The 72,089-nt window shown below is 36.5% G+C and overlaps 1 protein-coding gene across 2 annotated transcripts; it reads right to left on the bottom strand.

Annotated features, from left to right (window-relative positions):
* Positions 1 to 34,458: 34,458 nt before the first annotated feature.
* On the bottom strand, positions 34,459 to 66,695 carry TMEM168 (transmembrane protein 168). 2 transcript variants are annotated; one of them, XM_059396546.1, is made up of 5 exons: positions 66,333 to 66,695; positions 60,160 to 61,417; positions 45,721 to 45,863; positions 43,321 to 43,595; positions 34,459 to 37,752 (listed from the first exon to the last, which is right to left on the bottom strand). In XM_059396546.1, the coding sequence occupies exons 2-5, from the start codon at positions 61,285 to 61,287 to the stop codon at positions 37,205 to 37,207; spliced, it is 2,094 nt and encodes a 697-aa protein (XP_059252529.1). In that variant the 5' UTR covers positions 61,288 to 61,417; positions 66,333 to 66,695; the 3' UTR covers positions 34,459 to 37,204. The 2 variants fall into 2 exon arrangements, with proteins under 2 accessions (XP_059252529.1, XP_059252528.1); XM_059396545.1 differs by lacking the exon at positions 66,333 to 66,695 and adding an exon at positions 65,955 to 66,214.
* Positions 66,696 to 72,089: the final 5,394 nt, after the last annotated feature.

The following is a 72,089-nucleotide window of genomic DNA, read 5'->3' as shown; positions in this document are numbered from 1 at the left end:
GACGCTCAAAAGACCCACTGCTAGCTTACTGATAGAGTTTCAGCCCTTGGGATCAGAGCACACACAAAAAATATCGCTGATGAAATGAAAAAAGGAACCAGAGAGACCCCTGTGTCAGGACGAGAATGCATGGCTTCTGCTGTTGGATTTGGGACTCAACGCGTGGGACTGGAACAAAGACCATTTCCAGGACGTCTAGATAGAAGGTAGTGTGGTCATTTATTTCTTAAATTCTACTGATTAATGGCTGTTTTGAGAGCCTGGAGTGAGGCTGAGTCTTCCAGTTCCAGGAACTCTGTCCTCATGATAAGGTCTGTGCAGAATGGGGGTGTGCAAGTTGAAAACGACATTTTACTAGTCTGATATAATGACAGTGGTGATAAATCAATAAAGTTCCAGTGAGAGCCACTGGTAGCCACAGACTTCGCAAAGCATTTCTGAAAGCATTTCCAAATTTCAATTATTATGGGACTGGAAGTCCTTAAGGTCTCTGTTAATAAATAATAGATAATAAATGGTGTGGACTTAGCAGAGATTCCCCAAATGATTGTGCATGAATCGGCTGCATCAGAATCACCTGGTGGTGCTTTAAGAACTAGCTGCCTAGGCCCACGGGCTGTCTCTGAAGTCAGGATCTGAACACAAGGACTAAGAATCTGATTTTCTGCAAACTCCCCTTTAGAGGGCATTTCAAATGCAGCAAAGAATTTAGGAATTTGTAGTCTTTGTTATTTCAAAGAGTCAAAGCACTTCCTTTTAGTAGTATCCTGTAAATACACGGCAAATACAGTTCCTCATGATACCATGATGTGTAGCTTTAGCTCAGTGCTCCCCAGAATTACCATGAGTTCCAATTTTTTAAGTCTAAAATTGGTGAAATTTTAATTCCAGAAAACCATCCCTCTTTGCTCTGCAGTTTTATGGTACCCCCGTGGGGTACATCGTCTCATGGAGTCCATGGGCTTGAAACCATCCCAACTGTATCTTTATTTTGTGTTTTCTTTACTCTCTCTCCTGTCATGCTGAAGTGAGTAGTAGAGATGTGAGAAGACTTGATCCAGGTCATCAGTCAGATTATTGTCCCCAGGGTTTGGATGAAGGCACAGAGGTACACAAGACTTTGCCACCAACCCTCTCAGCACGTCTCTCTGCCTAGCTGGCCGCTGACGATGATTTCCAAGTCTGTTCATTGTCCTTGGCAGTTATCTCAGACTCCTGGAGGGAATCGGGACCGGAGTCCTGGTTTTGCCTCCAGTACTAGGCTGCCGTGTGGCCTTACCTAAGTAGCATCAATTCTTTGGGCTAGAATTTCTTGCAGTGGTAAGAGCTAGGGTTTGAATGTTAACTTCACTCTGTATACATGTGATTTGGGCCAAGTTATTTAGCCTTAATCTCCTCCTCGATAAATCAGAGGTAGTAAAAGGATCCATCTCAGAGTTGTCACAATTTACTCAGATATCGCTTGTTTAATATAATACAGTGCCTGGCATAAAGTTAAGTTTTCTATAAATGTTAGGTATCGTATTTAGGAAGAAGGGGGGTAATGGATATGAAAACCACTTGAAACAGTTCAAAGTCCAAATATACAGAAGAAAGTAAGTGAGAAAGATAATAGTACTATCTAATGCTGTGTAACAAATTAATAGCTTAAAAACTGACAAACCCCAAATTCATTACATTATCTCCCAGTTTCCAAAAGTAAGTTGTTTTGGCTCGGGATCTCGACTCTCCAGAGCTCGGCTGACCTGGAGAGGGAGCTGAGCTGTTAGGATTTCAGTTTAAAGCAGCAGAGCAAAATGCAACTAACAGTGAAGCCCTTAATCACTTATGGCAGTAATAAAAGAAGCTAAAACCAGAGAAGTGAAGACTCTCCCAGTTCCATTTTCCCCCATGGCACAATGTGCCTGTTAAGGGGGAAGCAGGAGTGGAAATAAAAGCTAGGAGTCTAGTTTAGGGTGCTTGGTCTGAGAGGGGAAGAAAAGTGTCTTCAGGGTCCTTCTCTAATAAGGAGGCCTCCGCCAAGTCACCGTGGCTGAAGGGTGCCTGAGCTAGAATTGCAAGTATACATAAGAGCCTGGCTGGCCAGAAGGGCTTGAGTCCTTGACTGAAGCTCCTTTCAGGGATGCTAATGCATTGACTATACACCAAGCCTAGTATGGAGAGGCTAGCATTTCCCACAAGACCAGCCAGGTAAAGACTTTGTAGTTGTCTGTGGTCAGGCCTGAAAACCCACATCCAGGTTTGGGGTCAAGAGTTGGACTCTTCAGCCAGCCCAGTTGGGATGAGCTGTGGGGACAGTGCCAGGGTGCATGGATAAAGCCGGCTCAGAAGTAGGGCAGCTGAAGCAAGGACCTATAGCTGGGTTGGATAAAAGCTGGAGAGGAAATGGGGGGCAGGGTCAAACAGATCAGTTCAAACAGACATACATAGGCGATCAGGCAAACAAGGTGAGCAAATATCAGAGGGCCAAGAGTAATTCCAGCGTCCAGAACCCCGACTGAAGGGTTGCTGTGCGTGTGGTGCTGGGACCAACTGTGTGGTCACCTCAGAAACCCACTAAACACTCCCAACCCCACCCTCAGTTTCTCACTAGTCTTAAAATAGAACCAGGACCTTTAAAACACATTTTTAGCAAGTTTCCCTGTGATCTTAATGCACACAAGAATTTGAGCACCACTAGAGGAAGAGTCCGGCATGAAGAGGACCGGCTGGGCCACAGCAGGGTCAGGACATAGGCACTGATTGGGCACAGTGGCCTCTCTCCTTGGCTTTGTTCCGTTGTTTCTCAGATGGGAATATTCTGTATCTGGTTAGATCTGGCCTAGAAAAAGACACACACACACACAGACTTACACGGAAAGGTAGTTGAGAATGGCTTAAAAAAATTTAAGACTTCAGGGGCACCTCGGTGGCTCAGTTGGTTAAACGTCTGACTTTAGCTCAGGTCTTATTCTCAGGGTCCTGGGGCGGAGCCCCACACTCAGCAGGGAGTCTGCTTCTTCCTCTTCCTCTGCCCCTCCCCCAGCTCTCTCTTAAATAAGTAAATAAAATCTGAAAAAATTAATCAAGACTTTGTAACTAAGAACAGGTGTAGCACTTAGTTGTTACCCTTAATAATTGCACCGTGCCAAGCATTAAGCCTGGTCTTGACCCTTTTGCTGGCTTGGATTTTCCACCATAGATGGGAAATGAAAACTTTGATTGACCTGTGAACTAGGAGGGTAGCTGCTCAGACATGATCTGCATACCTTGTGGCAGGTTGATGAGAACTACTTAGCTTGACTTGATTTATCCAGTTCAACCTCTTAAGAATATTTCAGATTTCAGTAAACTCACAATGATGCTAAAGCAAAGATAATGTTTTACTGTGAGAAAGCCAGCTGGATTTCCATGGTCCTCTGAGATAGAGTTTATTGTTTTAGTCGTGTAGTCACCAGTAGTCACTGGTCATGATGCAGTGAATAACTAGTCATTAAAGTGTGCAAATCTTAGTGACTGGTACCTACCTGAGCAAGACAGAAGAGTACCATCAGTATTTGGTATCTGTGCCTTCCATTCCCGCTGGCCACAATCAGCTGTATGGAAAATTCTGGAAGGAGTAATACCGATACTAAAGGTCTTAAGGATCTTAAGAAGCCCAATGGCATAGCCTTAGGAAATGTGGATGAGACTTGTAGTCACCTCCTGATTGTTTTCTGACCACACTAGATGTTACACAGAGGTCCACTTGAGTGAAGAGAAAAGTTTCATACAAAGAAAGAGTGGGGATCTACTTTGACCATTCTTTTTTTTTTCCTTAAGATTTTATTTATTTATTTATTTGACAGAGAGAAGTCACAAGTAGGCAGAGAGGCAGGTAGAGATAGAGGGGGAAAGCAGGCTCCCTGCTGAGCAGAGAGCCCTATGTGGGGCTCGATCCCAGGACCCCGAGATCATGACCTGAGCCGAAGGCAGAAGCTTAACCCACTGAGCCACCCAGGCACTCCATACTTTGAGCATTCTTATGGGTCAAATATCTGATAAGTCATTTTGCTGAAATACACATAGATCTTAAACAACAAATACACTTCTAAAAAATGGCTGAGTTTGCAAGAAAGTAAGGAAAATTCCCAAGAACCAAAAGAAACAGCTGTAAGTTGACATCTGGGCAGCAAATGAACGTAGAGGCCCGACTCCCCCAGAACAAACAGTGATACCGGAAATCCAGAGCGCTGGGATTTATAATTGCTAAGGAAAGGAAAGGGTCAGATTTGTGGCCGTGAAAATGAAGGAAACAGAACTTGAAATGCATATATGAAGTCAAAACCTGTTGAAGGGGTTATATGACCTCCAGGAAATAGTGTGCAAGAGGAACATCGGACAGTCAGCAAAGAGCAGCTGAGAGGAAATTTGCCTGGGTTGTAGCACTGGGCTAAAAACAAACACATCATCTCTTATGAGAATTTTTAACCCTATCCATTTGTGATTTGGGGCTTTTTATTTATACTCTGCATTGAATTTTTATTACCCACAAGCAGGAAAATTGCAAACTGAAAAATAAGGAGTCGGGGATTGGAATTGCTCCCTGGTGCCTGGCATAAGCAAATATTAATCCTAGAGAAAGTCTCTCCTACTTGAGGCTTCAGAATTCCTATGTATTTGATTAAGACAAATAAAAATTCCCAGTGCAAAATTATCAAATGTAAGAAAACCAAGCTCTAATGAGAGAAAACCAGCAAACATGACAAACAATAGGTCTAAATCATAAGGAATTCAGAAAGTGGAATTATCTGATATTGAATATAAAGTAGCTATTGAAAGAAATGAAAGATAAAAAAATGCAAACATGAGTTATTAGCAAAGAGAATTCAATACCACATTGAAAAACTAATATTTGTGATGATGTGAGATTTATTTTACTGATGTTGGTTTAATATTAGGAAATTTAGTAATATTGTATGCCATACTAATAGTTGGGGGTGGATATATACTTTTTAAATAGCTTTATGGTAATAAAATTAACCTACAATAAGTAGTACATATTTAAACTGGATACTTGGGTAAGTTTTGACACATGAACCCCTATGAAACCAACACCACAGTCAAAATAATAAGACTATCCATCACTTCCAAAAGTTTCCTTGTGCTACTTTGTGATCCTTTCTTCCTTTTCTTTCTCGTGGTCCCTCCACAACTTCCTGTGACAACTTTCTATACCATAGGTTAGTTTGCTTGTTCTAGAATTTTATGTAAGTGGAATAATACAGTATATACTCTTATTTTGTCTGCCTTCCACTCGGTATAATTATATCAGGATTCATCAATGTTGGTGCACGTTATCAGTAATTCATTTCTTTGTATTGCTGAATGTTTCATTGGTTGGCTCATCTGAGAAAATCAGTGGTAGATTCTCTTCAGTTGAGTGGGCTCTAACCATTTTGCAGCTAAAGCCTCTTGAGATTTGGCTTAACAGCCGTAAGTCAGTGCAGATTCAGAAGCATCAATAATCCTTAAGTTTGGATCATTCCACAGAAGTGAGTAAAGCTCTTACTAGAAGTGGGACTGTGAATCTAACTTATTTTAGTTTGTGACTTTGGGGAGGCAGAAAACCTGGCCAGTGGACTGCGCTCCCTGGTGGTTACACTGGTGTGCATGTTGGGGAATTGAGCCATACTGAGGGGCTTTTCTTCTTGATTCATTTTGGAAAAACTTGATCAATTCATTCTGGCCAAGGTTGGATCCCTCTTCATCATGGGAGCAAAGAAAGAAAATAACTCAGCTCTTCAGTAAATATTCTATTATATGGGGAGAGACAGGGGGAGAAAACTGCTTTGAAATTGGTAATAATAATTCACAACTATCCGCAAGCATGCTCATCATCCCTTGGATTTTTTTTTTTAATTAAAAAAATTTTTTTTTAAGATTTTATTTATTTATTTGACAGAGAGAGAGATCACAAATAGGCAGAGAGACAGACAGAGAGAGAGATGAGGAGAAGCAGGCTCCCTGCTGAGCAGAGAGCCCAATGCGGGACTCGATCCCAGGCCCCTGGGATCATGACCTGAGCCGAAGGCAGAGGCTTAACCCACTGAGCCACCCAGGCGCCCCCTTTGGATTTTTTAATATAAAAATCTCAAGTAGGGGAAGACGATCCAGGACAGGACGCAAGAGAAGAGTTCAGGAGGACTTCCAGCTTATCGAAGATCCAGAAGCCTGTGAGGCCACAGCAATTTCCTCAGCTCTCTTTCCTGCTAGGGTGTAGCCAGCAACAGGCAGAATTGTAGAGACAGGAGGGCGGCACTGGAGCAACTGCCACAGGTTCTGAATAGAGAATATGGAATCAAGGGAGAGGGTTGAGCAGTTCAGAGATCAAGTCCAGGGGTCCTCCTGACCTGATAGTCCAGGAAACACTGAAGGGGGCAGGACAAACTCTGAGTGGGCACAGGGAAAAACAGACGGGAGGGAAAGGAGACCAAGAAGTAGCATATGACCACGTCAGGAAAGGTAAGAATGACTGATGATGGAAAAAGGAAATAAACAATGTTCAGACTTGCAAGATGTATTAGCCAAGGGCGTTTGCCATCTCTGCTCTTGCAACATACTCCCTTCTAACCCACACTCAAACTGTCCTCAAGCAGCTGTCACAGGAGGCAAAGGGAAAGGACTGCCAGAGCAATGTAGTGACAGGAGGGAAATTCACTTTCTTAAGGGCAACTTCAGCATTCTTGACAAAGCAGGTCTGTGTGTAAAGAAGTCTTTTGAAAGTGGCTCTTGTAGTCCCTTAAAAATAGTTTGATATATATACAGAATTTCTGATTCGTGATCAATGTGATCTACCCAAAATAATAAAGCGAATTCCCACATAGCTGTGGTCCCCACCCTGAGATCTCAAACACAGAGAAACATGACCTATGTTTGTAAGTGATCACAGCATTCAGAGAGCCAATGCTACTTGGGCTTGCTATGTGTCAGAAGCTGTTCTGAGTGCTTTCCAAGCATTAGTTTATTAAATTCTCATAGCAGTCTTATGAGGCAAGCATTATTATTCCCATTTTTATAGAATAACCTGTTTGTGGATCACTGGGCTAACAATGCATTCATTAGACCAACAGTATATATTTTTTAAGATCATGTGATGAGTGTGCTAAGAGTATTTGGGAAAATTTTAAAACCTTTTCAACTTGTGATAGAAAATCAGTTATGCTTATCGTCACATTCATTCAATGAACTTTATTTCCTAGAGATTTGTAGGTGTTCATATACCAGCAAGTGGGTCCTTAACAATGTGTCTATAATCTCTATCTTTGGAAAAGAAATAATTTCTCTTGATTATGAAAGAAATGTTTAATTATTGTAGACACAGAGCAGAAGATTCTATGTTTTTTTTTTTTTTTAATTTAACTTTCAATGACTTTTGGTTGCTCCATTTTGGTGATGATTTAGATTGATTCACCTAGGACAGTTTACATTCAAATAAGCACATTGTCCAAGAAAATGACATTGAGACTTGGATAGAATAAATAAATTACATTTTTGAATTAATTGTTATAAAAGATAAGTAATTTTTGGTGCATCTGACTCTTGATTTTGGTTCTGGTCATGATCTCAGGGTCATGAGATTGAGCCCTGCATCAGGCTCTGTGCTAGACATGGAGCCTGCTTAAGGTTCTCTCTCTCTCCCCCCGTCTCCCGCTCCTCATGTGCTCTCTCTCTCTAAAAAAAAATAATTCTAAAAATGAAGCTGGTTCTAAACTGGTTTTGACCGGTTTGGTTTTGAAAAGATTTGCATCTTTAACAATGGTCATGCTATGAAAAGTTATTTTATTAAATATTTTATTTAGGAGAAATTATATGTAAAATATATATTTTATTATATATAAATTGTATATAATATATACATATTATATATGTGTAAGTTATTTTATTAAATATTTTATTAAGGAGAAATTATATGTAAAATGTATACATTCATCAAGGATCAAGGATGCTGATGACACCCATCTTCATGTAAATATAATTTTCTTCCCCCACAATGAATTTAGTTAACTGATATGTCAAATGTATATAGGAGATCATCAAATCTCTTTCTGCTCTGGGTGCATAAGAAGAGGGAGAAATAGGAGAGAGGACTTCTTTCCGAAGAACTAGAAGAAGGAAAGACTTTGATGCAGATAGGTAGAGAAAGCAGCTGAGTTAATAAAGGACATAGAAATGTCTTTCTGGCTAAAAGTATATCCTGTTGGCCTAAATCGTGACCAGATAGTTGGAAATGTTAAAGCATTAAATCTCTATCTTCCATGATAGTTCAGCCATATGACCATGTTGCATTTTAGAACTAATCATTTTCCTAATGTCTTCCCACCCACTTCTCCTGAAAGAAGGAGTAGGGAGAGAGGAATTATAACACAGGAAAAGGGCTTAGTATTCTTGTAGGACATGCCAAAGCTGAAAGCACATGGGAGTCACTGGGCCTTCACACTGTCAGGACCCCTTCTGAGCATAGACTAAGTGGGGCACACTCACCTCACATGGGAGGGAGTGATCACTGAATGCTTTGACAAGCACAGGATGCTGCAGAAAGCTGTTAGCAAGTCAGCTGGACACCACATTTGATCTTGCCTTTTCCACTTTTCCTGCTTGGCATTCTCCTGGCTCCTGAGAGCATCTTGCTGACTCCCACATTTCAAATTCCAACCCAAACCTCTCTTCTGGGCTACAAATCTGTATAGTTAATCTGCCCATTGAACATCTCCACTTGAATGTCTCTTGAGGCACTGGGATGTAGCAGTGAACAAAATAGGCAAAAACACCTGTCTTTGTGGAATTCACATTCTAGCCCATACTCAGTATGTCCCAAACCGAAGCCATATACCCTAAACCTATCCACACCACTCGGTTGCTCTGGCTAAAAACCACAGCTTACTCGCTTTACCTCTAAGGTATTTTTCCTCTTCGGTGCCAACACATTGATCCAAGAAATCTGTCCTTCTCCCTGAGCATCTATAAGAGTTTCCTCACTGGCTTCCCTCTATCTGTTTTTTTCCTCCTCCATGCTAAGCTTGAATGTTACTTTATTTCATTTTCTAAGAGTGTTCCATTTATTTATTTGCTTATTTATTTATTTATAGAAAGTGATCATTTTAAATGGCACATCTGATCACAGCAATCCCCTGCCTTTTTTTTTATTTTATTATTTTTATTTTTTATAAACCTATATTTTTATCCCCAGGGGTACAGGTCTGTGAATCACCAGGTTTACACACTTCACAGCACTCACCAAAGCACATACCCTCCCCAATGTCCATAATCCCACCCCCTTCTCCCAAACCCCCTCCCCCCAGCAACCCTCAGTTTGTTTTGTGAGATTAAGAGTCACTTATGGTTTGTCTCCCTCCCAATCCCATCTTGTTTCATTTATTCTTCTCGTACCCACTTAAGCCCCCATGTTGCATCACCACTTCCTCATATCAGGGAGATCATATGATAGTTGTCTTTCGCTGCTTGACTTATTTTGCTAAGCATGATACGCTCTAGTTCCATCCATGTTGTCGCAAATGGCAAGATTTCATTTCTTTGATGGCTGCATAGTATTCCATTGTGTATATATACCACATCTTCTTGATCCATTCATCTGTTGATGGACATCTAGGTTCTTTCCATAGTTTGGCTATTGTGGACATTGCTGCTATAAACATTCGGGTGCACGTGCCCCTTTGGATCACTACGTTTGTATCTTTAGGGTAAATACCCAATAGTGCAATTGCTGGGTCATAGGGCAGTTCTATTTTCAACATTTTGAGGAACCTCCATGCTGTTTTCCAGAGTGGCTGCACCAGCTTGCATTCCCACCAACAGTGTAGGTTCCCCTTTCTCTGCATCCTCGCCAGCATCTGTCATTTCCTGACTTGTTGATTTTAGCCATTCTGACTGGTGTGAGGTGATATCTCATTGTGGTTTTGATTTGTATTTCCCTGATGCTGAGTGATATGGAACACTTTTTCATGTGTCTGTTGGCCATCTGGATGTCTTCTTTGCAGAAATGTCTGTTCATGTCCTCTGCCCATTTCTTGATTGGATTATTTGTTCTTTGAATGTTGAGTTTGCTAAGTTCTTTATAGATTCTGGACACTAGTCCTTTATCTGATATGTCGTTTGCAAATATCTTCTCCCATTCTGTCAGTTGTCTTTTGATTTTGTTAACTGTTTCCTTTGCTGTGCAAAAGCTTTTGATCTTGATGAAATCCCAATAGTTCATTTTTGCCCTTGCTTCCCTTGCCTTTTGCGTTGTTCCTAGGAAGATGTTGCTGCGGCTGAGGTCGAAGAGGTTGCTGCCTGTGTTCTCCTCAAGGATTTTGATGGATTCCTTTTGCACATTGAGGTCCTTCATCCATTTTGAGTCTATTTTTGTGTGTGGTGTAAGGAAGTGGTCCAATTTCATTTTTCTGCATGTGGCTGTCCAATTTTCCCAGCACCATTTATTGAAGAGGCTTTTTTCCATTGGACATTCTTTCCTGCTTTGTCGAAGATTAGTTGACCATAGAGTTGAGGGTCTATTTCTGGGCTCTCTATTCTGTTCCATTGATCTATGTGTCTGTTTTTGTGCCAGTACCATGCTGTCTTGATGATGAAAGCTTTGTAATAGAGCTTGAAGTCCGGAATTGTGATGCCACCAACGTTGATCTAGTAATATGGAGCCCGCCAGACCCAGCAGGGTCTTGCTTCTGTTCTCCTCCCCAACTTTGTCTTCTTGACTCTGAGTTCCGGGCCCAGTGACTTTCAGAGCATTCTAACCTATGCCTGTCTCTTTCACTCAAGTGACAGTTGTCCTCTTCCATTTGACTCAACTCATGCTCAAATATCAGGAAGAACATCATTTTTTTTTTTCTAGTCTACAATTCCTGCCACATCAACATGAGTCCCTTGAAGTACACATTTCTAGTATTTTTTTCCCTTATGCTTGCTATTAATGTAGTTAATTACCTGTGTGATGATCTGCTTACTGTCTGTTTCTACCACTAGATTGTAAGCTCCATTAAGGCAGGAACTGTATCCAGCTTTCTCACCACAGACTTTGCTGAGAGATCACAGTGGAAATGGTAGCCATGAAGGGTGTAATTGTGGAAAAGGAAGGAGTACTAGTGGGCTATCTAGAAAAAATAACGTAACTAAAACTTTCATTGTTTAGGTGACAATAGTGAATTAATACAAATGTTACCGGGGAGAATTAATGTCGATAAGTGATAGGAACAGAGAAAAACACTGTAGCAGCTCCAACATGGGAAGACTGGTGGTGGAAATGTCATTAGGATGGGAAGTAATCTTTCTATAGGAGGATCCAGCAAACCTCACAGTGATTGTTAATAGGATTTCCAGGGACCTGTCCTCCACCAAATGACTTTGAAGCTATAACCTCCCTACACTCAGATACTCCGATGTGGTTGAATAGAGTTCATAGAGAATAGCACAAAATGCTAAACTGGAATGGGTGGGAAGCTTAGGAGCTGGTAAATGGAGAAAGAAGAAAATACTGAATAGTGTACATGCAGGTTGATTCCCATGATGACTTTTAAATATGGTTTAGAAGGGATAAATACTTAATGAACTGAAAACTTCAAGGTGGGAGTGGCCTTGCACACTGAAAAATAGTAATTTTCAGCCACTCTGGAAAATGGTTTGGCAGTTTCTTAAAAAACTAAGTATGCAATTACCATATAGTCCAGCAGTTACACTGTTACACTGTTGTGCATTTATCTTAGAGAAATAAAAATTTCTCATATAAAAACTTATAAATGAATATCATGAACATCTTCTGCACATAACTCCTTTGGGTTTCAGATTTCAAAAGAACAGACTGGGCCAAAATTACTTGCTGTGCAGTAATAATGCCATAATGGGAATGTTATGTCTCAAGTTTTAGAATGTCCTAAATTATTCAGAAATCTTCTGAAATTTTTATTTTTCAACCTCAAATGTTGTGGTATATCTTGTTTTGGGAAGAGAAAATGCTTCTATATCTCAGAGAGCTTGTTTTTTAAATAAAAGTAAACCAACATGAACAATCATGTTTTTAGTCATTCATATTGGGAACATATGGAGTATATTTCCTGTATTTTAATTTAAAAATGTTAGATTAAATATTCAGAAGCTGCTCCATGCCAAATATTACATCAATATATCATGTAAGTACTACTGATACTGAGCTCCTAGGTCAGTGTTAAAAATACTTAAATCTTCATTTACATTATTAACAAATTGCTTTTCTTTCAAAGATACTTCATAATACTGCAGTCATCTTTCTCATTAATTAATTATGATAAGAGGATCTTAATAGAATTCTAGTGTCCTATTCTTGTTAAAGACCTAAGCTTGAATACACTTGATCTTAGCCAAAAGGCAGAGAAGCAATGAGACCTAAGCTTGAATAAAAATGGGCTTTCCTTTTCTTTCTGTTGTGTGGTCAGAGTTAACAATGAACAGAACTACTTTTTGAAAGATAGTAATTCTCAACCACTCTGGAAAACAGTTAGGCAGTTTCTTAAAAAACTAAATAAGCAATTACCATACAGTCCAGTAGTTATACTGTTGTGCATTTATCTTAGAGAAATAAAAACTTCTCATATAAAAACTTATAAATGAATATCTCTAACATCTTTATTCATAATAACCCAACAGTGGGAAATAACCAAATATTCTTCATTGAGTGAGTGGTTAAACAAACTGTGGTACATTTGCCACTTAGAAATAAAAAGAATGGTTTATTGAGATACCGAACAACTTGGATGACTCACCAGGGAATTACACTGAGTAAAATAAAAAGCCAGTCCCAACAGGTTACATGCTATGTATATGATTCCTTTATATAACATTTTTTAAATCACCAAATTAAAAAAATGGAGGACACATTAGTGGTAGTTGTGGGGCAGACAGGAGATGAAGGCAGGGAGTTGGGGAGGAGGTACAGTAGCAGGGGGAGTAGACTGTGGTTATAAAAAGGCAACATAGGAATCCTTGTCTTGATGAGAATATACTGTATCTTTATTTATCCATTCACTGGCCAGTGGACATTTGGATTATTTCCAGTCCTTGGCTACTATGAATAATATTGCTATGCATATTCACGTACAAGTCTTTATATGGGTATAAAGTTTCATTTTCTTGGGTGGATACTTTGGAGTAAAATTGCTAGGTAATTGTAAGTTAACCCTCATAGTAGTTAGTGTTTAACTTTTGAAGTAATTGCCAAAATGTTTTCCAAATTGGCTGTGCCATTTTACATTCCCACCAACAATCTAAGGGGATTCCAGATTTTTTTCATTTGCTAATTGAGCATTTGCTAACACTTGTATTTACAGTCTTTTTCTTTTTAGTCATTCTGATGGGTACAGAACAGTATCTCACTTTATTTTGCATTTTAATGACTAAAGATGTTCACTATCCTCTCATGGACTTACTAGCTATTCATATATTTTAGTAGTGAAATATCTGTTCAAACCTTTTGCCCACTTTTAAACTGGGTTATTTTTATTCTTATAACTGAGCTTTAAGAGTTCTTTATATATATTGAATATAAACCCTTTATCAGATATGATCTGTAAATGTTTTCTACTAATCTGTGGCTTAGCATATTGTTAATGATACTTTTTGAAGAGCAAGTTTGAAATTTAAATTTAAAAATTTATAGTCCAAATTACCAACTTTTTCTTTTATGGGTCATGTTATTTCTAAGAAATCTTTTCTAATTCAATATCACAAAGATTTTCTCCTATATTTTCTTCTAGAAGTTTTATATTTGTAGCTCACCTATTTAGGTCTATGATTCATTTTGGGTTTATTTTTCTGTATGGTGTCAGCTAAGGGTCTAAGTTAACCTTTTTCGCCTATGAATATGCAGGTGTTTTAGCATCATTTGCTGAGAAGACTTTTCCTATTGAATTGCTTAGCACTTTGTCAAAAAATCAGTTGACTATAAATGTTTAAGTTTCTTTCTCTTTTATTGTATTGATCTATACGTCTATTCTCATGTCAGCATTACGTTATTTTGATCACTGTGATTTTATACTAAGCTCTGAAATAAAGAGTAAGGCCTCCAACTTTTGTTCTTCAGAATTGTTTTGGTTATTCCTGGTTCTTTGCATTTCCATGTAAGTTTAATATTGACCTGTCCATTCATATGAAACAAAACAAAACAAAGCCTTGCCGAGTTTTTTTTTTATATATATTTTTATATTTTTTAGGATTTATTTATTTTGACTGAGAGGGAGAGAGCAATCAAGAGAGAGCACAAGCAGGGGAAGCAGCAGGTAGAAGCAGAGGTAGAGGGAGAAGCAGGTTTCCCGCTGAGCAAGGAGCCCAATGTGGGGCTCTGTTCCAGGACTCTGAGATCATGACCTGAGCCAGAGGCAGATGTTTAACCTACTGAACCACCCAGCTACCCTTCTTGCTGAGTTTTTGATAGAGTTGACATTGATTTGACTCAACTCCGTAGACCAACTTGGGAAGAATTTCTATTTTAATAATTTTGAATCTTCCAAACTACAGATATGTTATGTGTCTCTATTTATTTAGGTCTTTTATTTCTTTAAGCAAAGTTCACAGGGGTACAGGTATATGTCTTTTTTGCTAAATTTGTTCCTAAATATTTTATTCTTTTTAATGATACTGTGAATGCAGGTGTTTGTTTTCAGATTGTTCACAGCTTGCACATAGAAATATAATTTATTTTTTGTCTTATATCCTGAAAACCTGCTACACAGATTAGTTTTAGTAGTTTTTTGTGTGTGTATAGATTCTTTAGGGTTTTCTATATATAACACCATGTAATCTGCAAATAGAGTTTTATATCTTTCTTTTTAATCTGAATGACTTTAATTGTCCTCTTGCCTTGTTATGATGGCTAAACCTCTGGTACAATGTTGAATGGGAGCTATATGAGTTTATATCCTTCCATTTTTCCCCCTGATTCCAGGAAGAAAACATCTATTCTTCCTCTGTGAAGTGTTAAGTATACTTAATATGTATACTTAATATCTTATATATAAGTATATATTAAGTATATGTTAGCAATATGGTTGTGCTTTTGGGTTTTGGGGGGGCTTGTGGGGTTTTTTGTGGCTTTTTTTTTTGTTTTTGTTTTTATTTTATTGATGTAAAGATGAACATTTTCAGCATTACGTGTTATCTTGTAAAATTAGGAAGACCTCAAATTGCCTAACCACAAGTTCTCCTCCTCATTCTGTCGCCAAGGATTAAGGTCCCCAGCTAAACAGTCCTCCTTATCAAACAGGCCAGGAGAAGTTCATGCTTATCTTATCTCTCAGTATAGGGTTTCAGTTCCCTGCCAGCCCATGAATTCATTCAAACAAGCCAATCACATTCTCCTGCAGGCACCATGGGGGCACTTCATTCTTGTGATACTACAAAGCCTGATTGTTCACTCTGTTCCCCACTGCAACTACTGTGTGGCTCTTAATGGCATGTAGTATCCTCCTCCCCTGGACTGTGAGCATATGTGATTAATAAACTGCAAATGATCTCATCTTTCAAGTTCAGGTTTATGTGTTCAGTCACCCCAAAAACCTGGGGTAATAATCCCGCCTTGCCAATGGAGTGAAGGGGAGGCAATTAACAAATCTTGTAGACTTCCTCTACAGGCTGAGGAAGCAATCTTCTACTTCTAGTTTAAGAGTTTTTGTCATTAATTGAAGCTGGACTTTGTTGAATGTTTTATTCAGTTTATTGAGATAATTAGGTGTTTTTGCATTTATTCTATTAACATGCTGTATTACATTAGCTGGTCTTCATTTGTTAACCAAGTTTGCATTTCTGAGATAAATCCCATTTGGTCATGGTATGTGATTTTTTTTTTAATATGTTGCTAAATTTTTTTTTTTTTTAATATGTTGCTAAATTTTTGTGTCTGTTTATGCTGGTCTGTTTTTCTTCTTTCTTATGAAAGCTTTGTTATTGGTATCAAGGTACAACTAGCCTCTTTGAATGGGTTTGGAAAATTTCCCTCCTCGTTATTTTCCTAGTCATTACTGCTTTTCTTCTGTTTTGGGTTTAATTTGCTCTTTGTCTATTATTATTATGCAAGAAATTTACATTATTGATTTGATACTTCTTTTCTTTTCTTTTAATATTTAGACCTATATTCTTATTTTTAATTACTGTTTTAACTTCATCCCATACATTTGAAATGTGCTTTTTCATTAAGCTTAAAAAATTTTCTAATTTGCCTTGTGATTTCTTCTTAGTCTTACAGATTAATTATAAACTCGTTATTTAATTCCAAATATTTGGCAATTTCTCACTTATTTCTGCTATTGTTTTGTAATTGAACTTAATTGAAGTCAGAGGACACACTCAGATTGTTTTCTGGTTTACCATATGGTCTGTCCTAGAGAATGTTCCCCATGTACTTGAAATGACTTTCTCTATTGGGTGGAAGGTGTGTTGCTTTATGTATCTTAACTTGTTATAATCTATATCATGTTAAATGGATTGATAGTGTTCAATTTTCCTATATCCATTTTAATTTTTATGTCTAGTCATTCTATCCACTACTGACACTGGGACATTGAAATCTCTAATTATAGTTGTCTCTCTGTCCTTTGAATTTTGTCAGTTTTTATTTCTTCTGATTGGAGGCTTTTTTATTGGGAGTATAAATTAAAAATTGCTTTATTTTCATGATGTGTAGACTATTATTACTATAAAATATCTCTGTTTTTGGTAAGACTTCTTAAAGTTCATTTTTTCTTAATGTAACCACTCAACTTGATTAATATCCTTTTATTTTCAACTATTTGTGTCTTGCCATATGTACTGTGTCTCTTCGAGACAGCATATAGCAGGGCAGTGCTGTTTAAACCCAGTCTGACAACTCTTTTTGATTAGAGTGTAATCACAGTAATGCAATTATTGATTTTGTTGGAAATATGTCTGTTTTTGCTATCTGCCTTCTAGTTTCATGAATTTCTTGTTTATATGTTCCTCCTTTATGGCTGTCTATGCCAAATATCATATAGTGTATCATTTAAATACCTTTGCCAATTTTTTAAAGTACACTTGTGGAGTTATTTTCTTGGTGGTTGTGTTAGAGATTATATAAGTTATAATTCATCACGATCTGTGTCAGGTTAATATAGACTTTATTCTGGTAAAATAAAGTAATTCAGCTCCAATACAGCCTCTTTTCCTTTCTCCTTTTTTTGTACTATTGTTGTCATATAGACATTTCTTTTTAAATTGAGGTATCAATTTAGTTTATAAACTCAGCAATACAGTGTTATAATTACTGCTTTACATAATCTCATCTCATGTCTCTTAAGGTAATTAAAAGAAGGAAAGAAAGAATATTTCTACTTTTTTTTTTGGTAGTTACCTACATATTTACCATTTCTGGTGTTCCTGGTTTCTTTTTGTAGATTCAGGTTACCATCCTCAGTCACTCCTATCAGTATGAAGGACTTTCTTTAGTATTTCTTTTTAGGTGGATCTAAGCTCTATCACACTTTTCTGGGTACAGAATTCTTGGCTGTGTAGTTTTTTCTCTGTAGTACTTTGAGTATATTCCTTTACTATCTTCTTCCCTCTACTGGTAAGGCAATCCTAAGCAAATTTGGCTTCCACTTTCTTTTTGAACTCAAAATCGGGTCCTTTCTAGCCTACAATTCTGGTCTTTATATCATCCTGTGCTGGGCTCTCTTGGCTTGTGTTTCCTGTTAGTCCTGAAAACTACTGAGCTTAGGCAATTGTGCCTCCCCATTATACACAGACTAATCTCTGGGAGAAAATAATTTTGTTACTTGTTCATAAAAGAAGTGCTGTTGCTATGGCTTGCCAGAAAAACTCCATGAGAAAATACAATCATTGACTCTTGGCACAATTACCTTCTTTTTAGAGAAATAGCCATCTTTCTACCAACCTTTCAAATTTTTAGTTTTTAAATACTCTGATAGCAAATTATTAAAGAAACCAGTCTTCTGGTTAGATTTAATTTTTAAGATGCTAGGACCACTGTCTTCATTTTATTTACTAAGCTATCACATATAAAAATTAGCCCTGGCATATGGGGCTTTTTCTGACCCATACATGACTCATGCAGTCATGGGTTTAACATAACTCATTCATACATTCAAAGAATGCAAATTATAATCTTTACAATAAGCATTTTTCCAAAAATTAAAAAGGGAGTAAAACTGTTTTATGTGCTTCCTTGTTAAAAGAAACATTACCTCTAACAAAAATTGGATATCAGGAGACCATTTTTTTAATAGCTCAGGAAGAGTATGTGACTGTCTTAGAAGACGTACTGTTTCGTGTAAGTGAACATAATGAAGGACATGGCCGGAGTCCCTTCTATCCGTTAAGATCTAGTCAGGACACAGTCACACTGGCCATTTAACAGAGAGACTATAACACAAAAATTACCAATTAGGTATGAAGTTAATTATGTGACCCAAAAGGCAAACAGAAAAAATAAGAAAGCTACTACAAGAAGCATCTTCCCCATCTAGGATTGGGTAAACAAAGGGAAAAGGTGGATGGTATGAAAACTTAAAAGCTTGGTGAAGAAGCCACAGGGAACTGAAACTCGGATTTCTCAGGAGGGGTCTTCAGGCCACTGGTCCTGGGTAGCTCTGAGAAAGCGTGCTTATACGAAGTGTTGTTATGGTTGTGCAAGTGTATGTTATGGGAAGAAACTGCCGTCTTGGGGCACAGAAATGTTGCTGGGTTGATGCTCCCAGGAACAGGAAACACACTGAAAGAAAGCAGTTTTTCTTTTTGCTTCTGTCTAACACTCCCTCTGTCACCTGTCCATGCAAACACACTCCCCCACAGCCCCCTCCACATTACTGCCACCACAATATAACCATCATACATACACACCACAAACACATATACATATACCACATAGACACACATATTACCAAACATAAAAACACACAACCATGTACACACACATCACCATATGCACAGATATCACCGCATACACACACATTACCACATACACATACTACGTGCACTCACCACATACACACAAACCCCAAATACACAACTACTACCAACACAGACCCATTCACACACTGCAGTTGGCAGAGCCTAATAGGGAGCCAGCTGGCAAAGCAGAAATGTAGTTTGCAAAATCTGCATTTTGACATCATGTAACACAATAGAAAGTTTAGGTTTGGTGCTGAGAAACAAAAGCTTAGGAACTGACATCGTCATTTAATTCTCAATAAAATCTTTCCCCTACCTACTCACTATATTTGTTGCCTAAGTACTTAATATCACTGGGATATTCCAATATAAAATAATCAAATGTTATTGTGGTTTATGGTTTCCTATAATTTTAAAAAAGGTTGAATCAAAGTTGACTCAAACTTTCTATTATTTGGAGGGATTAGGAGGAAAAAAGGGAAGGGGTTGCTTTTCATTTCCATAATGGACCTAATTTTATTGTTAGCCACCTCAAATATGTTGGAGATATATGGAATATAGATGGTAAATAAATAAAAATAAGCTGTGCCAACTAATAAAAGAGATTCCCAATCATTCCCTAAGTGTCTGATCTGGGGAGGGGAATATAATTTTAATGGTGGATATTTCCAGTTAGATCGCAGGAGATGATGAAAGAAAGAAAGGACAGAGCAAATAGAGCATCATTTCTTGAATCTCACCTGCATTTCTCAGTCACGTGAGGACCATCCAGCCTACATGTGCAGTGCCTTCCAATTTCTGGATGGAAAAACCTCTTTGGAGATACAAAAAATGATTAAGGACATCTGTATCTAAAGTAATAGAGCTAAGATTTCTTCAAATTAAAAGCAAGGTGGAAATAATTTTACTCTCTGAAAAACTTTAGAATACTGTTGAACAATTTTTGGTACATTAAAAGGAAGAATCTTCAATTACTTTTTCCCCTTTAGCCAAGATTTTAAAAACTAACAGGCTCTTTGTTAATTTAGTTATGAATCTTTAAAATGCCTACAAAACTATATACTGATATATCTTGTTATGTCATGGTACTTAACATAAAACAGGATGTTTTTACTTATGCCAGGAAAGCTTGGTTACATAACCTGCTTTTAAAAAAGCAGAGAGCCCTCCTCCTAGTCATTAAAAAATATATATATATATATATGGTCTATAAATTCCAAAGGATCTTGAAATTGTTATTATATTTAAGATTTTTGAGGGATTAGAGAAATAGACGCTATCCTCCATATTTTACAAGAGTGGTGGGTTTTTGTTTTGTTTTGTTTTGTTTCTTTGTTCTTTTAGGAATGGTGGAAGGGTAACTAGTATGGGTTCTTAAAAACTTTTCCTAGGTGACTTTGATATCTGCTCTCCCCCCACACACCAGGTTTATAACCAGTGGAAGAAGGAAACATGGAGGTAGAGAATTGGATTATCAGAAAAGATGTTACCCCGTACAAAAAGATTTTCCATCTGATGATATTTGTGATTTTTTTTTATTATTTTGCATTATGAGCTGTCTTAAATAACAATGAACAGCACTAACAAAAAGTCATTGATCGCGGGCATTAAAATGGCTCATCAAGGCAGGCAGCTCAGTGGGACTGGAATCTGTCTCAGAGAATATTAGAGTGCACAAAACAATGAGTTAGGAATGAGGACACAATGTAATGAGGTAAGGACTAGTCCTACTGAGACAGGGCCAAGGGGCATGGAGATCAGAGTCTGTGGGGCTGCCCAAAGAGTGGGCACAGGAGACAGGAGAGCTGTCCTGGGGAAGGGCAGTTCTCCGGGGACAGGGCCCTGAGTACAGACTCTTGTTTCTAATTTTTCTATAGTACAGCTAAAAAATTTCATCCTGCCAGGTCAGCAGCCCAGGTGAGGGCTTTTCCTTTTCCTGATGAGATTTGTGTTCTACTCCTGCAGTTTCAGACTCCCTTGAGTTGGGAAAACAGTCTTTGAACCATCCCAATTCCCGCATTCTCTGACCATTACTCTCCCGTATGTCTCCTGTATTATCTATGTTAGAAAAACTTAGTTATCAGAATACCTTTATGTTGCTCTGGCCTCAAGTTTTGCTGTTTTTGTTTTGTTTTTTTAATTTCTTTATTTTGAGGTAAACTCGACTCCCCACATGGGGCTTGGGCTCATGAGCCTGAGCTGGAGAGCCACATGCTCTGCATGTAGCCAGCCAGGTGGCCCTGCAGGCTCAAGTTCTGAAGGTAAAACTTTTCATGAGGAAATCTATGAAAGGATGTAGAAATACATTAAGTCCTTGGCATTTTTAGAATATCTGTTGTGTCCTCTGCCCTCATTTACAAAATGTCCATGTCCTGTGTGCATGTCTATTTGTTCGTTATTTATTTTAAAGATTTTATTTACTTGAGAGAGAGAGAACAGGAACAGAGGGGCAGAAGAAGAGGGAGAAGCAGACTCCCTGCTGAGCAGGGAGCCCACTGCAGGGCTCCATCCCAGGACCCTGGGATCGTGACCTGAGCCAAAGGCAGAGGCTTAATCAATTGAGCTACCCAGGTGCCCCTCAGGTGTTAATTTAAATGAAAATATACCACTGTAGTCTGTAGGGTTGTTGGGAGAATTTTTTAAATGAGATCATAGAGCCCTGAGCAAGGATTTAAATGTCAGAAGCGGAAAGTCTACAGGGTAGTTTTTTCGGGAAGAATCCAGGGAAAGTCCACCAATCAAGTTAATGATTGACTCCATTTTGAACATTATTTAAGGCTTCCTGCATATGCTAGGACTTCACCCCGGGTTCTTCTCTGTCTTTAACAAAAGAAGACATTTTACACTCAATTCGAACACTTCAGTTGAACAGAGACTGCTTAGGACCGTGGTTAGAATCAGGCTTCGGAGAGCAGAACACCCAGGTTAGAACCATCTTTTCCTACTGAGTGAGGCAGGCAGGCTCGACTATCTCCCTGACACATTCTCTCATCCCTAAAATATCAGTAATGATAATATCTCCTTCATAGGTTGTTGGGAGATTAAATGGGTTAACACATGTCATGGCTTTCAACAGAGGTTGGCTGTTAGTCAGTGTTAACTATTCTCTAGTGGTAAATTCAAAAATCTCTTCCAAATTAATCTGGCTTCTGGAAATTTATTTTTAACTCAGTTCTGGTAATGGCAAAGCTAGGCTTAACAGTTTTGCCCTACGTGGAGAGTAAACTTACAAAACCAGGTTTAAAACCTTATTTTCTCTTTATTTTTTAAAACTATTCCAAGGAACTCTACAAACCTTAATGAATCGCTAGATTATGAAACGTCATCTCCAGCTTCCACTTTGAAATTTAATATATTTGGCTTATTTTAATCTGCTTTGTTTTGATGTGCAACAGTTTCCAAATCTGTTATCTTTCTATCAACAACAAATACCTAGTGATGCAGATGGCCTGACTGGGATTGTCAGAAAACTTGGCTGAAAGATGCCGTGAAAACACGCTCAAAGAAAGCAATGGTATCTTCATTTTCCAAAAGTATCTTCATGATATGTTGCCATTTTTAAGGTCAATTCAAATCAAGTAGCAATTATAGCTGTCACATTTGACATTTCATAATTAGTAATTTGTATCACAAAACAACACTGGCTCATCAGCTCTTTGTTTCTTTGTGAATTCCTCTTTGGGATGCTTTATATAGATAATACAGTGAGCCTCACAATGTAACTAGTTCATCTTATAAAGCTTAATTTAAAGTGTATATAATGGATGGTAGAAGCTCATAAATGATGAATATAGGCATTAAAAATCAATTGCTGATAGAATTTGGGCATAAAATTAATGAGGCAGTTCATGTTTTCTGGTTATTTTTCGTCTGTTGCATGGGATTTCCCATTAGAAACAGAGTTTAAGGGCCAGCATGTCATCCATTTATTTTTTTCTAGGGACAGTTTTTCTTTCTCCAACTTGTTCTCTTGTAATAGTCTTAGAACAAGCTATGGTTGTTTCAGCATTATATTGTATATTAAAATACAGTGAAAAAACCAAAATAGAAGGCATTAGAAATTAAATTTTTTTAATTAGAAATTTTTAAAAAGAGGAAAATAAAAGTGAATGGACCTGGAAATAGTTTTCCCACAGGTCACTTATCAAAGTCTTCCTTTTCTTTCTTTCTTTCTTTCTTTTTTTAACCATTTAGGCAACAAAGTTCTCATTTTGTGGTAGATAACACATTCCTCATTTCTGAAAGTTTATAAAAATAGATTGAATACTTTTAAAAAGCAAGATGGTTGGACTATAACCATGCTGTGTAAAGAATCATAGCCAGCATCAGTTTCTTCCTGGGAAGTCATTAAAAGAGAATTGATTAGCAGGTTTGATATTCTTTGGCATAAATTAGATTTTATTTTGGACAAATCTTGGCTGGAAACAAATTTGCAAATTAAAATGTTTTCTGATGTAATTACATTGTCTTCTAGTATAAATCATTTCAGAAATGAAAAGTCTAGTTTTAACAAGAAATGAATGCATAGTCTTAGTAGAATTAAATGGAGATCCAAATAGAAACTGAAATGCATATGCATTGCGGACCACAAAATGGAAAAATATAGGATGCATGGCATCCCCAAAATGCTTATAATATGAGTAGCTGCACATATGACTGTAGGCTAAGTTTGGTACATTTGTTTTAAGGATCTATTTATTTGTAACTTAAGAAATCTTAGGAATTCGAATTTTTTAAAAATGGGGTTTGTTGCAAAACTTTTGTCCATCTGTTCTTGTAGGCAATTAAGAACTTAGGTTATATTTAAATAACATGACTACTGTGTGTTTACTCAGTGGTGGAAATTCTGTCATAGTGAGATGTGTTTGGAGGTTGGGATGAATCTGAACTGGTTTGAATCCTGTTTTATCATTTACTATCTGAGCAACCTTAGGCAAGCCTCATCTCTGAACTGGGGATAAAAAAAACTTAACTTGCAAGTTCATGGTGATGATAAAAAAGATAGATGAGAGTGACTTGCTGGTGCTCTGGATTCCTGAAATACTCAAGAAGTAGTGATTTTTAAACTTTATGGGATCTTATTAAAAAGGATGTCTTGTCTCCTAAGACAAGCAAGCCGTTTGACTAAATTTATTACTTTCTTCTGTCATACTCCCATGTACTATCCTCAGAAGTCTTAGAACAGTAAATGTGAGTTTAAATCTACCTTATTTTTATGTATCATGCCTTTTATTTGTTCTGTTTTTCTCTCTTTCTTGCTTTCTTTTGGAATCACTGTTTTTTTTTTTTTATTCCGTTTTTTCCCCCTCTATCCATCTGAAAATGTTCCCTTATTTTATGGGAATAAATCTATGCCATTTTTTGCCCCAGAAATTACAAGTTAATTCGTATTTTAACCCTAGTACAGGAAAATCAACCAATATGCTATTATTGGTATATGTTCTTTTTTTTCATTTTCTCTGTATTTTACACCCCATGAGACTTATTATGACTTGACAGAGTCTGTGTTCATTTAACTTCACCCACTTATATATGGCTGTCTTTGGAATTCTTCCTTTCTACAGTCTGCCTTCTAACTGGTGTCATTTTCTGTCCAAAGAATATAGTTCCTTCCTTCCTGAAGATCTACTGGTAGCAAATCCTGTCAGTTTTTGCCTGTAATGTCCTTACAATATCTTCATTCCTGAAGGATATCTTTGCTGGGTATAGATGTTGATTATTATTTTCTCTCAGGATATTGATTATATAATTTTTGTCCTTTGATTTTTTTGTTGCTGTTACTGAAAGAGAGCTTATTAGTATACATTTTCCACTTTGAAGATACTTAAAAAAATGAACTGCTTTAGATTTCTCTTTGTTTTTTTTTCTGAAATTTCATTATGAAAGTCTGGATGTAGATTTTTCTTTTTTCTTTTTCTTTTTTTTTTTTTTTAAATTTCAACCTGTTCAGAATCCATCTGAAATAATCCATCTAAAATAATTCCTTTCTACATCATAGCTAAAGTTATAAGCTCATTCCTAGTTAGAACCCCCATCTGCAAAAATCTAGTTTTAAACACCATTTTCTACAATTTTAACACCTACTACACTCAAAACAATTTTTTGACTTACAAAATAAAGGAACGTTGAAATTTTAAAATTTATTTTGCACCTCTCTTCTGGATGACAGAATGTGAATAGAACACTTGTTACTTTTTTTTAGCTTTCTACTCCTACAGGCAGGAGGTTGAAAATTAAGGGTAAGTGACTGCCCAAGGATGCAAGAAAAGCAATTGAATGGTTTTATTGAACTCTTTTTGACTACAGAAAGTCTATTGGGCTGAAAAACATTTTTTTAAATCTACTGTAACAAGTGTGACCCACCAAAGTGTTGGCAAGTATGACATGGTGTTAAATGCTGGAATTCATGTGTTATCCAGAAGCGCCAGATGAAAAGACCTGAGGCAGAGTACTTCCCATGCCTCCAGGAGACTCCAAAGCAATTGTGGATCTTGTTGAAATTCTTACCTTAGAAGCCTTTTATCTCAGGCAGGACAAAGCTGTTATCCCTAGTCTATGGTAGGAATGTCTAGTTTTAAGTGCCAGAAGAAACTTGGCTGCATCTCTTGATAAAATGGTCCTATTCATAAGGGGCTTCAGTAACTGTATGCAAGCGGAAGAATTGTTTCCTAAAGTCGGCCCAGGCATTCTTTTGAAACATTGTCTTCTTTCAAGAGATGGGGAGAATTGTTCCATGTGAGGAGGGTCTGCATGCATTGGTGTGTTGGTGGTTTTATCCTTCATGGTTCTGTAATCCTCCACAAGGGGGAACCCCAGGGACCCTGGATCGAAAAATGGCCTCAGGTTTCTTGTATATCTTATATATCCTTGGAGAAATCTCTGTGATTTGGTTGTTATCTAAAATATGCCTTTACCATATATGTTAATTGACAAACTCTTTCCAGATGTCATTTGACCTATAAGTGTAGTTAAAAGTGAACTTCTATATTTGGTGTATGGACAATGTAAATAATCTTGCCTCAATGCTGGCTTTACTCTAGCATTTGCTTAATCTACCAGCAAAGCTGGGATATAAAAACAAAGTATTTTGAAGAAGTTTACTATTTAATTAAAATATTTTAAAATTTCCCTTGTGACGTTGACCCAGGATTTACTGAGGAGTTTGTTATTTTATAGTATTTGGGGATTTTTCTAGATGTCTTTTATGATTGATTTTTAATTCATATCTGTTATGGTCATAGAAAATATTTTGAGGACAGCCATTGTATTTTAATGAGACTTGTTTTTTGGCTCAGCATATGTTCTATCTTGGTGAAAATTCTGGGTGCACTTGAAAAGAATATTGAGTGCACTATTCTGAAAATATCACTAAGTCAAGTTTGTTAAAAGTGTTGTTCAGGGGCACCTGGGTGGCTCATTTGGTTAAGCATCCAACTCTTGGTTTTGGCTCAGGTCATGCTCTCAGGGTAGTGAGTCTGGTCCTTTGTTGGGCTCCATGCTCAACACAGAGTCTGCTTGAGATTTCTCCTCCTCCCCATATTCTGCCCTTTTCCTTGTCTGTGCATGTTTTCTCTCTTTCTCTAAAAATAAAATAAATAAAATAATAAAATAAAATAAAATAAAAAAATAGAATAAATAAGTCTTTAAAAGTGTTCAAATGTTCTATAATCTTACTGATTATCATCAAGTTATTCTGGCAATTACTGAAAGAGCAGTGTTTAAATCTCCCAATTTGATTGTAGATCTTTACTTTGTTTCTGTCAATTTATGCTTCCAGTATTTTGAATACCTCTGCTATTTGAACACCTCTGTATTTGAACACTTCTGCTATTAGGTGCAAGCACATTTAAGCCCTTTGAATAGGTATGTCTTTTTGTCAATTTGAAACATCTCTATTTCTGAAAATTTCTTTGTTTTCAAATTTGCATTTTCTGATACTAACATAGTCACACCAGCCTTCTTATGATTAATATTTGCATCTTTCCCCCATTTTTTCCTTGAAAACTTTTGGTGTCTTTATATTTAACATATGTTTCTGGTAAATAGCATATTGTTGAGTCTTGTTTTTCATCTAGTGAGGTGGTTCTCAACCACGAGTGACTTTGTTCCGCAGGGCATATTTAGTTTGACAATCTCTGACTTTTAATTGAAGAATTAATCCACTTACATTTAATGTAATTATCAGTAAGGCTAACTTTAAATCTGGTATCTTGGTATTTGTTTTCTATTGTCCTATTGGTTCTTTGTTTCTTCCTTCTCCTTTTCTAGGAGAAATTTGAAATTTGAAATTTTTGTGTATGTATGCATTTACATCATTAGGGCATATAGTTTCCTAGTTTACTCAATGGCTTAAAGTCTGCTATTATCATTGTTTATTTTCAAATCATCTAAGATCTGGCCATTGGGAGTTGCTTTAAGCTGACATATGTGCCTTTTTTTAACAGTTACCTCATGTTCTCTGAGCGATTGCTTTCTGAAGCTAATAGATATTCCAGGCTTATCTTGTTTTTTGCTGTTTCAGCAAATGTTATAAGAAGTAATCAGTTACTTCTCCAAAGAACCCTGTTTTTTTTTAGGGGAGAATAATATTAAGAAGACACAATATGGGATCTAGGTCTATTCATTACTTTTGGGGCATTAGCAATCTCAGGCTCTCTTACAGGCAAAGCTAAAAATTATATGTATAAAAACATGCACACATAAATGTTTAAACATCCTTACTTCTCTATTAATTTCTCTATCAATTACTTCCTATTCCAACCCAACATCTTAGAGGTCATTCTAGATGTCTCCATTTTCATATTTGCAATTCCCTTTTGAACAGAAAATATGCTTCTATAATCCTTAATATATTTTTATATTTGATAAATCTCTCTTGTGTAACCAATATTCCATTATCCTCTTTCCCTTATCCTTAGTGTCCCCTTCTTAGCACATACCAGATCACCCCTTTTTGTGGTTCTAACTCATTATGACATCCCATGGCAAGGACTATACACCCCACCATGAGTGCCATCCAGGGATTTTTTATTTATAATATATTTATCAGTCCTAGAATATCTGTTTTGTTCTGAAATTTCCTCTGTGCCCATTGTATCCATCCTTTCCTGTAAATTCTTCAACACACCTTAGTTTTTTAAAACATTCTTGTTTGTTGGTAATCTACAAGGGTCTCTTGACTGCTTATTCTTTTTTAAAAATGTTTACCTTTTTTATTGTCTCTTTTATTATTTTAACTCCAGTAACATCACCTAGTTGTATTAGTTTCAGGTGTACAATATTCAACAATTCAGTACACCACTCAGTGCTCATCATGATGCTTATACTCTTAATCCTCTTCACCTATTTCACCCATGCCCCTACCAACCTACTCTGGTAACCATCTGTTTGTTCTCTGTTATTAAGAGTGTTTTTGTATTTGTCTATTTTTTTTTCTTCATTTGTTTCTTAATTTCACATGAGTGAAATCACACAGTATTTGTCTTCTTCTGACTTATTTCACTTAACATTATACCTTCTAGATCCATGCATGTTATTGCAAATGATAGGATTTTATTTCTTTTATAGCTGAGTAATATTCATGCATAGACACACACACACACACACACACATATATGTGTGTGTGTGTATATATATTATATCTTTATCCATTTACCTATTGATGGGCACTTGGACTGCTTCCATAATTTGGCTATTACAAATAATGCTGCAATAAACATAGGGGTGCATATATGTTTTTAGAGTAGTGTTTTTGTATTCTTTGGGTAAATACCCAGTAGTGGAATTATACATCATATAGTAGTTCTTTTTTAATTTTCTAAGGAACCTCCTTGCTGTTTTCCACAGTGGCTGCACCAGTTTGCATTCCCACCAACAGTGCATGAGGGTTCCTTTTTTTCTGCTTTCCACAGTGGCTGCACCAGTTTGCATTCCCACCAACAGTGCATGAGGGTTCCTTTTTTTCTCCATATCCTCTCCAATATTTATTGTTTCTTGTGTTTTTGATTTTAGCCACTCTGATAGGTGTGAGGCAATATCTCATTGTGGTTTTGATTTGCATTTCCTTAATGATGAGTGATGTTGAGCTTCTTATGAATTCATGAGTCTGTTGGCCATCTGTATGTCTTCTTTGGAGTAATGTCTATTCATGTCTTCTGCTCATTTTAAAATAAGATTTTGTGGTTTTGGTGTTGAGTTGTATAAGCTCTTTATATATTTTGGATACTAATGCTTTAACAGATACATCAGTTGCAAATATCATCTCCCATTCAGTAGGCTGTCTTTTTGTTGATCATTTCTTTTGCTGTGCAGAAACTTATTTTGATGTACTTCCAATTGTCTATTTTTGCTTTTATTTCCCTCACCTTTTAAGACTTATCTAGGAAAATGTTATGGCCCTTGTCAGAGAAATGACTGCTTGTGTTATTTTCTAGGATATTTATAGTCACAGGCCTCACACTGAGATTTTTAATCCATTTGGAATTTATTTATTTATTTTTTTTTTATTTTTTTTTTAAATTTTTTATTTTTTTTTTAATTTTTTATTTTTTATAAACATATATTTTTATCCCCAGGGGTACAGGTCTGTGAATCACCAGGTTTACACACTTCACAGCACTCACCAAATCACATACCCTCCCCAATGTCCATAATCCCACCCCCTTCTCCCAAACCCCCTCCCCCCGGCAACCCTCAGTTTGTTTTGTGAGATTAAGAGTCACTTATGGTTTGTCTCCCTCCCACCATAAGTGACTAAAATCAACAAGTCAGGAAATGACAGATGCTGGCGAGGATGCGGAGAAAGGGGAACCCTCCTACACTGTTGGTGGGAATGCAAGCTGGTGCAGCCACTCTGGAAAACAGCATGGAGGTTCCTCAAAATGTTGAAAATAGAACTGCCCTATGACCCAGCAATTGCACTATTGGGTATTTACCCTAAAGATACAAATGGAATTTATTTTTATGTATGGTGAAAAAAGTGGTCCAGTTTCATTCCTTTGCACATAGCTTTCCAGTTATCCCAACAACATTTGTTGAAGAGATTGTCTTTTTCCCATTGCATATTCTTTCCTGCTTTGTTGAAGATTAATTGACTGTATAATTATGGTTTTATTTCTGGGCTCTTTATCTGCTCCATTGATCTATGTGTCTATTTTTGTGTCACTACCATACTGTTTTGATTACTACAGTTTTATAGTATATCTTGCTATCTGTAATTGTGATACTTCTAGTTTTGTTCTTTTTAAAGATTGCTTTGACTATTTGAGGTCTTTTGTGGTTCCATACTAATTTTATGATTATTTTAGTTTTGTGAAAAAATGCTATTGGTATTTTGATAGGGTTTGCATTAAATCTGTAGATTGCAAGTGGTGATGCAACATGGGGGCTTAAGTGGGTAGGAGAAGAATATGAAACAAGATGGGATTGGGAGGGAGACAAACCATAAGTGACTCTTAATCTCACAAAACAAGCTGAGGGTTGCGGGGGGGGGGGGGTTTGGGAGAAGGGGGTGGGATTATGGACATTGGGGAGGGTATGTGCTTTGGTGAGTGCTGTGAAGTGTGTAAACCTAGTGATTCACAGACCTGTACCCCTGGGGATAAAAATATGTTTATAAAAAATAAAAAAATTAAAAAAAAATCTGTAGATTGCTTTGGGTAGTATGGACATGTAAACAGTATTTGTTTTCCCAATTCATGAGCATGGAATATCTTTCCATTTGTTTGTGTCATCTTCAATTTCTTTCACCAGTGTTTTATAGTTGTCACATAGGTCTTTCACCTCTTTAGGTAAGTGCATTCCTAGGTGTTTTTGGTGCCATTATGATTGAGACTATTTTCTTAATTTCTCTTTTTGCTACTTATTAGTGTATAGAAATGCAATGGATTTCTGTATATTGATTTTGTATCCTGTGGCCTTACTGAATTCATTTATCAGTTGTAGTAGTTTTTTTGGTGGAGTCAACATAGTATCATGCCATCTGCAAATGGTCAAAGTTTTACTTCTTCCTTACCAATTTGGATGCCCTTCATTCCTTTTTCTTGTCTGATTGCTGTGGCTAGTCCTTCCCATTGACTGCTTACTCTTGATAATAGGTCCAATTCCTCCCCTCTTAATGTCCGAGAATTTTTAAAAATGTGTTCTGTATTGTACATAAAAGAACAGTGGAGAGTAAAGTGTAAGTTTGTGTCTATTGAGGGAGTGCATGCCTTTCATTCTGTGATTAGGGTGAGGAACTTATCCTTCAGAATTCTCCACAAGTTGAACTGGGCTGGAGCTGGGCTGGAGCTTTAATTAGATTGAGTTCACCTTCACTTAGCCCTGTCCCTAATCTCCCATGCTGAATCCCTCAAGAGACTGAACAATTTGGTTATTTTAGTATTTAAACTGGAATAAGAGTTGTTTCACTTTTAGATAGTTAAGATTCAAATGTGATTCCAACTCTGGCAATTGTGATTCACAAAGCTACATAAATGCTCTTTGTCTCTCAGTCCTCTTCCACTGTCAGTTTCTTGGCAGAATTTTAGTGCAAAGAGGCATGCTTTTTGAATCAATCTTCTAATGACCTTTGAGGTCCATCTCACCAGCCCACAACATCCTCAAAAGTTCAATCAGTTTCTTTTCTTCAGCAAAATCTTCTCATCTATGGAAGTTCCATTTCTAAGACCTCAGCACTCAGACAGGCATGTGCCCCAGCTCTAGAAGCTGCTCCAGTCTCTGCTTGCTTATGTAGAACTCATTTCTCTTTAGATTTATTGCACCTAGACTTGCTTGTATATACTACTCTGCAATAGCTCCAATAAATTGTATGCTTTTATCTGGAATTTTTCTCATGCTTCCACTGAACCAAAGTTCTTTTGTATTTCACATCCTAATCAGAAGTGGATGTCAATTTCACTGTTTTTATAAAAATGAAATTTATATTTGCTTCAAGTTCAAGATAGTGAACACATGCCTTTGTATCTTCTCCTGCAGTTCCTATTAAATTACTAGTAAAGGAACAAGTACATGGTACCATCAAGATGTGGAGAAAGGGAGGAGCCTTCTCACCAGACCAGTGATTTCAGTACACATCCAGAAGGCAAAATGGTTAGAAGAATATTGAACTGGGGAGCCAGAGTGAAGCAAGCTGTAGCCTAGTAGCTTCACAGAAGATGCTTCTGGAGAGGAACCTCTGACCAGTTCAGAGCAATCCCAGAAGGGCTCTAGCATCAATGATTGCTGGAAAACTAAGGGAGGGGCTAAAAAGTGAGGGTGATATTAGTACAATTAATAATTGAAGGTCTTTATATTGGCAGTTGCTCTTCTTGGGTATGTTTATGAGCTTATAGCCAGGTGTTTGGCCCCTTGACAAAATAGTTAAAATAGGTCAGTCAGAGAAAGACAAATACCATTATGACTCACTCATAAAAGTATATCCATCATAAGAGGTGGTTGTGAGGACTTAATGAAATAATGTATAAATAAGTGCTTTGCACAGTTCCTAGAACATAAAAAAAAAAAAAATCGATAGCCATTGTCATTTTTATTGTGACTGATGAATTAGTTGCTTTATGTAGAAAGGAATCCAAAGGTTAGGTGTTTGAAAAAAAAGAGGAGTATGGTAGAAGAGAAATAGGTGAGAATGGGTATCAATGTAGGTGGATATGGATTACAAATTAAAATCCTCACCCTATTTTCCTTACTAATACCTTCTTCTGGAGAAGAAGAAATCAATATATATAATGGCACCCAACTGAAATTCCATATATACAGAAACAAAATTGTTTTGAGAAAATTCATCGTGCTATTTGCATTTCTAATCCAGAAGACAAAGGATTTCTTGAAAAAAAAATCTCTATAGAGTGTCATTAATATCCAATATTATAACTAAAGAATCTTCAATGTCCTGGGGTTAGAAGGATAGAACAAAAGACCTGCTACAAAAATAAAACTGCTTTGAAGTCTTCTGACTTAAACTAAAAATTAATGTAAATCCTGCTTATCAATACACTGTTATGTCTTGATATAAAAATACGTTTGCTCTACATGGAGTAAACATTGCTGGTCTAGGAAGATATACCATGTTCCTCTCTAATCCTTGGCACACTACTAAAAATCTTCAGTCTTGGGACACCTGAGTGGCCTAGATGGTTAAGCATCTGCCTTCAGCTCAGCTCATGATCCCAGAGTCCTGGGATCAAGTTCCACATGACTCCTTGCTCTATAGGGAGCCTGCTTCTCCCCCTACTCATACACATTGTCTCTGACAAATAAATAAAATCTTTAAAACAGAAATCTTCAGTTTGGGATAGATCAATATTTATAGGTACAGACCAAATAGTAACAACAAAAATTGACTAAAACTATTTACTTATTCTAATTAAGACTTAAAAATGCTGTGAGGTAATCACACAAGGTGACTGGTCGATTTTATATTTTAATTAATTAAAATGGGTTTTATGTATAAATATTTAAAAACTTAGTGACTAACCTATGGATTTCAATTTTGAATCAGCTTTGGTCAATACAGAATAATAATAGCAACAGTACTTCCTAATACACATAAATATAAATTACTGTCAATGAGACAGTTTCTCAAAATTACTACTACTTAAACGTCATTGTTTCATACTTTATGTAATACAACTAGTAGGTAGGGAAGATACCCCAAAAGTGAGATAGTTGTAGTTTCCCTGGCTTTGAACCTAGCCTGAACATGTTTGTTAAAGGCCAAATTTTTTCTGACTTTACAGTCTAGTTGTTACTGATGAGCACAGTCAACTTTCTTCTTTGTTCATCACTTCCTTTTAATAATTTCCATTTGTGATTAAGTCTCCAATTTGTGTATATATTTCTAATGGGAAATCAATGAAAGATTCAATCTTTATTTTATCAGAGTCCTGATGAAAATGAACTCAGCCAACAAAAAGCTTTCTTTTTGCGACATGAGCTATGTTTTCATTCAAACCCATTTTTCCTTCTTTAATCCTGACACTACTTTTAAAAAATGTGAAATGTTTGGGGCACCTGGCTGGCTCAGCCAATAGAGAGTATGGGTCTGTGGATATTGGGGTTGTGAGTGTGAGCCCTATGTTTGGGTGTGGAGTTTACTTAATAAGAAAAATATATTTTTAAAAATGTGAAATGTTTTCCTTTCATTGATTCTGTAATAGTCTTTAGTAATTATTAATTTAATGAAATAATAGCCACTTAAAATTATAAGAAAATGAAATAAATTAAAATCAAGTTATTCCAATTTCTCCTTAGGATTCTAAATTCACTCAGTCAAAAATATTCTTTTAATACCTTCTATTATGGGACAAGGCACATTTGTGGGTAATTGTAGTATGTTTTCAATAGAGGACATGTTCAAAGATACTGACAGATCCAAATCCTTTGAGCATTCACTATGAAATATACCAAGCAACATTCTTAAAATCAACCATTTTCTTCTGGCATACATAATGTGAGCTATCCTCTGTGGAAAGGTAATGTAGAACATTACTTTGAAGGAGACTAAACTCTAAATGGGAAAGAATACATATAAAAAGGCAGTACCCAAAACAGCAAATATATTTAAGCCAAAATTTACAAACAAAATGTACAGTGACAAATAGATTCTAATGAAGATTTTACTGGAAAAAAAAACAACCTACCCACTAATGCATTAAATATAAATGCATTTTAATTAGCAATGCAATTTTTAATAGACTTATGAAAAACACTGGTCATAAAAATGGTCTTCTGTACAATTCTGTATTTATTAAGAAGAGCAAGATAGAGAGCTATGCAAAGATAAATCCAAATATCCCAGGGAAGAAGAGTTTAGTCAGAGAAAACTAAAACAAAAGTTTTTAATGAAATAATGGCATAACTGAAAAATTGTAGGAAGACAAAGAATTTGACTCCCTTAATTCATCATAGAACAGTATATAGTTTTTAAAGAGATGTTTTTAGGGTGTAGTGCTTTTGTGGTTTCAGAAAGGTATCATGTAAGAAAACAAATTAAATCAACATTATATTAAAAAAATCTCCATTTTAACTATTTTTTGTTGGCTGATAAAGTTTTACCCTGAAGTAATTCCTATCATTCCCAGTAACTCCTTCATAAACATATGGTATATAAAATGAAAGCCATAAGAAAATTATCCTTACTAATTGCCACATCTAGTTTTTAATCTTTTAAGTTAGAGTAGCCAATCAATTTATCTTTCCTATAATATTTTTTCTCCATATTATATTGTCAGTTAATGTTTTAAAATGGCAGCTTTAATTTAGGATGCCACCTCTTAACTGTCATTTTATAATTTTTTGTATAGGAGGAGAATTCAAAAAGTGGGTATTCTCTGTGGTTAATAAATTGGCTCGAGTCACATTTTTAGTTCAGAACTTTTTTTGGTCACAGAAAATGTGTATCAGAACACTAGTTTTGTGGCCATAAAGTCTGCTACCTTTTGAATCTGATTTTTAGTACCATCTTAATATTATGTTATAAAGAACACAGAATATACCTTTATATTTGGCTTTCTCAGAATAAAGATATATGCTTTATTTAAAGCTAATTTGCTCAATATTGGCTTGGAAATTTAAAAGATTTTACTTAATGCTAATTTAACTTTTTTGTAGCTATAAGCTCATAATTTTACCACTGGCTTTTCTGCTACACAAATTCTGAACAGTAATGAAACATTACAGTATTTCATTTGGATAATGTTGATATAAATATGTAACCAAATATTGGAAAATTTCAAATCAACTTGTTACCAACCATGAACTCTAATAAATGGGCATTTATTATGACTATCACTTTTAATATATTAAAATTATTCAGTAACTGTTTTTTGCACATTAAATGAAAAATTAATTTTTTAAATTTTATTCAAAGCATTAGGAAAATCATATTCAAAACACAGAAATAATCAGACTGTAACAATGCTGCATAGATAGTGGTTCACAAGTTCCCTGACACTAAGTGACTTCTACCTAACAAAAACTTCAATTTTCAAGTCACCAGGTAGAAAATGGTAGAGGCATTATTTTCTCTCTGAGGCTGTAAAAATGGCTTCAATGGTTATCCCCTAATTTAATTCTACTCCCCTCTTGTTACTTCTCAGATAAGAAAATTTAGAATGTAAGGATTACTGGAAGGGAATGGGAGGTAAACTACCTCTTAGGGGATACCCTGGTCAGTGCCTGCTTTAATCAGACAAAACACTGAATTAAGTTTTAAAAATTACAACCACACCATTATGCATAACTAAAATTGCCAATATGAATACTTTTTTTTTTTTTTTACATAATACATTACATGTATACAAGAAAAAAATGACCTGTTTCCAATCCTTTGACCTTCAGTAGAAAAAAAAAGTCATCACTAATGAGAGATCTGAAAGAGAATTTTCATGGCACAGCATTAATTCCATAGGGATCAAAATCATTTCTGAATAGTGAAAATAGCCTGAATCAATGAGAAATTGCTAAATTTTTTAAGAGTTTACTTTTTTAAAGGGAAGACAATTTATATGGGAGGAATTTGTAGCTGGAAACATTGTTCATTAAAACAGTTACCTGAGAAAGACTCTTAAAATTGCCAGTGCTTTCAGAACCTCCCTCCACCCCAACAATGCAGGAAGGAGCGATTTGTAGGCTTCTAGCTTCTTATCGTTACCTACATGAAGAAAGTTTTGAACTCAACAATCGTTTGGGCTTTACTACTACACTGATTAAAAGGCCACAACCAAGACATCTGAATGGTAGACTATACGCGCATTTTTGCATTCATTTCAGGCTTCTCCCTTTATCCTTTTTTTAAGAAAGAGTTTGTAATTGTTCAAATGGTCTTGGATTCAAACCTACTGTCCACACACACAAAAAACCTTTTGTAAGCAAATTGAAGTTTTCTTATAATAGTAAACAAGCTGTCTGGTCTACGTTCTCTAATCTATGCCTAGAAAATAAGGCATTATTAATTCTTCATTGGCCACTGCAGAGCATAGACAAGTGTTTTCTTTCTAATCAGAGGCATATACAAACATTCCTCAAAGTGCATTGTTATTTTTAACCTCTGTTATGCATTTACACAGCATGAGCATTTATGACTCCTTACATACTTGTAGGATAAAATGCTTATTCCCAACATCTCACAAACACCATAATTACTTGAGAAAAGACAAAGTGAGAGCAGCTACAGAAGTAGCAAGGTTTTTTTTTTTTCCACAAATAAAAAAAAAATATACAAAAATGGCAAGTTAGTGATAACTGTAGTATGAACTCTCAATAATATTCCACTTTGGGTTCCAAATTAAGATTTGACAAGTTTGAAGCCTTGTCCTGTGTCCAGCACAGTAGGAAGAAACCAACTCATTTTTAATCTTTTCAAACACCTAAAACAACTTTTGCAGATCCAAAAAAGGTTCAGACCGCACAACCAATTTGCCAAATGCACCAGAGGATACGTAATACGAGGAAAGTGTAACATCCAGTGCTTGGCCACGTCGCTGCCTGTTGGCAGGTGCAGAGTGTAGTCACTCCATCGCTTTGACACACCGTAGACGGCTTTCACAGTGCGGCCCTTTTCAGTCCAGCAGATGTTATTACTGGGGTTGCAGTTATATTCTACCCAGTCTTTTGTAAAGTCACCCAGCTGTGGTGGGTCAGCTTCTTCAATATCTATGGTCTTTGTCATCTCTGCTCCTTGCACTGCAATGTACTGATCATTGATTTTTCTCACTTCTTTCACCCACGGAGTTGAATTCTCACTGTCTAATACGATAATAAGGCGAGAACAGAAGGAGGCATTCTTTTCTCTCCACCATTCTAAAAGTGTGTCAAGGCGCAGTATGTCTCCACCTGTGAACAAAAGAAAATTCAATAGAGTAATAATTTCTGAAGCCTCCTCTTAAGTATAGTTTAAGTTCCTAGAATTAAATATGTAGGCCAAAAAAATAGATGGAGCCTTCCTTTCAAAGTATCTCGTCAGAAGAGTTTTTAAAAACAGACTTTCAACTTTGGGTTAAAAAAAAAAAAATCCTTGTTACATTGAAAAAGGAATAGGTTATAATAAATTAAGAAAATTATATTTATGAAGTTAAATTTAGTGAAAAAAATAAAGTCAATATTCTCTATCACAGGCAGCAAATTATGGCTCATGGGCCAATCCAGTCATCTGTGTTTGTACGGCCTGAGAACTAAGAACTGATTTACATTTTTACATGGTTAAAAATCAAAAGAACAGAAGTTTGTGACATGTGAAAATACAAGAAACTTAAATTTTTCTTCTTCTTATTTCCATAAATAACATTAATGTGCATTCTGTCTATGGCTGCTTTTGTTCTATAGTGCCTGCGCTGACCAGTTACAATAGGGACCTTATGACTACTAAGCCAAAAATACATTGCCCTTTAGAGAAAAAGTTTGTTGGGTCTTTTGAAAATCACTGATCACTGATAAATTAATGTTACCTTGCCTTATACATAGACACCTATTGAGGGAAAAAGAAACTCTTCCTACCTGTATCGTGGTAGGAAGAAGTGGATTTTTTAAAGATTTTATTTATTTGACACAGAGAGAGAGAGAGAGAGAGCACAAGTAAGGAGAGCAGCAGGCAGAGGGAGAGGGAGAAGCAGGCTCTCCACTGAGCAGGGAGCCCGATGCGGAGCTCAATCCTAAGAACCTGCAATCATGACCTGAGTTGAAGGCAGCCACCTAACTGACTGAGCCACCCAGGCACCTCTAAATGTATTTTATTACCTGAAAACAACACAGGATTAAAAAAAAATACATACCCAGAAAAGTCTAAAGCATATTTATCTTAAAGCTAGTAGGTTTTACATCTAGTTCATTATAATAGGCCTTTTTGTATTAATTTTGATTTTTAAATATATGGCACTAAAATACTATCTTGACTATTTAATTTTTGGCATCCTCTTAAATTCTGTGACCCAAGCAAGTGCTATCCTTACTCACTCTACTCTTGGCTGTGTTTCAATGGTACATTAATATTCATAGAATCATTCCAATTCTAGGGAATTTATCCTAAGGAAAGGGCAGAAATGGGGACAAAAATTACATACAAAGATCTTCTGCCCACTGCTATCTATGATAGTGTAAAATCTGAAACAACCAGGAGGAATGGAAATTATGAGAGAATTCTAATAAAATGGTATTTTAAAAAAATTCTATTGACAAGAAAATGTCTATAATACTAGGAGAAAAAGCATGGCATGGAAGTGTATCTACAAAAACAGCAGTGGTTATTGCTGGGTGTTTGGATTTCAGGTAGTTTTTGTTACACCTTCCTATATTTTTGACCATTTTTACACTGAGCATATGTTACTTTAATGATCAGAACAAAGTCTTAACATGGTATAATCTCTATGTTGAGGGAGATGACGGCACAAGCTCCAACAATTTCAGATACACATCTCTACCTAGAGCAATCATTCTCTGCTAAACTATCAAAATGACACTGGAGAGAGAGAGAGAATCCTTTAGTATTTGGTTTCTATTAGTAATGTGACCCCTGAAGCCAGGGCATAATAACACATTCTTTATGAACAATTAATATTCTTTTATTCATCAGCCTACTATAGCTTGGGCTTTTGACAATGAAAAAGCTATTTCATGAATTGTTCTTATACTCCTGCTTATCATTTCAGAGGCACTATCTCAATGCATGGTCTCTGTGTATTACTAATGTGTTGCTTCACAGAGAGCTCCAGAAGATACCTTTCATTATATGGTAAAATGTTAACTTTTCATTATTGCCAGTTTTATTCATTTTCTCATAGAGATCAGAGAATGACGGAGATTACAAGAGCTATTATACAAAATCCATCTGCCACAAAACATCATTGTCTAACTTGCCTTCTACAACTATTTCAATAAATATCCTAAAAGCACATTCTAAACTAATTCTCTTGTATACATGCTCTTTAGATATCAATAAGAGACTTAAAGGAGCATTAAAGCCTTTTCAACTATTTCTCTTCTCCTGTTTTGTTTTGCTCTGCTTTCTCCTATGAATAGGTTCTATGTTGCATTTGGCTTTTGGCCCAGATGCAAAGTACTTACATTTATCTCAGCTAACAGCCATCTGATGCAGTTAAAGTAATTGAGACTGCTTTTTAAAGGCTTTGTTTATCTGTGATAAACTGCTTTATAGATTATCTACATTTTTTTCATTTAATTCTCTCTTGTCATTATCATAATTGTTTTTTACTCTGAAACAAAGAGGCTAAAATAACTGATTCCATCTTATGAAACTCCATAAATTAAGGAGACTACTATATATTCTAAGAAATACTGTGAGTCAAGGTATGTGATATAAGGGCAAATAGAGATTCTCTTTCTCACAGTGGTACTTAGTTCTGGACCTGCTCTTACTTGCTAACTCCCATGTAAAATCCAGACATGATGTTTTACAGGTTTTTAGAAAGATGTAATTCTATTTTACAGGTTTTTAGAAAGATGTAATTCTCCGAGCTCAAAGCTCTCTATCACATGGGAGAGAACTGAGAGAAAGGAAGGCTCAGCCTCTATCCCCAGTTCAACCTGGTTACCTCCAAGGGGGCTTGGTGCCTCAAGCTGAGAGAGTAGAGCGTTGCTGAATTATGGGATGAACCTGCCCTTCTTGGAGGAGGCAGGGTCATGTGCTTTCTTCATTGTGTTCTACTTTTTACGATTAAGTCTCCAAAAAGAAAGTTACACATAGAAGAACAAATCTTCTTGGCTAAGAGAGGAATTCTATAATGGTCAACTCATTGGTGATATATTAAAAAAATATTATAAAGATACCATTCCAGAATATAATTGCTAGATATTAACCTAAAATATAGCCACACTTTATGGAGTTTATAAGTCTTCATAAATTATTGCTAACTCAGTGAGTGAAAATTTAAGAACACTGATATATATATGTTACTTGGTGTCTATTATTTTTCCTAGGAAAAGAAAAAGTTGATATAAATAGTAGGAAACTATACATCTAGAATTTACTTCCAAAGCCATCTTTTAAAAGATACTTAAAATAAATTTTTAAAAGATTTAAGTGGAAAAATACAAAGTTTCTGAAAAATGTTTATATTAATAAATCCTTGTTTATTATTAATTTATTAATTTATTATTTATTAATATATTCTATATGTTAACATATAACAAGCTTACTTTTAAAATTATTTTCTTAAAATACTTACAAATAACCAGGGATATATGCATAACCACCAAAATTATGTCTTTTTCCATTTGATTTGGGAAGAGTTCAGTATTATAAGGAATACAGTAAATTTTTAATAATCAATCCCAGGTTTTAGGTCTGAAATGCTATTTCTTTCAGGATTTTTGAATTGACTAGAACCTTTTTTTCTGTGCTCTAAGGCCAAGTACACAGACTGGTATACTTTACCTAGAATTAAAATAGCCAAAAAGGCTTAAAAAGTTTTCTACATTGAATTATTAATAACTTACAGGTCAAGTAAAAGATTTTACAAACTATATTTAAGTAATTTTGATGTTGACTACCTTCTTCAACAGTGTTTAGGAAATGGGTGAACAGTGCTATAAAAAATATCTACTAAACCAGAACATGCAATTTTCTCTACCTTTTTTAAAGATTTTTATTTGTTTATTTGACAGAGATCACAAGTAGGCTGAGAGGCAGGCAGAGAGAGAGGAGGAAGCAGGCTCCCTGCTAAGCAGAGAGCCCGATGCAGAGCTCGATCCCAGGACCCTGAGATCATGACCTGAGCCAAAGGCAGAGGCTTTAACCCACTGAGCCACCCAGGTGCCCCCAATTTTCTCTACCTTAATGGTTTTAGCCTTGGCAGCACATGGTACAATGGGGGAAAATACACTTTAAGGGGTTAGGCAGATCTGGATTTGAATTATGGTTCCATCACTTACCAGCTGTATGACCACAGATATGTAACAACTTTAGGTTTTCATTTTATTCTTTGAAAAATGAAGATGATAGAGGTGATAGTACTTACCTGAAAGCTTAAGTGAAGATTAAATTTAATGTATATAGAGTACTAAGCATAGTAGCTGCTTCAAATATGCCCAATAAATATTTGCTTTTACTCCTAGACAGCCATTAATTTATTCACAAAACCAAAAATTACAATGTATTTTTATGATAAAACCCTTATTTCAAATCTAGCATGCGATTAGGGAAACCATGATGGTTTAAAATCATCTCAACTTTAACCTTTAATCATCCCCACTTAGAGTTCTTATGTTGGGAGCTCTACCTCTGTCCTTCCAGAATGCTTCTGCTTATATTAGTCCTTGATCTGAGTATCTATTTCTACTTCTGTCTATTTTATTATTTGTAAGTATTCTTAGTCTAAAACACCTATAATAGTTAAAGAAAAAGCAGGATAGAATTAAGTTCTAAAAGAACTATTTCTAACATAAAATAAAATTACCTTTTTTTTCATGATTCATTCAATGATTTTTTTTTTTTTTTTTGGAACCACTTTATTTATTTATTTGACAGAAACAGACACAGCAAGAGAGGGAACACAAGCAGGGGGAGTGGAAGAGGGAGAAGCAGGCTTCCTGCCAAGCAGGGAACCTGATGGAGGGCTGGATCCCAGGGTCCTGGGATCATGACCTGAGCCGAAGGCAGACATTTAAGGACAAAGATACCCAGGCGCCCTCATTCAATGATTTCTTCCATCTGTCTGTTACTTAAGGAACCCTACTAGGGATCTGCCAGGCTCTGTTCTAGGCACTAAGCAAATAATTAACAAAACAAAGCCCGTGACTTATGTGGTCTCTATTCTAGTTGGGAAGCCCAATGAACAAATTTACATCTAAAATAGATCTCATTTTACAGTTAGCAAGAAGATTTAATATTACCCCATCATTTTACAGAGGAGAGAACTGAAACTGAGAGAAGTTAGGTAACTTGACAAAAATAACACTGTTAAGACAAAATCAGGACAAGGACCAAGGTCTCCTGACCTAAGCACTACTCTCACCATATCACCTCACTTGCTTAATCCTTATAAGCTTTCTAACATAAACTGTATATGTGCAGAACTATTGAAATCAGCACTCCTAACATTTAAAGACTTAGAAGTACTGGTCAAGTTAATTAGCTTCTGAAAAATGAAACTAAGTTTAATAATTCTGAAAATATATTAAAGGGAAACTGATAATTTCTTAGACTAAGCAGATTTTTTCTTCCAATCAATACAAGATAAAATTCTCAAAACCTTTAGAGATTACTAATACTATGCTAAACAGGTATGCCAGAGAAAACAAAAACAAAACAGAATCACCTGTATACTTAGTAAACTGTGAAGCAGAAAATTAAGAATTTTGGAAATCTGGAAATAATGCTGCAGTGTGAAGGGTAGCTTTCCATAAATAGATCTGTCTTTATAACAGTGAAATTGCCAGAGGTACATTTACCTGCAAGAGCCCACTCTCCTGTGCCATGGGTGTGCCCACTGTAATACAAAACATACGTATCATGTCTAGGTCCATCCACAGTCCGAAGTTCAAGGAAAGCTTTCAGTTTGGAATGTAGAGTATCAAAAGACAGTCCACTTGTGGAGTAGTCACATCCATAGGTCTCAATCATATGATATGCAAAAAATCTTTGGATAGCATTGAGCATGCCAGTAGACCTCAAATTTAACTCCTGCACATGTTCTGGTGGAAGAAGTGTTGGCTGGCCATCAGGACTGAAGGAAAAAAAAATTATTTTGGTGTTTAAAGAGTGTACATTCTATGTCACATTCTTACTCTTTATTTGTAATTAAGCATCATAACAGCTGCTGCTAACCAAATAGCAGAATTTTTTAAAACCCTCTTTTCTAAAGTACTAAAAATTAAGCTTGAACATCAGAGCCTAATTACTAAAAGTTACATTTCTATATAACTTTTCTCTAACCAATAAAATAGTCACCAGACTGAAAGCTGGGAAAAGATCTTCAAATGTAGATAAGACTGTTCTTTGTTCTGTATTCATATTCTTTTACCAAATGACAGATACTGAATAAGACTTTTTAAAAGCAAGATCATACTGATTTTACCCTGCATTTCAAGAACACCCAGGTGGGAACTATAATGAAAGAACTTTCTTTCCTTGACAAAAAACTTTATGGAAGCAGTATGCTTTATATTTCTATATTGAAAAAGACTTTATAAGGTTGCATTCAAGTTCTACTAAGGAACACAAATGACAGAAGAAATTGTTGGTAAATGACATTTTGAAACAGTTATACTGTTTCAATGCCTTATACTGCTGAACAACTGAAGGCAGATCTGATCCTAGAACGAACATAAAATGGTACTGTAGTAAAGATGAAAAACCATGTCTTAAAGCTAGCAGAATCAAAATACCATTATTCAGGAAGAAAAAAAAAAATCATCACTCCTACCCAGAAAAGGAAGTTCTTTCAGTAGTTTTGAAAACCTTACATTTTGCTTCATATATTATCAGTACTATTCTTTTTTTTTTTAAGTTTTATCAGTACTATTCTAATGACACTAGTTTTCATTAAAATAGTAAGACACTTTGTGCTGTATATGTAACATTTAGCAGTCACAAACAGTAAAAGAATAAGCAAAACATTAACAAAAGTTAGTGCAAATTATTATTTCACATATTCTCTTGGCTAAACTGTCACATCTTACTTTATGTGACCCTTTTAAATCTATTCCTTTTACGTCTCATAAGAATTTGCAACTTTTTATAAAGCCCTTAACACAAAGAAAAATATTTACTACAAATACTGTTTTTGGTTTTTATGACAACTATTTGAAATAAATTTTTTATTTCAAGTCTTCCCTCTCCCCACCCCAAAAATCACAAAGGAAATTATGAATACTTTGTAATCAAAATTCATTAACAGCAAATAACTATTTTTTTCTATTTCAAAGGTACTTACTATAAAAATTTTTTTAATGTGGCAATATTTACAGATTCAAAAAGATTTGCCACACATTTAAGGACAAAAATTATTTTGGAATCAAACTACAATGAAACAAATACATGTTTAACTTCATTCCCAACTTTTTGGTAACATTTTCCAGTGAGCAGAGTACTTTTACATTCATATTCTCATTAGCTCTTCATAATAGGTTCCTCTGAGATGGGAAGAATAGGTAGTGTCATTTGCATTTTTTGAGGGGGGGAGGGGCAAAGGCAGAGGGAAAGAGAGGATCTTAAACAGGCTCCATGCCCAGCGTAGAGCCCAACGTGGGGCTTGATCTCACCACCTTGAGATGATGATGTGAGCTGAAATCCAGAGTTGGATGCTTAGCCAACTGAGCTACCCAGACATCCCTGTCATTGGCATTTTAGGTAAAAAACACTGAAGTTCAGAGAAGTTATGATTTGCTTAGGGTTAACACAGAACTAGTATTTAGGATTCTCAGGTTCAGTATACATTCTATTAAATTTCAGCAGGTTGTTTCTATTAAATTTCACCATGTTGTTTCATAGGACATTTTCTTAAACAAGATAACCTTTTCTAAAGAAAGGATAGGACCTTTTTCTAAAGAAAGGGTAGGACCTTTCCTTGGAAGCATCATTCATATTTTCTCATTTTTTTAACTAAGTATAAGCTAATCACATTTATCAAGAAAATATTTAAATTGAATCCTGAGGATTACATCATTATGCAGAGCTAATAAAAGTTTTTAAACATTTGGGGTAAATGAAAAAAACTGCAATGCATTATATTTTGAAAATACTATACTTCTGAAAAAATGAGCAATCATGTTTTATATTCAAATTCATACAAATATTAGGAAAATATTAAGAGTCAAGTAGTCATTACTAATTATACTAGATTACTGTACCTGCAGAAGTTGGTGGGAATCACAATAGCATATCCAACGGATGTTCCTCCTAAACAGTTACCCAATTCATGGAAGAGACCATGAGCCATGGATTCCAGTGGTAAAACTATCAGAAACATGCTCAAGAAGATTCCATTTGTTGGCTAAAAGAAGTTCAAAAAAGCATATTTATACCGCATGTGTGACTGCACTTATGTGTGTGCATATATATATTTATGTACATACATTTGCCTCACTTCCAAAAAAAGATAAAAGAACAATAAATAACCTAAAACAATTACAGGTTGAATCAGATAAAGTATATAAAGCTGAGCAATGAAACCTAAATTAATCTGGAAGTTTCTTGAAAGTTGTGGCAAAACAAACACAGCACATCCTATTTTTTTTAATTTGCCTGGTAACATCCTACCCACACTAAAAAAACAAAAGAAAACCCTCTTGGTATGACACTAAAGGCCAGAAAACAAATCCTTTCCTGTTAAAAAACCAACATATTCTAAATCACTTTTCAAATAACATACTCATTTATTTTATCAGAAAAGTTACTTTAGAAAGGGCTCGTTTTTTTCCTGTGAAAAGCCCAAAATTAAAGAAAATAAAATCTTATAGAAAATTTAAGATTCTAAAGCTATCAAAATGAATCCCAGTCTTAAACTTTTAATAAAGTCTTCCTTTGAAAAGCTCTAGACTCTGTAAATTCAAAGTTGTAAAAAAAAAAAAAAAGTGTATGTGTGTGTATATATGTTCTATACACATAAAGGGCATTTAAGCATCCTAAAAGCAAAAGAGAAAAAGGGAGGCAAAAAAACCCCCAAAAACAAAAAACCCAGAAAAAATAAAGGACCCATTTAAGTGAAAAGAAAATGGGTGATAATCACTCAGTCCTGATCTATAGCTTCACAATACCAGTAGTATTCCCCATTCTTTGTGTTGCTACTGCACATACTATATAGTTATATGCTTGCTTCTGTTCATGAAAATGTATTTCTCTAATTCCTTCAGAATTATAATAAAAAATGGGTGATTCCCATAACAGAAAAATGGATATAATGCCCTATTTTGGGTATGCTGTTTGCTATCAATTGCATAAAATATAGTACATGCTCAATTTAGAAACATTAGAAAATATAATTGATAAGTGATTAAAATCATTGCATGTACCGTCCTCCACACATGCTTTCTGAAATACCTGACTTCACATTATATACACGTTTTTTTTTTTTATCACAGTAGGATAATGTTCTGTACACTAATGTACTATAAGCCTATTAGTATAATGTTAATCATTTGTAAAGAATGGCATTCCTGGGTGCCTGGGTGGCTCAGTGGGTTAAGCCACTGCCTTCCGCTCAGGTCAGGATCTCATGGTCCTGGGATCGAGTCCCGCATCAGGCTCTCTGCTCAGCAGGGAGCCTGCTTCCCTTCCTCTCTCTCTGCCTGCCTCCTGCTTACTTGTGATCTCTGTCAAATAAATAAATAAAATCTTAAAAAAAAAAAAAAACAATGGCATTGCTGGGGCACCTGGGTGCCTCAGTTGTTGGGTGTCTGCCCTTTGGCTTGGGTCATGTACCTGGGATCCTGGGATCATTGGGCCCTGCGTAGGGCTCCTTGCTCGGTGGGAGGCCTGTTTATCCCTTTCCCACTCCCCCTGCTTGTGTACCCTCTCTCCCTGTGTCTGTCGAAAAGAAAAAAAAAAAAAGAGAATGGCATTCCTATCATATGTATAAATTTTTAATTAGCTGATTCCCTACTATTGCTATTTAGATTCCATTTACTTTTCTATTTTAATAAAACCAGAATAAGTATGAAGTTCTCTTACAATTTTTAAATCGCTTTGATAATCTGAGTTTCATCTCTGGTGAAGTGTTAAATACTTTACTAATTTTACCATGGGGCTGCCTTTTTATTATTACAGCTTTGTTTTGCTCTCAGTATATTTGACTTTTGTGGGTTATATGATGTTGCTTCCCCCCCCCCCAATGTTTTTGTTTTTTGTTTGCTTAGCTTTTTTTTTTTTTGAAGATTTTATTCATTTACTTGAGAGAGAGTGTACATGCACAGGGTGTAAGGGCAGAGGGGGAGGGAGAGGGACAAGCAGATTCTAAGCAAAGCACAGAGCCCAACTACAGGCTTGATCTCACAACCCTGAGATCAAGACCTGCGCAGAATCTAAGTCTCAAATTTTAACCGAGCCACCCAGGAACCCCTTGCTTAGCATGTTTTTAATTGTAATGTCACTCTGTGTAAGTTAAAGAAATCTTCCTCTACCCAAAGATCAAGAAAGATTGTTTTACATTACCCTTGAAGGCTTTATTGTTTTGCTCTTCCCATTTTTAGGTCTATAATCCAAATGTAATTAGTATTTGTTTATGGTCCAATTCCATTTTTGCTATTTGTACAATTACCAATCACTGAAAATCTCAACAACTCCACATTACTCTACAGTGCCATCTCTGCCATACATCAAGTATTATGGGATTTGTTCTTATACTCTATTCTGTTCCATTAGTCTGCCTGTCCGTTCAAATATTTCCTTTGGCCTTTATTTCCTCCTTTCTTCTGGGACTCCAGTAAAATAGAGATCTTCTCACTGTATCCTCTTTGAGTCAGTCTTTTGTATTTTCCCTGTTTTTCTTTTGTGCTCCTTCTTGTGTAATTTCTTCTGAAATGTACCTTCCAATTTACTAATGCTCACTTTCAGCTTTATCTATTAGTCTTGCACACTGAATTTCAGGTATTTTATTTTCTGATTCTAAAACTTATTTTTTTTCAAATCTGCCTTGTTACTATTTTATAGTTTTCATCTTCCTACCATTATATACTACCTTTGCTTTTATCATTTTCAACTGGGTAAATATGGTTTATCAAGACTTTCTGGCCATCTCTTGCTTGTTGGTGCTGCTGCTTATTGCTCTTGATGCTGTGTGTGTGTGTGTACCTGGTTATATTTATGATCTGAACACTGTATACAAAAATACATACATGTGTGTATATATATGTACTTGCATATATATGTGTGTGTATATATGTATGTATATGTGTATATATAAAATTATCCTAGGCCTGAAATGAGTCCTATAATTATATAACTACATATATATACATACTCACAGGACCCATTTCAAGCCTAGGATGATGATACCTTTCTCCAAGTGGATTTTTGTTCGTTTCTTCCAAAGAGCTGGGGGCATTACAACTCAGTATTTTAATCCAGGTTTGACCACTTAATCCGAGTCACATCACTCAAAGGAAACTGTCAGAATGCAAATTCATGACAGCGCTGTAATGGACATGGTTCCACCCTTTTCCTTCAGTGTGTCTTCTTAAAATGGGAGGTAATTAAGTTACCAAAGACCCCACCTCTGAAGTTCTGGGCTTCGGTTTTTGCTTTTGATGGTACTAGGGGTGCAGCTCAACTTTAAACCTTCCTTCTTCAGTTTTAAACATGTTCACAGGGAACACTGTTGAGTATTACTATCCCCGAAAGTATAATATATATTTTCATTTACTCAAGTCTTCTTTCAAAATCCTCAGTGGAGTTTTAAATTTCTTTGTAAAAATATCCTAAGTTTCTTTTAAACCTTTTTCATTTTATGTTGTTCTATGAATGGAGTGATTTCCATTACATTTTCTGATTATGCACTTCTAGGACATTGACTCTGGTATATTTACATGTTTTTTGTCACCTAAATGTATTAAAAATATATACTCCCACGATACATCATTTATTTCTTCTTATATTACCTACATCCTACAATTCCAAGAAAATTTACATAGTTTTTATAGTGGCTAGGTTAATGGTAACTATCCACAAATCAACTTTTCATGACAGAGTTTACAAGGTTAAAGATGCAGCATAATTCTCACAACTGGTAGGACAGCATTTTCAATTGATTTCCTGGTTAACTCTTAGGTTTGCCAGGTAATCATCTTACCTACAAATATTAATAATTTCATTACTTTCTTTTTCTTCTATACCTTCTATTGCATATGTTGCTCCAAGATAACAAAAAACATTTTGTTTTAGGGGTTTAATTCATCAAAGGATTACTTCTACATTATGTCAGCCATTCATATAAAAGAATTACTAAATAACATGACCAATATGACAACTTGATTATTTCTACCTTTAACTTTATATAACTAGTACTTTTCTGATCAAGATAGCAATGAAAGAAACTACATAATTCACCATGTTATAATTTATAGCAAAAGTCACAAAAACCTTCAGGGCCAGAAAAGTGGTATGTGAAGCAGCTGTGATAAACAGTGGTAAGGATTCTAAAGAGAAAGTGCACTGTTGCCTAAAAGCATACATTTTTTTAAGGCATTTAAAAAAACTGAAGTGTAACTGACACACAGTTGTATTAGTTTCAGGTGTACAACATAGTGATTCAATAATTCCATACATTACTCAGTGCTCACCTGGGTAAGTGTAGTTACCCTACAACATTACCATGATATTATTTATATTCCCTATGCTCTATTTTCATCTCTGTGACTTGTTTATTTTAAAACTGGAAGTTTGTACCTCTTAATCCTGTACATCCCTTTTGCCTATCATCCTACCCACCTCCCCTGTGGCAACTGCCAGTTTGTTAGTTTTGTTTAGATTCCACATATAAGTGAAATCATGCAGTATTTGTCTTTGGTTCACTTATTAAAGGCACATATTTTTAAAAAATAGTTCTGCCTAAATAAAGCTGCTCTACTCAATCTTACAGGCATGTTTTATTCTGCTATAGAGATATAATTACAAAACAGAATTACAAAAAAAAAAGCACCTTCTTAAAAAAAAACAGCACCTTCTAAAAAAAAAAAAGTCCCTGCGCCTTATTCCAAAAATCAGGATACTTTCTAGAAGAATGAGAAGTTCAGTTTTATACACAGCCTTTCTGTACTAAGAGTTAGTAGGAAATTTCATGACATAGATACATAAAGATTTTTCTAAACAAGGAATTTGATATTCTGGAGTGAGGAACTAAATTTTGACATGTAATAGAATGTTGTACCATGAAAAAAATGTTAACTCTTCATTTTGTTTAATCAAACCATTTTCCTTTATTTAAGACTATTCATTAACTTGCTATCTTCCCATCTTCCCTATGTCTTAAAGAGAATGGAAATTCCCATTTCTGAAAGTGGCCCAGACATATTTAAATTTGGCCCTACTTATCAAATTATGTCAAGGGTATATATAGACTAGCCTTTCTTTAAATATTCATATGCATACAATATCAGTGGTTATTACTGACTTCTGTATTACCTTAAAGAATTTTATAAACCAACCAAGTTTTTTACTGTGAAATTGTATCATAGTTTTACCATTAGAAAAAACATTGCATTAATGCAGTTCACTGACAAATTATAAACTATTTAATGATAAACTTCAATTGCAAATCAGTCTGTACATGACTCCAGTAGGAAGCCTTATTAAATAATTTAAAAATCTAATTAAAATGTTAACTGATAGTGGTGTTATTCAATACTCTCATGTCAGTTATACAACACTGATAGTAATATTTAATAGGAATAAATAAGCAGATACTCAAAAGGTTACTGATAATTCATATACAACAGATGATCTGTTATTTTTATGATCTTAGGTGAAAACTGATAATTTTATGTTGTCATTAATTTTTAAGTCAAATTTAACAGAAAACATTAAATATTTGTATTATTTTGAGTAAGCAAGCTTAAACAGTTTTGAGTATACTCTGAAGATAACACACATAAATAAAAGTGAGCAGTTTGGCAACACAAAGAATTAGTAATCTTAACTGAACAGATGGTAAATATGTCCAGGGGGAGAAAAAATAAATTTAGGATGTTTTATCCACGTGGCACTTTCAGAAAGCTTCAATTTTACTGGCATGCAAACATTTACAGCTTTAACCGGAAAGTCATTTGTGACTTTGATGTACTCCTCATATTTTAAACAACTCCCTGTAATAAATACGATCAATTTACCTAAACAAAACTATTAAGTATAGGTACGTTTCTTCCTCCATTTCTCCAAATCACACTAAGCTCACTATCAAACTATAGGACATGATGCAAATTTCAAAGCAGGCAGAATCTGAACATACTATCAGACCAATAAACAACTCTAAGTAATATCCTTTGTAGAAAAGTAGTTACTAGCTATTCTCTGTTCAGCTGGGCTTTTGAATCAGGGTCAAAACATTCAACACTTTCATATCATAAAATTTCTCAGATAATCGGAACAAAATCTTTATGTAATATACAGACATGAATGTTGGAATTTCATTTTTAAAAATCTGGCATTTACATAAGAGATAAAATTATTGTTTAGAAGTATTTTCGTAGCGTCATCTTAAGTAAGCCAGTCTGAAAAATAGTACACATGGAAGTCTAAAGAAAATGAAGCCCAGGGCGCCTGGGTGGCTCAGTGGGTTAAGCCGCTGCCTTCGGCTCAGGTCATGATCTCAGGGTCCTGGGATCGAGTCCCACATCGGGCTCTCTGCTCAGCAGGGAGCCTGCTTCCCTCTCTCTCTCTCTCTCTGGCTGCCTCTCCATCTATTTGTGATTTCTCTCTGTCAAATAAATAAATAAAATCTTTAAAAAAAAAAAAAAAGAAAAAAAAGTAAATGAAGCCCAACTAAGAAACAGAATATATAAATGTATTATTAGAAAGCAATATATAAATGAAGGTAACATGCTCTTTAATATGAGAAGCCCATATTTAAGAAACAATGGGCAACCTCCAAAAATTTGCTCAGTAGAGGAAATTTTAAGAACATTAGAAAGCTACCTCAGTTTTAAAGCCAATGATTTCTTTATACAGAGGCAATAGGGTCTAGTGCAAAGGACTTAAGCTTTGGAGTTAGACTGGTTCAAACCTAGCTCAGCCATTTACCATCTGTGAGTACATAAGCAAATTAATTTACCTTTTGAGTCACTATCTATAAAAAGGAACTACTATTTATTTTGTGAGCTTGTTGTATAGATTAGAAATATGTGAACATGGCTAGCACAATAAATGGTAGTTGTAATTTGCAGTGAAGCATTTTTAAATTGAAGTCATTATGAGCAAGACAACAAAAAGCTAAATGACTATTACCATATAGGAGATACTGATGTATAGTTAAGGCTCTAGTAAATGTATTAGGAATCTTTTTTGAGTAATCTCAAATACAGATAGAAAAAAACAGACATTTTTTAGATGATATAGGTAAAACAACAGTGGTATGGGAATCAAACAGGAAGTCCACTGAATTTTACTTTTCCCATGGGCAGAATAAAGAGGTTACATTAAATAATCTCTATGCTCATTTCCAACTCTAAAAATACATGGAACTAAGTAAAGTGGTTAAGTGCTGTGAAGGCAGATTGCCTGGATTCTTACCAGCTCTGCAGCCTTGAGCAAGCTTCCTAATCTCTCCCATGTATTTCTTATCTATGAAATGGGAATAATAACGGTACCCATCTCAGAGTGTCATAAGGATTAAGTAAACACAGAAAGTACACAGAATGATGTAGAGCACATGGACAACAGTTAATAAATAGTAAATCTTATTAAATGGAAAAAATTCTCTGTGGTCATTAACATTTTTAAAAGCTGGAAAATCATCTGGAGAAAAAAGAAAAACCTTGTTTTTACTTCAAGAAAAACAAAATTAGGACCATTGTTGGTTTTTTTAGGGGGAAAAAAGTACTCCTGTTTCATAGTATTCTAGCAGAAATGAAAAAACATCAAATTAAAAGAATGCCCTTAAGCTAAAAAAAAAAAAAAAAAAAAAAATTAGTGTCCCCCCCCACAATCTAGACTAAAATAGCTCAAAACTTTAGAAAGAGAAATGAAACAAAACAAAAAATTATGAAACATGTGCACTTCTAGTTTTGGCAGCAGGTTTGAAAACTCCCTGTTCCCCATGCCAAGTGCAATAATATGGCTGATCCTGCCATCTTGCCAGAAATGAAACTGCTGCATCTGTGGATTTCATCTCTTTATTGGACGTGAGGCTGATCTTGTTCCATCTGTCCCACCCAGTGATTGCCATTGCTCTTCCCTATAGAGAAATCAGCTGTGATTATGGTTTTTCTGGTATGGGTCAAAAGGCTTCCACAAAAAGTTATATCATACTCCCATGGAAACTGCAAATAACAATGGCTGGCAAGGAAAGGCATATAAAATCTCATGTGAATGATATCAGAGAGAATCTCTAAACCAAAGAGTGAGCCATGGGGTATATTCCTTGGGTATCTGGATGCTTTCCTCCCCTTTTATTCTTATATGAATAATCAATTATCACAATTTCTGAAAAACTTATAGCTGAGTAATAATACTAATACCAAATGCTGTGGTATTCAGTCTGTCTCACTGACTTATATTTTTAAAAAACAAGGATAAAAGAGGAAAGCAAATAGTACATTCAATAAACATAATACAAATTGCAGGAAACAACAGCTGCAATGTTCCATTTTAAAGTTAGAATGAGATTATGAATAGAACACAACAAGTTAATGGTAAATTCCAGTTTTTTAATGTAAGTGACTTAGAATGATACTACTGACTCATTCTAAGAATGTTGTTAAACTCCGTAAAACTATGGAAAAACAAAGAACAAAGCTATCCATGTGGGATTAGTTAGGATTCTATTCAAATGCAGCCAAAGATTTCTTAGGTAGGACATCAAAAGATTCATAAAAGATAAAAATTGATAAAGTGGACTGTGGCAAAATTTAGAACTTCTGCTCTTCAGAAAACACGGTAAGAGAGAAGCCACACACTAGGAGGAAATATTTCCAAGTCCTATATCTGATAAAGGACTCGTATCTAGACTATATAAAGAATTCTCGGAACTGACTATAAAGAAAGCACACAATCCACATTTTAAAAAATTGCCAAGAGATCTGAATAGGTACTTCACCAGAGAAGACCTACCATAGCAAGTTAAGTACAAAAAAAGATAAACATCAGTAGTTACTGGGGTAATAGAAAATAAGATCACAATGAATTACCACTAGACACCTATTAGAATGGTTGAAAAAACAAAAACAAATAGACAATATTAAGCACTGGTTATTATGTGGAGCAAAAGGAACTCCTAGGGGCACCTGGGTGGCTCAGTGGGTTAAGCCGCTGCCTTCGGCTCAGGTCATGATCTCAGGGTTCTGGGATCGAGTCCCACGTCAGGCTCTCTGCTCAGCAGGGAGCCTGCTTCCCTATGTCTCTCTCTCTCTCTGGCTGCCTCTCCATCTACTTGTGATTTCTCTCTGTCAAATTAATAAATAAAAGCTTTTAAAAAAAAAAAAAAAGGAACTCCTATACACTGCTGGTTGGAATGCAAAATGGTACAGCCACTCTGAAAACAGTGTGGTAGTTTCTTAAAAGTTAAAATGATTCATGTTTATCACATGACCCAGCAATCCCACACCAAGTAAAATAAAAATTTACCTTAACAAAACACCCCGTCTATGAATGTTTCTAGCAACTTTTATAATTACCAAAAACTAATTTCAGCATCCCTCAACGATTAAACTGTGAGATACCTGTAAAATGCAACACTGCTCTGCAATACAAAGGAATAAACATATACACAACATAGATGAATCTATATAAATTATGCTAAGTGAAAGAAGCCAGATCCCAACAACTATATAATGTACAACTTGTATATGACATTCTGCAAGAGAAAAGTGGCTAGGGACAGAAAACAGATCAGTGGTTGCCAGCTACCGGGATTTGATGACAAAGGAACAGGAGGGAATTCCGAAGAGTAATGCAACTGCTCTATATTTTGACTGTGGTAGTGGTAGTCATACAACTATTTGTGTTTGTCAAAACTGCAAAATTATACACAAAAAAGCATGACTATTACTAAATGCAAATTTTTCCTTAATAAAAAAAATTTATATATTATTAAGCTAAGTAAAACTAGCAAAACCCAAAACTAACATGCAAATAAGCTTAAAATAAGAAAAAGTAGCTAAGCCCATCTTTGAAAATTAAAGTCCAAGCTACAGTTGTGCTCAAGACAGATTAATCCTATGCTTTTGTTTGATTTCACTCCTCTAGTAGTAAAATAACAGTACATTGGACTGCTTAAAAATATACTTTAAAAAAGCATATTTTTTAAATATAAAAAACCTACTATAAAATATTTTGTTCATTCCAAATGCCTGCTAGGTCATTAACTCAAAGAAATCCATCATTCTACATTCCCAACTGCTCTCTTTATTCTTTCAGCATTTTTTTTTTTTTTTTTTTTACATTTTTAGACTTCCATATCAGAACATTATTCAACTCTACATTTCATCAACTTATTCCAAGTTCTCTTTATATTATACTTCATAACAAGATATTAGGGGGAAAATGCTGTGCTAAGGGTAAGACTCTCACCTTAGGGTCCTTATTTTTGCTCCTAGCTAGCTACACTTGATTTGAGGCTATCTCTACTTTCACTGATTTTATCTTTGGCTGAATGATGTGCTCAAAAGGTTTAAGTAACTTTGTCTTTTTTTTTCCTGCCACACTGGGTCTGTACCCACCCAATCAGTGGAACTATTTTTCCAGTAGAAATCCAATAAAGGAAATTTTAATGAGATAATGGAAAATACCACTTTACATCTGAATTACTCTCACAGAAATGTGAAGAAATGGTTTATTGTTAAAAATAAAAATGGGTATGGGGCGCCTGGGTGGCTCAGTGGGTTAAAGCCTCTGCCTTCGGCTCAGGTCAAGATCCCAGGGTTCTGGGATCAAGCCCCGCACTGGGCTCTCTGCTCAGCAGGGAGCCTGCTTCCTCCTCTCTCTCTGCCTGCTTGTGATCTCCATCTGTCAAATAGATAAATAAAATCTTAAAAAAAAAAAAAAAAAAAAAAAAAACCCCCCACAAAACCCCCCTAAAAAAAAAAAAAAAAAAAAAAAAAAAAAAAAAAAAAAGGGTATATTGTTAAAAAGCTAATCAGTATCTGTATGATTTAGGACTGTTAAACATTGTTCACGTTCTACAAAACAAAATCTAAAGAATTTGAGATAGGGCTTAGGACTTACTTGTATTAACAATGATGTGATGCCAAAAATAGTCCTGGCCTTACAAAACTCTTAATTTTTTGCCTTTCACTATCTAAATTTCTGATGTTTTCATCAGCCAAAAGGGTTGGGACTTTATGTAAATCCAATGGGATATTTCCTAAATTATGTTTCACAGAGAGGTTAACAGGTGCAGTGGGAAGAGGTGGTTAATGAGGAATATGGTCAAGGATTTCCTGGTTAAGTTTGGAAATGTTTCTTTCTTTGACACTTTTTCTCTGAGGACACTCATTAACATCTCACAGAACACCTGGCAGAGCACAGTTTGTGAAATCTTTAAATAGAAGATTAATTAAGCTAAAATTTAACAGCATCGAAGACGCAATGCCTACACCATAGGCAGCAGTTACCAAATAGCGACTAACAATAGACACAACTCAGGTACGATGCATGTTAGTCTTAAAAGCTAAATTAGTACCTTGTTACTCAATGGGTATACTTTTGACCAGGAGTTTCTGTATCACCTTTAACTGTTCAAGCTGTCTCCCAAAATCAATTTCAAACTTCAGAAATATAACGACATCCCCCATATGATTTCAATGCACATTAAAGGTTGAGAAGCACTGGCCTACAATAGGAGTTGGCAAACTTTCTGTAAAGAGCCAGAGAGATACTATTTTAGGTTTTGTGAGCCATGAGGTCTCTGTTGTACTCAACAAGGGTGTTTATTATGATTTAAAAAGGTCTATATGTTAAGAAGGTATAGTAATTAAAGATGTAGATACACACCTGGAACAGAGCCACAAAAATACATGAAACAACAAAATGATACAACTGAAAGGACAAACTCACAATTTATCCACTTACAATGAAGATTTTTAATATTCCTCTCTAAGTCCTAACAGAAATAGACAGAAAATCAGCAAGGATAGAGATTTAGGAAGAAAACCCACCAGCTTGACCTAGCTGGTATTTATAAAATCTCTACCCAGTAGCAGTAGAATGCTCATTCTTTTCAAGTGAACATGGTGTATTCTCCAGAATAAAACATGCCAGGCCCCAAAACAAGTCTTAATAAAAGAACTAAACCATACAAATTATGTTCTCCAATTACATGTAATTAAATTAGAAATCAATAACAAGGAAATGTGGGAAATCCCTCAAATATCCCATTGTCAGACAACCAATTTAAATAACAAAGGTCAAAGAAGAAATTTCAAGGGTAATTAGAAAATATCTTGTGAGACAGCACACTCCTAGTATAAGATCAGACACACCGATCAATAGAACAAAAAAGAAAGCTCAGAAATAAAGCCTTATATTTCACTGACTTTGGACAAAGGTATCAAGGCAATTCAACAGGGAAAAGGATAGTCTTTTCCCGAAACAATTAGAAAGTCCTATTTTAAAATAATTAGATCTTTACATCATATCATAGACAAAAATTTTTTCAAATTAGATGATACACCTAAATGTAAAAGTTGAAATAATAAAACCACTAGAAGAAAATTGCCATAGAAGAAAAATCTTTGTGACCTAGGATTAAGCAAAGACTTCTTAGATATACTAAAAACACAGTACATAAAGAATAAGTTAATAAATTGGTCTTCATGAAATTAAAAACCTATATACTTCAAACTGTCATTAAGAAAAAAGGTCTGGAAATAATTTAGTACTATGCAGATAATGTATGTAGGTAATAACAAAGAATGAGCAAGCCTAATCTTAAAAAAAAAAAAAAAAAAAAAAGGATAACTCACAGACTGGGAGAAAACATTTCCCAATCATCTGACCAATGCCCTTATCCAGAATATAAAAAAGACCCTTAAAGTTCAATCATAAGAAGAGAAGTAACTCAATTTAACAATGGGTAAAAGATTCAGATATTTCAAAAACAAAGATAAGTGAATGACTAATACACATTAAATGATGCTCAACATCATTAGTCATTAGAGACATACAAAATAAAACCACAATGAGAGAGCACTTCACACCCAAATTGAGAGGCATTCTCAAATACATCAACATTAAAATAAGAATAGAACGGAAGGACAGAAGCTGGAAACTGATTCTCTGATTTTTGCTGACCTAGTCTTTGGAAAGCTTTTGTGTACTTGCAATGGTGCACACACAATATTTGAAGACCACTGGTATAAGAAAATAAGAAAGATATGGTGGCTTAGACAATAACTGGTTCACAGGACTTGATGATCTGGAAAGGTGTCAAGCATGAATGAGGCTGATGCAGGGGCGGGGTTGGTTAGGGCTGGAAAAGGACCTAACAGGAAAAGGTGAAGGAAGGAAACAGAACTCTTAAGAGTTTCTGACATCATCCTCCATCATCATCATCTGGATTCTGACAGTCCCCGGAACTAGCAAGTAAAGTGAGGAAGATAGCCTCAGGCAACACCCACAATGTTTTTTTATCATTTACTCGACTCCCACACAAGCTCTCTGCCCTAGCCCACATGGACAAAAAGGTACCATGCCCAGGCAAGTCTCCACATTTCCCTTCAAACACTCACATCTAAAAATCACTGTGTAGCAAGTAACTGAACCAAAGCAGAAAACTGTACCAAGCACAGGGGACCGTACTTTTCCCCCTACACCTTAATCTGATGTACTCAAATTACATTTCTCATGCCGTATTAATTGTTTACATGCTGCCTCTTCTCAAGCCGATTAGAGATTGTGGCTTAAGACAGACATTTCTTATTCATCTTGTAATCTTCAGCAGCCAGTACAATATATGACATATCCTGTAGTCAATGAAATTCAAATAGAAGACTAGGCTTGTTAATATTATAAATATAAATTCCAACCATGCAATTTAAATATGTTTGTCTACAAAAGAACTTCTAAATTTCTTTAACATATCATGGGCAGCAAATGTATTGTAAAACTCAATTTTTCTTTCTTATGAGAGCCACTCATCTAATAAAGAACCTGATACATTATATATCTAATCACCTTTGACATAAATGGGAAGTGGCTATATAAAAGAAATGTGAAAGACCACTGGACTAGAGAAGCTGGGTAACCTGGTTAGGGCTAGTCCCAGAGTCTCTAAATGTTGTCTTCTCAGGCATTCAAGTTTCCTAACCTGTAGGATTAATGTGCAATTTTTAAGCACCCTTCAAATGTTAATATTTAAGGATCTTTAATCTCTCAGTGTTTAACTAATAAACAATTGGAAGGCAGGAGCATTTCACTTGCTGAGTATTCCTAACATTTTGGTATCTCTTTGCTAGAGATAAAACTAAATTATACTGTCAATATTCATTCAGTACTTCAAATCCATGAACAAAAACAAGCATCACAAAAGAGTCTCCTTTTGAAATTGGGAACGTCACTTTTTGATTCTAATAATTTAACTCTTGAAGCAAGCATTTAATCACACGTCATAGGCACTGACATAATAAAACAAACTATATGCTTACCTGCCAGGAAACTGCTCCTAAAATCGCTGTTGCAAGAAGACTGAAAAAAACTAACTGCTCTGAAATTAAGCAAAAGTGACGCATTCCTTTGGATGCCATGATTCTATCAAGGCTATTGTTATCTACCCTGTGGGTGAAATATACTTTATGGCAGTCATTTAATTTGGTATGGAATCCCCAAAGAGTTAAGAGAAAAATAATATGGCAAATCATCCAGAAAATTCCAAAAATGGAAAAGCCTGGAATTACAAAATACCAGAGGTGAGTGTCTCTGAGTTTAAATGCTGAAAGAATAAAAAAGGTAAGCTCAATCATTCCTGTGAAAACCACTGAAAGTCTTCTGCATATTCTTCCGCGGTACAAAAAGGGTTTCCACCTTTCAGTCACTGAAAGTCCACTAAAATAAATGTCAAGGAAAGGGTCAGTTATCAGGCAGATAAAAAAACATGCAAAGGCAACTGGATTTTTAGGAGTTTCCAATGAGGAGAAAAACAGCAAGACTGCAAAAATAACTAAGTTTGGAATAGCTAAGAAAGACTTCATTCTCAGGTCAATAATCAGCATGGCCAAAGCTACAACAAGTAAAATGACACTCAGAGACTTCTCTACCAACATGGTTGTGCTGGCAATAGCAAATCCAACAAGTTCCAGAAATTCAACTGTGGTTAGTAAAGTGGGTCGATGACGGACATATCCAGAAATTCTCTCCACCAAAGCACACAATATCCTTAATACTATGGAAGTTAGAAGCAAATATTTGGTTGATTCTTCTTTCACGTCATTTTTAAAGGATGAATTGTCAAGAAAACATAGGAGGCCAAGCAAGAATCCAAACCAAAGATTGGAGAGACTTAAACTTGCTGCTTCCATTGAAAAATAATAATAGAGTATGCTGGCAATTCCAAGAACGAAAAGACCAAGAATAAAAATTACCAAAATTAAGGAATTTGCTGTTTTTTCCCATCTTACATAAAGACCTAAGCATATAGCAACCAATAAATTGATTCTGGCTAAATAGCCAAGATAACGCACTGAAGAATGCATATTCACTTCTCTGTTGACTTCTTCCAGTCTTGTCATTGCTAAATACAGACAATGACTAAAGCAGTAACGCAGTGATTTACACATGTAATCTGGCAATTTGGGCTTTCTCCCCGTGGTAGAAAAATTAACTGCTTGATTTTCATCCAGCAAATCCAACGTATCCGTAACTCCTATTTCAACATTTCCTCTTGGTGGAATTTTTGTTTATAGTGGTCTAGAAAGAAGAAAAAATATGTCAGTGTTAATTTTATATAATTTATCTGTTATATCTCTCTTCTTTGTAAATAATAAGTCAGAAATAAAGTTTCTTCTGGAAACTCAATTTTAAATTTGACTTGCACGTATTTTAATTGTAATTGTTTTTGGTTTAACAACTCAGTTTATCCAAATAAAAATGACAGCGTCTTCTATTTAACATATGCTAAGAAGTATGACTAAATCACCATCAGTGAAACTGTTTTTCCAAAGACTAAGCCATTCTTACTTCAGTGGTTGGTTTTTCAACTACTATGTGCAAATGTGAGATTCCCAACCTGGCTTAGATTGTAGAAGATGGATTTGGCACCATCTAAAACTACTCAGCAGCTAACCGAATGATTTATGTCTAATTTGAAAAGCACCAGTATCCAATAATAGCAACTGTTCCTACCTGCCTAAAATCCTCTCCATCTTTTTACAAGGCAGCTCTAACAGGCTATAAAATTTTAGTCTTTACATTGTTTAACTAATAAACTTACCAGAAGTAAAGCTTAACTGTATCAAAGTGCATCCCTAAAGCTAACCCATAATTTTCCCTGTACTTTTAGCACTACTAAATTACTTGGATTATCAAACCTCCTTTCTAGATCTAAATACTATCTCTGTAGCAAACCACTTCCTTTCTAGTCAAAATTGTAAAGTGAGAATGCTAACCAATATTTACTGTAAATTAAACTTTATACTTTTACTTTTAAAAAGTTAACAATTATTTGCTAAAAAACTCAGATAATTATTTTAATCTTTGCGTGCCCCCACAAATTGCACTTAAAACATGACAGTGGTCAAAAAGTGCTTTACCTATCTACCAGATAATTCTTCAAAGTTTCTGGTATACTGTTTCAGAACTGATCCATTCAACAGCTCACAGTCACACTAAATATCCACACAGAATTCAACCAGACAAAAATTCAAAAAATGACTTGTTTGTAATCAGCTTATTATATTTTTTTAATAGTAGGAAACATGAGGGGTGCCTGGGTGGCTCAGTCCATTATCGTCTACCTTCAGCTCAGGTCATAATCCCCTGGTCCTGGGATTGAGCCCGCACTGGGCTCCTTGCTTTGCAGGGAGCCCAGTTCTCACTCACTTTTCTCCTTCTGCCTGTAGATCCCCCTGCTTATGTGCCTTCTCTCTCTGACAAATAAAATCTTGAAAAAAAAAAAAATAGTAGGACACTAAAAGAAAGACTTGACAGAAATATGATAACCTGGAATTAACCCTTAATTAGCCATTTGGTTAGAGAAGAATTTTACTGAGTGACAATCTTAAAGTCTCTGGGATGTTCTAAGTACTATTACTAATTCTACTTCAACGAGGATTTTTTTTTTTTTTTTTTTTTAACAAATAAGCCTACTTAAGTATCCTGATTTTCCTCAATTACATTTTCACCCAATCATTTCTTAAGATACCATACACTGCTAAAGAAAATATCTGCCTTTGGTACATTTTGGCTTTACCTGTTTTGCCTATATGTTAGACATTGATAAAAATCTAGAGGGCTTTGCATTTTTTTAAACATCACTCCTGTAATATAATCGTTCAATAAATACGCTGGAATATAGATCCTCAAAGGGTTGTTGGCACGGTCTGGACTTAGACAACTGAACACTGCTAAAGAAAAAAAATAATCACACACCAGGCTCAATGGCTGCCACTCAGTTCATGAGACATCGTTCTGTTTCTTTGGTCACCACTCTCCCATTCTTTTTGACTATCCAACCTCTTCCTTATTCTCAAATCTCTGACACCCACTTCCCACTCACTGCATTCTCACTAGATGACTGCCTCCAACAGAGTTGTCAGAAGAGAGCTTACTTGAGTTTCCAACACCACAAACCCACCTCTACCGACATCTGCTGATACAGGGCAAGAAGGGTATCCCTTCCCTATCCAAGACTAAATCTTTCAGCCATACTGGATAACTTTTCCCCTCTACCCCTTCAGAACTTCACAATCTCCTCGCTCTTCAAACTCCCACTCTTTCTTATCCATTAGCACTTAAATATTTGCAAAGCTCTTTTTAAAAATACAAAAAAAAAAAAAAAAACCCAACCAGAAACAAACAAAACCAATCTTCATGCACCCCCATATTCTCTTCCAAGTTCAATCTTCTATCCTCTTTTGACAGCTACTATTTGATTGCTTCACCTCCCACACCACTCAACAATGGTTCCCACCATACGACAAACTGCTCTGCCAAATTCTAAAATGACCTATAAGCTCCTAAAAACAATGCATCCTTTTTACTTATTATCCTGCACTTTCTTCAAGCAACCTTTGACACTGTAGGCTTCTCTCGATTTCTGAAACCTAACTTTCCTTAAGCTTTCAAAGACCAACATTCAGATTTTCTTCCTAATTTAGTGACCTCTCCTCCTCTGTCTTCTTGCAGACTCTTGATTCTCAATCCATTTCTTAGATGTTCAATCCCAGGCCTAGGCTTTTCTCTCATTGTATACTTTCTATGAGCAATCTCATCTATTTCCATGTCTTCAATTATTCTCTCTCCTTAATGATATACATATATCAATCTACCTGACAGATATAAAAGCACCAACTCTCTTAGAGGTAAAATGCTAGAAAAATGGTAAACAAGGATGCCTGGGTGGCTCAGTCAGTTAAGTGGCTACTTCAGCTCAGGTCATGATCTCGGGGTCCTGGGATTGAGCCCCACATCCGACTCCTTGATCAGTGGGAATCTGCTTCTCCTTCTACTCTCACTGTGCTCGTGCTCTTTCTTGCAAACAAATAATTTTAAAAAAGGTAAACATGTAAATTATACCCATAACATCCATATTATAGAATATATATTACCACACTGTCAAAATCAACATGTAGAATATTTCTAAATGGCTAATTTACAAGTCTTTCCACATTCTGAACTTCTTCCAAGGACAAACTGAATCAGAGAGTAGAACAACAAAGCATCACAGACTTTTCAACTGGTCTGCCATTACTTGATTCAATGAGAAATTACTTGCCAGAGAGAGAAAAATGGAGCACAGAAGAGTCAATAGACATAGGGGAACTCCCAGAATCTGTTTTATATAACCCCGCATACTACTCTAACCCTCCTCTCCTTCACCACCTATATTGAGTCCTCACCAAGTCCCATCCACTCGTCTTCCTATACATATCTTAAATGTTTCTATTTCCATCCCCAAAGTCAAAATCCCAATTTTGGCCACCATCATGTCATGCTTGAATGTCTCCCTATATCTACCACTGCTCTCTCCAAGAAGTGTCCCTTGTAAAATAAAAAAAAAAATTGTTAGTTCACTCTGTTATATAAAAACCCTCCAATCTCTTCCCATCATCTTAAGCAATAAAGCCTAAACTCCTTAAAACGCCTTATAAGGCCTCTGGATATGAATAGCTTTCCTACTGCATCTTTTTTCCTCTTAGACTTTGTATTCCAGCAGTACTGACCTTTCAATTCTGAAGTCTATCACTGCTATCCCCTTTGCAGGTACACTTCTTCCCTCTTCCTAGACCCATCCCGGTCCTCATACCTGGCTCACTCCTACTCTTCAAGTCTCACTAAAATCACTTTCTTGGTGAGATTACCCCTGACTCATTTATATGATCCCTGCACTTCTTCTATAATAAGAAAATGCTGATTCTCATTTGTTTAAGGTCTGCATTCCCTACTACATCAATAAGGTCTCTGAAAGTTGGGCTTTAATACTGTGTACTCATGTCTTAGCAGAAAATTTGGCACCAAGTAGATATTCAACAAGCACCTGTGTAAGAAACTGAGACTAATACAGAAATAATTATATTTAATAACAATGCCAGTTATTGGATGCTTATTAACGTAAGAGAATAAAGTGTAATATCCCACAGCTCATAAGTAACAGAACTAAGAAGAGTCCATGAATGTTTGGCCTCTTTCTCTTTTCGCCTACTTCAGCCTTCACTTAATTCCTCCAAATTCCTCCAAACCAGTTAGTTCTCTTCCGTGACCTACCTCTAAGGAATGGCTCACTAGAGCCACTACATACACACTCTATCACCTCCATCAGCTTTGGACTCAGAAACTATTTCCGTCCCATCTAGGAGAGACGTCAAAACCTGAAAGAACCATACGGAGCACCCAAGGTCGGGGAATTCCCATGCTTTGATTCTATGAACTCATGTTAACTCTTTGGGCCCATTACAAACGAGGACAATGTCAACTTAAATATTCAATCTCTTAGTACTGGGGCAACAAGAGCAATTCTTCCAGAAAGAACCTGCCTGTTCTCTACCACCCCTCTACTTTGGGAGAAGGCAACCATAACTGGGGGCCCAACTGCCTGGGGTACCACGGGGGATATGGAGCACCCCACCTTTCATCCTCAAACCCCACCGTCAACTACTCCCGGGTCAGGTATCACCAGCTCTCCCCCGGGTGACCGGCTGTGCGGAGCTAGGCTCTCGAAATATGCAGAGCCCTGGGCAGCGTCTGTGCTCAGGTCTTGCCACCCCGCTGTTCACCCCGACCCCCCTACCTGACTCGGCCGCCGCCACCAACGCTCTCTCAACCCCCCCGAGTCGGCTCTGGGGCCAATACAGTAAAGGGAGGGCCCTTGGGGCTGAGCATGCGACTCGGCGCTGGGAGGTGGCACGCCGGGGAGTGGGGGGTCGAGGGCCGGAGGCCACAGGCACTAACACAGGCCAGCCTCGTTGGAAACTTTCTCCGTTACCGGTTCGACCGCGGCCGCCATGTTCCTGCCGCCGAATCCACGACGGTACGGAACGCCGCCGGGGTCAAACCGCGCAGCGCGCTTCCTCCCTGAGGCCCGGCCCCCTCCCCGCCCAAACTGTCCGTGCCGCCGCCGCCGCGGCAGGTGTGCCTGGCGTTGCGATAGCACACACGCACCCCCTACCTAGGGTGCCTACTGAGTCCAGTTTCCTTCGCCTTCTGGGACTTAGGATCGGCGGGCCAACAGGGAGCGGGAGGACCACCAAGGATCACGTAGACCGTGACCGTGAGGCCTCTAGGCCGCCGCCGGGAGCTGGACCGAAACTGGGCCAGGACCGGCGGGACGGTCCGCACGTGGGCTGGAAATACCGCAGGAGGCGTTGCTGTTCTTCGGTACCTATGGCATAATGCGTGGCTTTGTGTCCGCCGGACTAGCCGAAGCCCAAGCTCCTTAGGCTCGCCTGCAAAGCCCTTCTCCCCTCCTTTTCTAATGAAGTCTCCTTTTAAAAAATCACCGCCTGGGTCTTCACTCCACCGACACAGCACTGAGCTCCCCAAGCCTGGCTTGTTCCTTTCCCCTTCTTCCACCTCCCCTTAGACGTTCACCAACCTTGTTCTTCTTATTATTTTTTAATTTTTCATTTTTAAAATTAACATGTAATGTATTATTGGCTTTAGGGGTACCGGTCTGTGATTAATCAGTCGCCCAGGCCTGATTCTTATTTGTACTCGAACAAACTGAATAAATGTAAGGGAGGCAGCGCTTCACAACAGCGGAGTCCGGTGGTTTTGGAGTTTGGATCCTGGTTCTTCCTCTTTTCTATGTGCAACCGGTGTTGGTCTGTTAAAAAAAAAAAAAAAAAAAAAGGTAACTAAACCTTCCTTGCAAAGATATTGTGTAAATAGTATTTTTTTTTCTGGCAGAAGGTAGGCCTTCAAAAAACTATGAATTCCTTTCCCCTTTCTAAGAAGCCCTCCCTTTCTGCCTGTCTTCTATCTCTTCCATCATTTTCTGCTCCTTGTAGCTCTTAGCTCAGTTAATCTCTCTGAACCCCAGTTTTCTCATGTGTTAATAACACCCACCTCACAGGGCTGTCTGTTGTAGGGATTAAATGAAATCATGTATGTAAACAAATACCTTAAAACTTTAAGATGTTTTATCCACTTTAGTACAAAGCTCAAAATCCTTTAACAGGTATGGACAAGTTCTGTAGCCTGGCCCTTTTTTTACCTTCAGCTTGACTCCCACAACACTCCCCCAGTTGTCTGCACCCTAGTCTGCTTTCATTTCCTCAAATGCCAGGGCATGTCCAGTTTTGCTCAAGATTAAATCGACTTGGTGTGCTACAATAGTTGTTACTTAAACATGTGTTAAATAAAATGATAGAACACAATAGACCTCCAACAATCATTAGTTCTCTCCCATTTATTTTCTGTTAGTATCATCTATACTTTTATATCAACGATACTTTATTCTTATTTTTGCTGTGAATTTCTTCATTTTCATTTAATAGATGTTAGGGGGTTGGGGTAGGCAGCAGATCAATAGTGATAAAGAACTCTCAGACTCAGATTCCTCCTATGTAAATAAGAAGTGTGAGACTCTGTCCAGACTCCTGTCTTGACTCTAAAAGCAGTCACTAGCCAATTCCCAAATCTGTAACTGTCTTTGCAGAACACCTGTCACATTTCCAACTACCTACTAGATGTTTCTACTTGAGTACATTGCCATCACTTCTAATTCAATTTCCTTTTAATTAAATTTATTTATACATATATAATTTGTGGGTTGGTTGGTTGGTTTTGCGTTCCCACCACCATTCTGTGTTTGGAGAATTCCCCACCTTAGGAGTCTAGTGGCTGAATCTGAAATGCTACATTCTTGTTCTACCAGTCATGTACACCAGCTGGGAGCTGTGGGACTCAAAAAAGCAAACACAGAAAGCCATGCTTCCTGAGTAACTGCAGAAGCATAGCGAGGTAGGCTCCTGGGACAATAGAGTGGTTTTAGCAGCTGGCCTCCAGCATCCAGGGTTAGTGGTGTCAGTGACTAAAGCTTCCTGCACATGCCTACAGCAACCCTAAAGCGGTCTCCCATCAGTTCAGTGTGTGTTGTCACTGGTTGTACTCTCTGACCACGCAGGTCCAAGCTCTGTTTCCAGCCATCCTCTGAGCTACCCCAGTATCCTCCAATAAATTTGTTTTTGGCTGAAATCAGCCACAGCTGTTTCCTGTTCCTTAGCATGAAGGTCTCTCATTAAAACAGTGCTTTTTCATCTTCCTCAAACATGATCCACAGCCTTGTGACCTTGAAACTATCTTTGATGCTTGTTATCTTGTCAGTATACTTCAGAATACTTCAGTGAGATGTGTATGTGTTTGAGAGTTAACTTTCATCTGCACACTCCAGGGTGGATAATTAGCATTTGAAAGACTAATCAGGAATCTTCACTATAAAGTTGGATGCATAAACGCTTCCATGATCACTGTTAATCTGCACTAGAGGTATGTTAATTAACATAAAAGATGATAAATAATTTTTCATTGTGGAAATAACAGGTGTTCAAGATATGTGGCTGGCTAGAATGTTGTACAGGCACTTTTGTTCTTGCCTAAATGGAGTATGTGTAAGAAGCTTCTGAATGTGGCCTACTGACAGCTTCAGAATGGCTCCCGAATCTAGAACGCTGTTTAGTACTGTGGCACCAAATATTTTTTGTGTTGTGTTTTGTTTTGTTTGTGTGTGTGTGTGTCTGCTTGTTGATAAATATTCATCTGTGCAGTTGTATGAAGTCTGAGACTGGGTTTCACGCTAGGACACCACCTGGTAGTCCAGGGAGAGGGGAGCTCTCATCCATCGTTAGTTGCTGAAGGCTGCCAGTATCGACTAGAAGAACCTGACCATTGTGAAGGCCAAGTATTGTTCGTCTTCATTCACTCCACTTCTTAATCATTTCTTTTCAAAATTCCACTGTCACTACCCTAGTTGAGGTCCTAACCCCTGAATTACTTAAGCAACTTCTGCGGTTTGTCCTTTCAAAGCCAGCCTCACCCCCATCTAATCCATTACCGTAACTGATACTCTCAGAGCGCCATTCTGTGTCACTTCTTAGATTAAAGCCAGTGACTTCTGCAGGCTACAGGATCAAGTCCAACCCCCTTCTCCTGGCACCTGAGGCCCTCCAAAGATGAACTAAACACCACTCTGCCTGGCAACATTTATCCTGAAATTAGAAGAATTAGGGCCAGTTCCTGACATCTGGCACATCCTCAGCCAGACACCTGGCTCTCAAGCAGCCGCTTCGGAACTGCCTCAGTGACAGGAGAGCTCCAGCTGCTGTTACCAATGGCAGTGTCCTGATCCTAATGGCAGGAACAGCCATTCTTCAACCCTCGGTTCCATGCAGGCACGGTGTGTGCGCTCCAGGCCGAATATCTCACCCAGAGGAATTATGTCAGTCTAGGAACACCTGTGGAAATACCTTTTTTTCCCTTAAATCAAGGGAGGAGGGGAGGCAGAACCTGGGGCAGGATAAATGGATGATGATTTCTATTTCAGTCCTCTCTGGCAGGGAGTCACAGAGGAGTCCTACATTGTTTCTTCCCATCTTCTTTCTTGTTTTTCCTCCTACTTCTTTCCAATCTCCAGAGCTGAACCAACTCAGGATCTTCATACATGATCTGCTGGGTCTACTCCCTTGTTATTTCTGTGTAGTACTTTGAGATTACAAAGTGCTTTCACCTATGTGCTATCATTCAATCTCTGTAAAAGCTGATGATGCAAATATCACCATCATCATTTTACAGGTAAAATAACCAAGGTCCAGAGAAAGTACACTGTCCTGAGCAGTGGCTTAAACCTCAATCTTTCCGCTTCAAGTCATCAAGTGCAACTTTCTAAATATCATTTCCCTCTGGGGGGGAACACAGGTATTTCTGTCTCATTATTACTATAAACAGTAAGCAGGAAAATGTTACAGTGTTCAGTTCTGGCATACTCCTCAGAATCCTCTGGAAGATTCTTAACCTCCCATACCCAGGCCCAGTGCAGATCAATTAAACCAGTCTTCTGTGGAGTGAGTCCCAGGTAGATGGTGTGTTTTATTAAAGATTCTTCCTGCCCTGCTGGGTGCCTCCCCCGCTCCCCAGTGATTCTAATGTAAAGCAAGTTTTGAGAACCACTGGGTTATTGATATCAGTGCAGTGGTTCTACAAGTGTGGTTCCCTAGGCCAGAGGTATCAGCATCATCTGGAAACTAGTTAGAAATGCAAATTATCAGCCCCACCCTCCAGATCTACTGAATCAGAAATTCTAAGGGTAGAGCCCAGATTTTAGGATTAGGTGCATATATCAAAAAGCTCAACAACCATGGCTTAATACCAGTTTATTTTTCACATAAAAAGTCTAGAGATAGGTATTCTAGAGCAGATGTGGTGTTTCTTGGTGTTAAAGATCCTGATTTCTTTTCTCTTATTTCCCTTCCACTAAGAACATGGCTTCCTCCTCATAGAGCAAGATGTCTGCTTCATTTCCAGCCATCACTTCTGAATTCTAGTCAAGAGAAAGGAGGGACTACAAGAGGCAAGTGTAGTCCCCCACCCTTACTTTAGACACTTCTTGGACTTACATGAAACACTTCAGCTTAACATCACTTTGACTGGTATTTAGTATTTATAGAATCTGGAGAAGTGGTAAATTTGGGGGTAGTTATATGCCCATCTAAAAATCACAGTTCTTGGGGCGCCTGGGTGGCACATCTGACTTCAGCTCAGGTCATGATACCAGGGTCCTGGGATGGCTCACCGCTAAGCTCTCAGTGTGGAGTCTGCTTATCCCTCTCCCTCTGTCCCTACCCCACCCCCATACTCTCTCTCCCTCTCTCTCAAATCAAGAAAAAAAATCTTTAAATAATCAGAATTCTCTTTTACAAAGAAGGAAGCCGAAATCAGGATGGCAGCAAGCAGTGTTTTTCCTTACACCCCAAATTCTTAAGTCAGATAATAGGTGTTATTATTGTCCGAACCCCTTTTGACTTGCCCTTTCAACTAAGGCAGCTTCTCTCGTTAGCATTTTACACTGTATTAACCATGGCAAATATTGCATCATGTAGCTCAGCCATGATTTAGTTAACCTTTTCCTTAATTTGGGAAATTTAGAATATTTTTGATTTGATCAAATTCTGCAACTTAGGTTTATTGCACTTGTGATATGTTACACTTCTGACCATCCTTTCGGAATAGATTCCTAATAGGTTAAAGAATATGAACATTTTTAAGGCTCTTAATTCTTACGGCTGATTTTCTTACCAGAAAGAAACCATTCTGTGGTCCCGCTGTCAATTAACTAAACTTTTGGCAACAGAAAACTTTGTCTTTAAATTTTTTTTTATTTTACAGTATTTAACATTTTAAAAATAACCTTTTCTCACAAAACAAACTGAGGGTTGCTGGGGGGAGGGGGATTAGGAGAAGGGGGTGGGATTATGGACATTGGGGAGGGTATGTGCTTTGGTGAGTGCTGTGAAATGTGTAAACCTGGTGATTCACAGACCTGTACCCCTGGGGATAAAAATATATGTTTATAAAAAATAAAAAATTAAAAAAAATAAAAATATAAAAATATAAAATAAAAATAACCTTTTAAAAAATGCATTTCGGCGTGCCTGGGTGGCTCAGTGGGTTGAAGCCTCTGCCTTTGGCTCAGGTCCTGATCTCAGAGTTCTGGAATCCAGCCCCACATCAGGATCTCTGCTCAGCAGGAGCCTGCTTCCCCTCCTCTGTCTCTGCTGGCCTCTCTGCCTACTTGTGATCTCTGTCAAATAAATAAATAAGTAAATCTTTAAAAAAATAAAAATAAAAATAAAAAATGCATTTTCTTTGCATAGATTCTTGAAATCCAAAGATGCTGATAAAAAGTCTGGCGCCAATCTGATTCCCATTC

This window comes from Mustela nigripes, chromosome 4, assembly GCF_022355385.1.
Source record: "Mustela nigripes isolate SB6536 chromosome 4, MUSNIG.SB6536, whole genome shotgun sequence".
Classification (NCBI taxonomy): Eukaryota; Metazoa; Chordata; class Mammalia; order Carnivora; family Mustelidae; genus Mustela; species Mustela nigripes.
Note: the sequence above shows the minus strand (reverse complement) of the source record. Positions and strands in the feature narration are given on the sequence as shown.

Bases quoted from the DNA above. Each gene is read 5' to 3' on its own strand.
- TMEM168 (XM_059396546.1), bottom strand. From the start codon at position 61,287: ATGTGTAAATCACTGCGTTACTGCTTTAGTCATTGTCTGTATTTAGCA. The intron at 45,864-60,159 runs GTAAGCATATAG...AACTTCTTTTAG, and splicing joins TAGGAGCAGTTTCCTGGCAG to CCAACAAATGGAATCTTCTT. The intron at 37,753-43,320 runs GTAAATGTACCT...TTTTGTTCACAG, and splicing joins AGGAGAGTGGGCTCTTGCAG to GTGGAGACATACTGCGCCTT.